Genomic DNA, 72,089 nt, shown 5'->3' on the forward strand with positions numbered 1-72,089 from the left:
TAAGATGCTCCAACGGTTTGGCAACAATTTAAAAACTATTGCAAAATAAATCTCATATTTGTAAATTTTTCATATTTTATGTTCATACCCGCAAGTTATATATTTGTTGTGGGTATACCACATTGTGAGCAGTCAGTAAACGTCTCAGCAGTGTAACGTTGCATGCGCTCAAAGCCCTTGTTTTCCCTTTCCGACACAGCTCAAGTTCATTTTGCCATAGTTGCGCACCATCTGTGTTCCACCAGATGTGCATGTGCGGAAAAACCGCAAACAATAAACGAACCAAAAGGAATACATTTTTGTGTTTTCTAAACGGCGCACGCAGCTCCATACTTTGCCACTCTTAATTGAATCAGCTGGAGGCGCCATAACCTTTACGTGATTGTCTCAGTTTTAGTAATTTTTCTGTGTGTAAACAAGGATGGACCCGAACGTTGGTTCAGCCCGTTCGCTTCTTTGAAGGAAAATAATGTTGTTGCAACCTTCGCTAACACGAGTTGCTGTTAGCTGCAACGGGCACTGGCTGCTAATAGTTAACTGACATCTTCGTCTAGCGCTCCTGTTACGGCAATTATTGTAAGTTATAAATTGGCCGAAATAAAAATGCACATTTGTGTGTCTGAACCAGGGGTGTCAAACTCATTTTTATTGACTATATATTTATAGTTTCTGTAAGAGGGCCGGATGACGGCCAGTATGTGAAGTCAAATGAAAAAGTGTATTTGTCACACGTTTACCTGGTTTTAAAATCAGACTCTGAAAAAATGAGCAACCTCGCAGTGTTAGATAAAGTCAGTATTTCCTGTTTTTGACTGCACAAGTATTTCAGAGAAGTGTCAAAGCTTGTGCACTATATCAGTATTTTATAGCCCCAAAACAGATTGGAACAATAACAGATACACCATTATCATACTTAAAAGCATGTCCATAGTATAATTTAAATCATTTTTTTAGCTATTAACATTTAGCTTACATTCCAACATGTTATTTTTACTTGTGATGATTTATATCCTCTTATTGAAGCTGCCAGGGTGGAATTAGATTTTCTATTTGCGCTTTATGTATGCCCTTGGTGCCACTGTATTGACAGTAAGTACATTTTATAATGTCTCTGAAATTGTGCTTAATTGCCCTTCTCGCTGATGGGAAAGAGGATCCTTGTAATTAAACAGGGCTGCTGGGAATGCTTTGACATGATACTGAGGTGTTGCCATGCAATGCAATGTCATTTATGTGTTCAAATAAGGGCGACATATTCTGTAGAATTGGCTTGAGTTAAAATGCGCCGGCACGTAATTGTGCTCTGTTAACATCGACCTTAATGATGTTTTGGTTAATCCTCAGCCAACGTTATGGTGTCTGTTTCTGCATGAGAATTCTACCCCCTGTCATCATGTTTAAAATTTTTCCTTTAAACACCTTCCTGCGTTCAATTATACAAGGCCTCACAATCCAGACATGGCAGCATTGAGTTTCACTATTTTAGCTATTGCAGGATGGTATTGTTTTAAGAGCTAAGAAAATAATGTTGAAGAATGTGTCCATAAGGACTGATCCAAAAAATGAACTTGGGTGGGATTTTCCTCAAAGTGGGCTGTGGGCTGTGATCACTTGTCATAATACTCCCAAGAATTTCTTTGCAGCGTTTCGATGAATCGAATTAAAAACACAAGTTTTGAACATTTTCATTTCATATTCAAAATCAGCACTGTTTGAAAACGACCGTGCAGAAAACACACAAGCAAATTAATCAAAATGATTTAAAATTACTTGTTAGCCAGTCACCAGTAACATGACAGAAAATGGAAAATGTGGGTCATTGTTTTCCAGAGTTTTACTCTACCGGAGATGCGTGCAAAAGTTTCGTTTTGATTCACCACAAAGATAATAAGCCTGCTCACAACAAGGGCTACACAAATTTGATGATATTTTCAGTGGAAGTTCCATAGAATTGGGAAGTGTTTGTTCAATAAGGTATCTAAGTGATTAAAAATGTATGAAAAATAATTATTTATTCATTTATAATCAATTACATATGTAATATGCACAATGTTATCACTCTCAGAGCTAAAGCGTTAAACTGAGATTAATTTAAATAATTTAATGTTTAAAAAAGGTTCCTGGTAAACTCAATTCTGTTTACTTCCTGGGGTCACTGAACTTTGCTGACTTTGCAAACTAGCCTAGAGGTGAGTCACCAGCACAAAGACAGACACATGGACATTTATGTAGTTTTTTTTTCTTTTAATTAAAAAGTAGCTTGAAGGCTCAGTAGGAAAATTGAAAAATTTGCGCACTTTGCAAGGCCAAGTCCAAATACCATCTCAGTGCGTGCCATCTCAGAGTAAAGCAAGTCACCCCCACAGAGAAGTGAAAAGGTTTGAGAATTGTTTCTATCAAAAGATGAGAAAAAATTGGATCAGATTTGATATATCTTTTTTTAAATTGTATTTTACAGAAAAAGGAAGCTGTTACATCAGTCACAACAGTCACAACATTCTTTGAAGCCAACTATTTTTTATTCAGTGATTTTCTTAAATGCAAGGATTTACTCATTTACCTCTCTGTTGCAGGGTTCGTAGAAAAGTCTTGTTGAAAAAAGTAATTAATCCTGACTAATTACGGAAAATTTTGCGATTGACAAATTTTAATCATCTGACCGCAGTAATAGATGCATATTGTATATATACTATATGTGTGTAAATATATATATATATATATATATATATATATATATATATATATATATATATATATATACAGTACATATATATACAGTACATATATATATATATATATATATATATATATATATATATATATATATATATATATATATATATATAAATATATATATATATATATATATATATATATATATATATATATATATATTTCAACTGTTTTTATTTTTCATTTGTTCTATTGTTTGTTAGTTATTTTTTCTTGTTTTGTACATTGCGTGTTCGAAATAAAGCATTCATTCATTCATTCATTCATATACACGCACACACACACACACACACATATATATATATATATATATATATATATATATATATATATATATATATATATATATATATATATATGTGTGTGTGTGTGTGTGTGTGTGTGTGTGTGTGTGTGTGTGAGCATTTCTATATATGCTCTGTATTATATTGATAGCAATACATTATATACTGTTCATGTATGTGTGTGAATGAAGATGCTCTGAAAAACACCTGTAACATTTGTTTTTAATTACAGTTATTAAAAACTACATTATCTGCAAACTTTACAAGCACTCATATGGAAACATGAATGATAATACATACAAGGATTCTTTAAATTAACATCAGATGTACATGCTTTGAGCATAAAAACAAAGAAAGTAAGTTAAGGGTTTTTTTTTTTGGTACTTTGATAGAAAATAGGAATTCTTTTGAAAGGGATTTGGCCATTAATCCAATATACAGTAAAATACAATTCACTTGTACAAGTTGGCTTTCTTGTTTTACATTAAGAATGACAAGACTTTTACCACACATCTTAGTCACCATTAACAGATTTATACACATATGAACCCATTTTTTCTTTCCGTATAGCTGCATGATCTAACAAAATTATTAATTTTTTCCCTAATAAAAGGTTTCAACCATATTGAAAAAGGATTTTTTTGGAAGGTGCTTTTTCTCTGCAGCACAAGGAGACAGGAATGAGACATAGTGAGAGGAATAAGGCTGTGAATGACCAGTCCATGGTGAACCCGCCTGCTCAAAGTCAGATGGGATATACTTCGCTTCAGCCGTGATTTAAAAATCAAGGCCTGTATGATTGCATAACTTGGAGCAAACTTTTTACTTGATCCCCTACTTTCTCACAATGGAAACAAACATTTTTTTTAGTCACGTCATGGAAGAGCTTTTTTTTTTTTTCTTGCTAGACACCTGATACATAGAAGATGATCCTATGTGGGCGTATGAAACAGAGCCAGTCAAGAGCCCCTGGCACCAGTGATCATTAAATTAGTCCGAAAGCAACAGTGAGGGCCAGAAAGGCTTCAAAGTTCTTACAGATTAACCAGAACAAAGGGCCTGTGGCCAGTTAACAGCTTTCTTCTTTGGTATAATTGCCTTTGGTGTTGGTAAGAAGACACCGCTGTGACCCTAACCCTTAACCATACCTCTCTCTTATTGTTACTTCAACGATTGAAGGATCACAACGGTAACCACCGGGGAAGTGTTAACATACTCACACATATCTGCCTGGCCGATACGTACATTGATGTTAAATTTGGAGCTGTGTGTATGTGTGCGTAAAGCAAATATGTACACAAAATGCACAAAACTAACAGGATTTTAGCCATATGTAAACAGGATGCAGGGGGCGGGAATGGCGGGGATTATAATTGGAATAGTGCAAAAATCAAGCAAATGGCTTATTAAGAGGGGGAGAGGCAAATTTGGGAAATTCAACCGATTAAAAGATTTTCTGAATAACAAAATCTTTTGGGCGTGGTTCATACTGAATAAAGATTTTTAGTGCATCAAAGCTACATTGGAAGACATAATAATAACATTAAAGCTGTGGGTTTTTTTTTCTCCATAATTTAGATGCAATATATTACATGAATTCCAAATGTATACTCAACAACAAAACCTGATATGCATATATTGTAAAAAATATATTTATATAAAAAGAGAAGAGAAATGCTTGAAGGATGTGGGGGTATACGAACACATTTCCTCAGAATTTGGCTCAAATAAATATCAAAAAGTAAACCGTATCATCCAGTTTCAAAACACCAGATTATTTTTTTCTTTCATGGAAAAAAAAAAAAGCCTGAATAATAGGCAAAGCGTTCAAGGGCTTATTCCTGCACGGACTAAAAAAAACAATCTCTCCACTGTACATTCCTCCGAATATTGTCCACCATCTTGCGCAAACTTGATTCACTGATGTCACAGCAGAGGACGTCCATTGTGCTGAAGCCAACCTGCAAACAGCATCACCAAGGCCAGGTGTCCATTTGGATAATAAATTAGGACCAGGTGAGCATATGAAGATACTCAGGATGCAAGAAGGGCGGGGGGAGTTATTTTTAGAGATATATTTGACATGGTTTTACATAAATCCAAATGGAAGCTTAGAAAGACTGATTGCTACAGCAGGGATGTCTGAGTCACTCATGGGGCAAACATTCAGTCTGCTTGCTCTCCACCCTCATGAGGGCTGACTCAGTCTGAAGAGTCTGTCCACCGTCTGCTGTTAACTATATGGCTGCTCTCAGCTCATATGGCTTTTGAGTTTTTGTTAGGCTTGAAGGGTACATATCTCAGCACAGTGCAAAAATTCACGCGGTTTACAAAATACGATGACGTTTCGTCAATTGCGGAAAGTCTTAACAAGCGAGTGCTACGGAAATAAAAGACAAACATGCATCATGTATCTTTTTCTCTTTCTTTTCTTTCAGTGTTCGGGTTTTTGTTCATCATTCTCTTCACTTTGCCACCCTTCGCGCGTCATCCACTTGGAGGCGTCCGCCAGTCAGTAAGGCCTCCAGACGGATTCATCCAGACGGCCCGAGGCACTCATGGCTGTGGGGGAATTGCTGTGGCTGCCGTCGGCCTCCACGCCGTCGCTCTGGGTGTTCAGGCCCGGGTTCATCAGGCTGTTGGCGCCGCCGGTGCCCGAAGCCCCCGAGCAGGAGAGGAGACGGGTGGGAGAGCGCTCGCCCCCGGCGTTTGCAACCATGGAGAACTGGTAGGACCCAGATCCTGTGCCGTAATACAAGTAGGAGTTGGATTGGAAGTTCTGGCTCTGGTTGTTTGAGTAAGGAGGCGGCAGGTAGGTGTGGTATCTCGTCGGAGCCGACATGCTCAGGCCGCTGATGCCGGTGCTGGAAGTGTTGCTGGAGTATGGGAAGGCCCCTGGGTAATGAATACGAGGGTCGGAGAAGCGTGGGTCGGTCAGCGGAGATGGGAAGGTGGTCCTCTGCTGGAATAGATCGGTTGTCCCTGTTGGCAGGAACAATTCTTGGTGAGGGGAGGGGGTTAAAATATATATTTTACATTCTGTTCACACGCAAACATGATCTTTTGGTCCCTGAAAAAGGAGGTTAAAAAAAAACCTTGATTTTAGACGAGGCTAGTGGGGCCAACTAGTACATATTATTGTAGAGAACATTTTTGACGTGGCCTTCCCTTTTAAGAAAAAAGGTTTAGTATATTTTTCTTCATAAATTGTTGGTTTGGGTGAGATTTTAGTTGTCATGTTTTCCTAGTGTCCTTCTTGTAACTGTCTCGTTAAATTATATTGTGTCCGTCTTCCAGCCTTTTGTGTCTCGTCTAAGTGCTCCTTGCTGTCTCGTCACTTGCTTGTATTTGACTTTTACTGGTTTCTTTCTGTCCTTGTCAGTTGATTGTTGATGTAGCAATCTTTGTCATGTCAAGTCATTTCTAGCCAGGTTTTTCCTATTGTCTCTTTAATTGCTTTGAAACTTGTTCTTTTGGACTGTTGTTGATGTTGCGTTTTTGATCATTCCAAATACCTTGTTTGCCTTTTTGTTACTTTGAGATTAAATCGTTTTTTTTGAGCACTTACTGCTTCTCTGCCTTTGGGTTCTCCATGCTTATTCATAACATATTTGTTTTAGGCCACTTTTATTAGAAGCAGAGACATTTGGGAGTATAACCAGTTTAGTTGCTTATTCAGGCTTTTGCTCAATTAAACAGCACTTGAAAACTGGTATAGCGACTGATTCCCCCCACCCATCACTTGGGTTTATCTAGAATTTTTAGTCAAATATTTTATAATATGCACAGATGTGTGCACTATGCCATAGACTACACTATTCAAATCTAAACAAATTGACCACAAATTGGAAAAAAAGATTGCCGTACAATATTCAAATAAAGTTCATCCAGGAATGATTATCTTATGATTTTCAAGGGTCCACTCAATTAGAGACGTTGTCTCACCGGTGGCCTTAATAATGCTCTGCATCTTTCCACAGCCTCATGAAGATGGCTGATTCAAAGACCCCCTCCCACAGCTTACCTATTGCTCTTCCAGAACAGCATCATAAAGGATTCTGTCTTTGTGAGAGCAATGAAAAGAAGCTTTGTCAGCCCCGACGAGCGCTTAGTACAAACACAGACGACTTGTTGGACTGTTGTTGTGTAACTCATCGTAAATCGTACTCAAGAGGCCGACATGAAGACAACAAAGGCAAAAGAAAAGGGAAAGGCCCGGAACAAAGACAGCATTTGTGGCGGTATCGTATGAATTAATGTGTTTCAGCCCTAGACCTGTCAGAGGTGTCCTGCGTTAACCTCGGAGATGAATCCTCAAAGTGACGACTTCAGTCTGACTCAACACTTGCCAATATATAATCAAACTGAAATGTGAAAAAGAAGCATGGCTGGAGGGATTGATGTGGCTTGTGCAGCTCCTATCAAACCAGTACACATGCAGCTAAAGCAAGCAAATGGTTTTGCCTGACTTTTTGAGTGTGTTCGCTTGTCAGTCTGTAGAACGCTGACATATTTTGGATGGAGGCTATATGGCCATAAGCCATAACCGTAAACGCCCTGAATCCAGTTGACGCTCATAATAGAGTTCCTCATACCTGGCGACACCTGCTGCATACACACACATGCGCGCACACACACACGCATACACGCACTCCCCGGCGCATTTGTTTAGCCGCTTGTGGCTTTCATGTGTCCAACATGCCCACATGACTGCAAGTGTAAAATATGGATTTGGATGGCAGAAAAAAAGGGATCTTGTATCAGTGAAGCAAGCAGTTGCATGCTACAGCCCTGAGGGGGGAAAATGCCAAACTTGCGTGCCACAGTCTTGTTGAAATGTCTTTTCCCTATGTCTGGGAAAACGGGGTCCATTTTCAACTTTAAAAAAATATTCCTTTGCGCTTTCCATTGGTCCCGCTGTGCGTTTTTTTTTTCTTTGTCGACTTTTGGGGGTGACGGAGTCGAGTGGTGATGGTGGTGGGGGCTGTTTCTTTTTCCAGAGTCTACCAGGCGCTGGAGTTCATATCTGATTTCACGCAAGGAAAATTCGAGCCTTCAGCTGCTGTTGATTCGGCTGAAGTGGAGTCGGCGCACTAATTCCTACCGGACTCCCAAAAGAACTCTGTCTGTCTCTTTCTCTCTGTCTGTCTCTCTTCATCTTCTTGTGCCTGTGCTATTTTTAGGTCTCAGGGTGCAGTACTGCAGAGAGGGGAGGGGTCCCGCGGCTTGTGGCGCGCCCCGCCTCGCACATGATCCCCACTTGATTGGAGTTGGTGGAAACGTGTTGGCTAAACTGCGGTGGGGATTGACTACTGCGCTCTTTCAGGGGAAACTCGACTGGACACGTATCACAACATCTTAATGGGCTTGTGCAGTCTCAAAGCTCCTGGCTGGAGTCCAAGAGGAGCTTGCTACCACCCAAAAGTCTCAGCGGTACAGTAGCTCCCTCTAGAGGAAAGGGCTACATAAACTGTTTTGTAATGGAGAAGCAAACGTTTACCGTCTGTTTTCTCTCTCCTAACCGCGGTGCATACTTTCCTGCCCCCACCCATCATAAGTACAGGCTTCACTGTTGTGGCTGTGGTAACTGTGGTGTAGCGCTGGCAGAGAGAAACTGAGACTAGTAGTAGCTGCTTGTAACCTCTGCATCCCCAAACCACACGTGATCTCCATTAGACTCATCTGAAATGTGTTTGCAAGGACAGGAGAGGAGATGGACCCCAGAGGGCTCGCTTGGCACGGTCCAAAGTCTGTGATGTTCACAGGCTACAAAGCGAGTAGCGGGGAACCAGAACATTTTATAAGAACACAGTGTTCCGTTGCTCTCTTTCCCCCTCTCCCTCTGAAGCGTAGCCGCACACACTTCTTTAATTCTGGGGTGGAGTCCTTCGCCTCATTTTTGCTTAGCTTAAAAAGACCACTAGTCCACAGTGAAGCGTGTAACCCAGATTGGATAGGAGGTTTGACTCATTTGCTTATGGGGAAAACAGATTTTGCTTGTTAACACAGGGGCAAGTTTAGAAACGGCCGTGTATGTGTGTGTGACTGGTTAGTGAAGAGGAGATGCAAATCCAGGTGCTCACCTGTGAAATGTTTACACGGGCTTGATGCAAACTGTGACGGCCACCGCACTGACAATGTTGCCTCAGGCAAATTAGCCAAGGGTAGGAAATGAAGTGTACCGGGAATCATTTTCACCTTTCTTTCCTCATACCTTCCAGAGCATACTCCTATACTGCACCGAGATTTGATTAAAGTCGGCTCAACCTCCTGTTAACAGGTTCTCTTTGAATAACTGGTTTAGGTAACTTGAAACTTGTATTCTATAACACATGCAATTAATGCTGGTAACTGGGCGTGGATGCCGCGGTGACAAAGTGCTTCTGCGGCACTTTTGCTGTTCAAGCTGAAAACAGGAGACCCAGGTGATCGCCTGTTGTTTATTTAAGTTCACATGCTTGGAGGCCAACGCATCACGTCGAATGCAAATGTTATACGCTGCTCCGGCGTGTCAACTTGCTCCATGTTGGTGCAAGAAAAATAACAATTGACACGCACTCAGAGTGAGGCACAAGGGTTGATCAATTAATCAGGATTTGGTCTACACCCGCCTATGTCAACCTTGAATCTTAATTCTTTGGCTGAACACATGTTTTTGGTTAATTCTATGCTTCCAACATTAATTAAAAAAAAATATCAGACAGAAAAAAAGAATGGAAGGAGTTGTAGCAAAATTTTCATTTATAGGGTGTACTGAGTTATAAGGCACGCCCAATTAAAAGATGCATTACCACACATTAAACTAGTTCAACAAGTAGGTCAAACGTTATTCAACTTCAATCTTAAGACCAATTAACATTGTATTTTGCTAATATGTAATCATTTGAAAACGTGTAAAATACCATTTTTTTTGGACTACAGGGTTAATTATTAGGGAATTTGAATTCAAGATTCCAAACTTTTGGAATTTTTGGAGAAAATTTAAAGATTTTAAGTGTTCCTTATCCAAAAAAAACCAAACGGTACGCCAATGTCAGGTATGAAAATGTTGTTTCTCTCTGTATTTATACTTTATATTCATGTATTGCCAACTGCTAGTTAAAGAAATGATTATTAATTAGAAATCGACCAAAAATGAATGTTACAAGTAATCGGAATCCCTTTGCGTGCGCTCTCGACATCGTGTGCGTGCATGACTCAGTGCGTGTTGTGTGGCGTGGTGGTTTGTGGTGGGTCCGGGACAAATAGGAGAATAAGAGGACTGTTTGACAACAGAGAAAACCCCAATTGCCAAGAAACAAATGAAAGAAAGAGGGAGTGGGAGTGAAAGATGAAAATGAAGAAAGTCAAGTAGGGTGGTGGCGTCCTAGGAATGTTCTGGGCTGTTCAAGGGCCCTACGGGCAAAACGAAGCAGACTCTAAAATTGACAGAATGGCACACCCTTTGTTGTGCCCGCCTTTCCACAGTCTCTATTTTAATTCATGATCATTCCTTTTCCAGTTTAAAATTCACGAATATACAAATTAATCTGATCTATCTATCTATTATTTATTATCTCTGCTTTGATCAGAGACGCTCCTGGGCTGTGCAACTTGATCTGTTTTTAGACATCTATCATTAACCTGAACTCACCTTGGTACTCTTAAGTTGGGTTTTACCTTTGGGGTAACAAATGAAACACATACTTGTTAAAATTACATGAAATTTAGAGGAATGTCTTTGTGGAAGCATTAAAAAAAACGCTGAATAGTAAAACCCATGGAGATGTCAGGTCTCACCTGGCCACGGTCTGAGGTCCTCTTCCACCTTGCATGTCTTCAGAGAAGGAGTGTCCATCTGATCTTGCCATAGGGCTGCTGAAAAACACAATTTGCACCAACATTACATGACATGCAGCAAATCATGCGTTCAGTATTTTGTGGCACGCCAAGCAATGTGTAGGAGGTGTAAGTGCAGGGTGAGGAAGTCAGCACCTGAGCAGTATAAATAAAGCTCAGTCCAAAAAAAGCCCTTCATGACAGACCCGTCAAACAGTCTAGGCCTGTGGCGGGTTGGGAGATGTGTCTTCCTGTCACAGGCTGGCCTCTGCTGACTGAGCAGTGGGCAGTGACGGCCGATATTCTCACCAAAGTGAGAGAAGCCTCGGAGAAAACACGCCTGATGGCTGCTTGGCAGATATTTTGAGCTCTTGCAGGTGAGACAATGGTGGGGCAGCGGAGACTTGTGAAAGGCAGAAGCAACCCAGCCAGTAAAGCTGTCAAGAAGCAAGCGAAGGTCGAGGACCCGCTGGCCCAGCGCGTGGGACCCTGCTTCGCACTCAACGGCTATACCGCAAAAAGGCTGACACAAACAAGCTGTGTTTGCGCTTGGTCTGAAATGATGCACTGAGTACTATGAAAATCTCGACACATGGATGTACGAGTGCCAGGCGAGATGCCTTTGATACCCAGCTGATACACTATGGAGCAGTGGTTCTCAAATGGAGGTGTGGAGGCGTCCCAGAGTTTAAATGACATTTCAAAAATGCAAAAATCTTTCAAAATGATTTATAAATGATGTATATATTTCACAACGGTATGATGTAAGCTCATAAAAGGAACTTTATATTCAGTAGGCTTTTTCATGATACTAAAAACTTAGTCTCCCCTATATCAGAATGCTTTGGCTAAAATTGTCATATAATACAAAAGATCACTTGTCAGACATTTGAAAACTTTATTTAAAATGAGGTTCTATGATTTTTCTTTTCTTTTTGACATCTTTGATACTTGAACCAACTTCATTCCAACTTTTGTTTTCTTCTTTATGAGACAGTGAAAGATTTAACAATTTTAAAATAAAAAAATAAAAAAATAAAAATCTGTTAAAGTTTTTTTTAAGCAAAGGTAGAGCTCATCACCTTTTAAAGACTCGTTTCTGATTTTTAAGTGTGTCAATGAGTTTTCTTTTGCATGAATCCATAAGAACATTTGTTGTACTTTATCCCAGATTCAATAGAACCGAGTTTGAGTTATACAGTGCTTTTAGGTACCAAAAGCGTTTTATACTGGTTACTCAGTTACCTACTGATGATGCAGCATCACCAGTAACTGACATTCAGCGTTTTGCTCAAGGACACTAATATGGGCACAAGGGTCGGGGATCGAACCCACAACCTCTATGTTGGGAGACCACCACCAAGCCATAAGAGTTATTTGATGGGCTTACCCAAATTGTTCTTCTTAGAACTTCAGCAGATCAGCAACCGCAAGTTCGTAACGCCGCCGTTGCGCCAACTACCGCAAATGCAGATGCCAAAAGTAAGGAGGGGATGGCGCATGATGTTCACCTATAGCCACACTGGGCCGAGCGAGTGTAAGATCGGCGCTTCCCCTTGACTTCCTCTGCAAAGGACCAAATCAGCACTCAGTCCTCGAGAGGTCCTGCGCTACGGCTCACAATGGCAAATTCTTACATATAAATGGCAGTATTCAGACCGGCTCGCAAGCAGCTGGTGTGATTTGCTCAAGAAAATAAACATTTCCTTCAAATATTTTGATTGGCCAGCAGACAACATCAATAGCAGAGGCACAGCTTAGCCCTGTTAATAAAAAGGCCCACCCCTGGGTGGAGCTGGGGCGGTGGGTGAGGCTGGGGGGCAGTAAATGGGGACGAGGCGGCTGTATCGCTAATAGCCAGCTTTGGGGGGGTGAAGTATCGAGGAGGACATAAATAAACACAAGACACTTTTTGAAGTTTACGCGCAGTGGCCGGGAAGACCTTTGAGCCAAAATGGCATCCGTCCTCGTGACTCCGGGTTGTGGGACACCTCTCAGATATGTAATGCGCCCGCCGCAATGAAGCGTGTCATTGAGAAACAGTCAAAGCGGACCCTTGTGCTGGCTTCCTGTTTCACTTAGGCCTTAGGCGTCGCAACAGCGAGAGAATGCAGGAGCGCGAGCCAGCGAGAAAGGACGACGCCAACGAGAGCGGAGACAAAAGAGAGCGTACTCGAGACTTGGGGAACGTGGCCTTGGCTCGGCTACGTTGGACATTTGATATGTCTTTTGAGCCCTCACTTATAACGTGAGCAAAAACAAACACATGGGCTGAAAATTTTGAAGTTCTTTTGGGGCTTGTCGCCCCCACCCGCACTTCCTCTTTCCCCCAGACTCAATAGAGACTGTTCATGGCGCGCATGTCGTTTCTATAATTGCAGAAACGTAAAACTCAGCCTCGCTCTGATGTGAAATTATAACTTACACAAACAATCGAGGTATGTAAAATACAACTTACTCGCACTTCTTCTTTTCTTTCTTTTTGTTTTTACACATCTAACTTGTTTTTCTTGAAACGTTTTCAGTTCCAAGTATGCAGTTCAGGGTCAGAAAGAGAGGGTAACCACAAGAGAGGCTTACAGGCACCATAACAAATAAACTTAATGGCGGCCATTGACATATGATATAAATAGTGTCATGTTTTAAGGACCAGCTTGGTTGCGTTGGCCTCAGCGGGCCAGCTTCCTGCTGAGGCTTGGCACCGATCTTCTGAGAGGGTGACAGCCACACTTTAAAGTCCTCGCCATAGCTACCTGACGGTGTAAATTTCCTCCCTCGCTCGTGCACCTAATTGGCCGATCATGTCACTCTGGATGTGGGAATTACTCCGATACTCTTGGCTGTGATGGTAGCAGAGCGCCACCTTGAACCTGGGGGGCCAGTTGGCTTGTTTATGCCGAGTAAACACTGTGGTCGCTGTGGACGAGGCGGGAGGGGCCTGGTTATGTTAGGCTGGTCCGCCATCAAACAGGAATTTCTCTAGCCTGGTCCCGAGGTAATGGCTTGGGCTTACAGAACAAGAAAGCAGAGCTGCAGCAGATGTGTGTCATTGAACAGGAGGAAGTCTGGCAGTTGGCCTCATTAATGGAGACAGTGCGAGGGAATTTGGACCATCAAGGTTGAGTACGTCAACAAACTGAGGCTGATCGTTTCTGCTCCATTTCGCCGCTGATTTTATCAACATCATCACACTGAGTGCCCAGAGACAAAAACACACATTTTCAAAATCCTATCAAAGCAAGAGAGTTGATGGCAGAACATATCAGATATTCTATTTCAGACGGGAACACACACACACACACACACACACACACACACACACACACACACACACACACACACACCCACACACGCACGACCAGGAGCTGGACGAAAAACATGTTAAGTGATATGACCTCAAAAGTGCCAGGATTTTCTTTTAAATGTGATATAGCTTTGCTTCCTCTTGTAAAAATTTGTTTAAAAAAACTCTTGGACGATCGTTAGATTCTGTGCCAAAGGCGTGTTGAGTTTTGTCTGGATTCAGCACGAAAGACAGAGTTGGAATCGTTTCCACTGTAATAAAAATCACATTTAGACAGTTTATTTATGTATATTTAATCAGTTGTAGGTTCATTTTTTTTTTTTAAAGGGATAGTTTGACTGAGTGAGACAGATGTATAAGATGTGGTGTCCAAATCACCCCTTTGCTTTGTTTTATATATATATATATATATATATATATATATATATATATATATATATATATATATATATATATATATATATATATATATATATATATATATATATATATATATATTTAAATGTCTATGACAATTTAAGGATTACTAAATGCATTAGTTAATTTAAAAGTAAAACTATACTTAATTATATGACTACACCTTTAAAAAGAGATTTTGCCATTTGCTGTCAACTGAAAATGACATCACATATGTTCGAGGATCAACAACAAATTAAGGCTCAGCTTGTGAACATTATATGACTAAGCTCTAAAAACAGTTTAAAATTCAATCGCGGGTCAAAACAGAACCGATTCGATACTTTTGTACAAAACAACTTAAAAGATGGGTTGTTCAGGAAAACACAACCCAGAGAGTTGGGACAATGTTTGACCTTTTGACCCATAATTGGGCTTTTTTGACCAAACTGCTTTTGAGCCTTGAGCACGTCATGCCATTTTCAGTTGAGAGCAAGTGGAATATGTGTTTTTAAATATATTGTGTATGATAAATAACGATATAATGAATCATAGACTAAATATCAACTTTTTAGCCCTGAAAATGGCTATATAAGTTTAGTATCTCGTTAAAATAACCATGCACTTCAGTTCTAAATCTCCAAAGGTTTTGAAGCTTAGTTAAATGAGTGCTTGTTGTTGCTCTTTATGTGACGCTTGTGTCTTCATAAGAATGTGAGGTCAAAGACGCTGAAGGATTAACACATTCTATATCACAGGAAGACTGCAAATTGCCACCCACAGACACATACAGTGCACACACAGACAATCTAGAATAACAATTTAGATCTCCTGAGCGTCAGATCTGCTTGACTGCACGAGCCAAACCCAGAATTTTCAACCGCACATACACACAAACCCTCCCTCCGCAGTTTGCTGGGAATGAGCTACATGTCTAGCAGGCTTACCTGTAACCACAAAGGAACAAAAACAAGCAGCGCACGCAGCGTCTGCCAAAGTGCAGGAATCCTGTTACTGCATGCACCGTAATGAGCATTTAATTACCCTGTCTGTCTGGGACACTTGTGAAGAATTTGCATTACGGGCATCAAACTGTCTGTGTCAAATATGTCTAATTTTTCAACGGGCTTATAGGGCAGTTGTGTGTGTGTGTGAGTGTGTGTGTGTGTGTGTGTGTGAACATGATGGAAGGAGACTTTAAGAGTCGATGACTCCGCATCTTATTTTGTCACCAAGCTCCAGGTGTTGTAATGATGACGTTTTGTCATGTGTTGATGAGCAAGGGATGATTCAAGCGAGCATTATTCAAAGTACTCTATCGGCAAATTACACAAGTGTCTGGCTGGAGTTTTGTTTGTTTATATGTAAACACCTCGTCTAAATGGGTTTGATTAAAAAAATGAGCCTTTTTTTGAACTTGTAAAACTGCTGCCTAAGCGTGAATCTTTTGTGATGTCTGTGTGTCACGCTCATTTGCATACCAAAGCATAAGCCGCTTTCACCTTCATGTTTCTTTCATCTTTTTTTTTTTTTTTTGCCAGACTGCTATTGTTCTGTTTAAGGTGTGCGGGATTGTTTTTGCTTTTGACCAGCGACACCGATGCCAGTAATGAGAGGCATATCTGAGGGTAAATGCCAGCAGCCGCAACCAAGGTGTGAAGTTTAACACCTTAGATTCATTGTCCCCACACCCTTTCGTGCGTTTATGTTGCCATTTGTCTAATTATGTTAATGAAGCAACCCGCACTTTAATCGGTTCTTTCTGAACGGGACGGCAAATGTATTCGTCACAGCTGTACACCTACCAGATACCACAAATCTAGTGTTAACGTCCCATAGACAAGGTGGGAGGCCGCAGAGCTGTTATTTAATTATTTTACAGCGCTTGCCTTGTGGTATGCCGTCATGACACTAATACCACATTTTAAGGTGTGTGGGTTTTACAGCCGATCCCTTTCTCTGCCTTAATCACACACGCAGCTTGAAAATGGCCTCCAGCAATTGGCAAAACCAAGGCCTTTACCCACCCTGTTACGTTCTAATGATGATAATGTGTCGAGTTTGCTCTCAGTGTATATACAGAACAGTGCGTGCATGCGTTGTAACATCACAATGCCCACAAGCCTCTTCACATAAATCTGATGCTCTAATTCCTGAGCTTATTCTGTTTGTAAAGCAGAAAAAATTAGCTTAGCTTAGCACTGTCTGTCTCTCCTGTGTATTGCTATTATTATTGTTATCATTATTATCATTATTATCGTTTAAAATAATAATAGTTATTGTCCCAAATTATATTTTAATCATTTTATAGCCAAATGTCTAAAAACGTGGCATTTTTGTGAATTATATATTTTTGGGATTTTGGAAATGTGTATGTGTGTGGGTGGGGGGGTGGGTACTTAGAGGAATTCCACACTTGGCAATCCTCCACCGTGCCGCCTATTATTAATATTATTATAACTATGATTGTTGTTATTATGCCAATAATATCCATCCATCCATCATCCATCCATCCATCCATCCATCCATCCATCCATCCATCCACCCACCCACCCACTGAATCTGATTGTGACCCTTATGTGTATATGAGTGTGCATGGTGTGCATTTTTTGAATTGTACAAATAAAAGTAGAGCAATGTCTTTTTTTACGATAACAAGTTGCCGGCTGTTTTTATGTTTTCGGTACAGAACAGGCTGTGCATTACAATCAACACTGAGTTAGGGACATGTGGGAGCTGTATAAAAGTTTCTGTGTTATCCTTAGTCAGCTGGTAGATACTGCAGGACCTGCAGTGTTGGTCCATTCTGGTGACTCAGTGCCCGGTAAGCTGAGCACAAGGCCAAGCGGCGGCGAATGGTTGTGATACACACTGATTATAGAGCACCTACCGCACCCACGCACGGTTCCTGGCTCACAAACAAACGCCCCGCTAACACAGCAACATACTGATACGAAGGTAATGAGATTCATTAGCCATCATGAGAACTAAAGAGTGGGCGGGTGGAGGAGGAGAGCAAACTGTGTGTGTTTAGTCTGCGTGAGTCCAGACATGGAATCTTGTTAAAGTCTCCGACATATGACAGGGGGCGAACACTCATCTTCACTCCAGCCATCACCCACGCAGCTGTTCACAGTGTATGCACACATCACACCACCTACGCCAGAGTCCAAGCCCACCACCCCTTTTCCCCTTATAAACCCCTCCCCCCCAGTATTCAGCCAGTCTGAGAGTGACGTGATTGCCAAGGTAGCGGGCAGCTGTTACATTCCTGAGGCTGTCGTGTGTGGAGCGCAGAGGCCAACTTCTGCACCCACGCCAAGTTGGAGCTGGCAGCATCCGCCGTACCACCTGGCCGCAGAGTTGCACGCTGTGGGGCCTTGGAGCCACCAACGCAGTGCATGCGGGGACAAACCTGAGATGGACTTTCTTTTCAGACAAAGGGCACTCTTAAAAGTGGGCTACTCCAATCACCTCTTTCCTCTAGAAATCATGTGCGTGGCTTGGTGTTTGGCGCTGACAGCAGAGCATATCGTACTCAAAGCAGTTGAGTCAGTGGGTTGTTTTGTATTAGACATATTTGGGCTATTTACTGAACCCAACATTTTGGCCTCAACAATTTTACGTATTTACCCCAATTTGAGGCAACTTTCTGTGTTTTTCTATGCAAAGCAAACATTTTTTTCAATACTATTTTGTATAAAAACAAGCCCAAAATGAATCACAAAACAAAAATCACAAAACATCTCAATTTCACGTCTTGTGCAAAACAGCAATTTTTTTAAGTGTCTTTCACGTTATTCGATTCAACTTTGTAGTTTAAATGAATCGTCCAAAAAGTTAGGTCAAAACATTTTGAGGGTTATCCCTTTAGCCCAAAAGCTGGGTCAAATGACTATCCAAGAACTTCTTGGCATTGTTTACGCAACTGGTTTCAGATTGTGTTGATGTGACAGACTTACACTACGGACCACTCAACAAGAAAAAAAAAAGAAGAAAACCTACATAGAAAATCGATGTGCAGTATAAATACCATGAAAATAATTTTCTGATTGGTGGTCATGTCACAAAACAATGCTTGTTGCCCGGCAGAGTTTTTGAGGCTCAAGCATATGCCAGTCACACGGTCCCTCAATTGACTTTGTCATCCAGAGGCTTATTTAATGGGTAGATGCAACTGCACATAAAGCTCACCTGGTGTGGTGCTGAGGTGGCTTTGGGGCAGAGGCCGAGGATTATTGTTCACCGGACCTATTCGCATGGTTCGCTGGTAGCGCTCGATTTCTGACAGCCTGTCGGAAAATTGCTTTTGAGAATCCTCCATCTTCACTCTGTGCCCTGAAAAATGAACAACAGCGAAAAGGTTGTTATTCTTCCGACCGCAGACAAACAACACAAAATAATGTTCTTGTCGCCTTCATAAAATATCAAAAGATGTAATAAATGTTCTTGTCAAGGGTTTGGACTACAAGGACCGTTGTTGCTTCACAGTTTATTTCACTATCAGTCACACTGTATGACGTTGTTTAAAGGGCCAACGTAACCCTGTTTTCAACCTCCAAAAGCAAAAATATTGTTCAGAATGCTGGCAGACCTTGAAATACATGGGTCAGACTCTGGTGATATGCAAGCCGCACCTGTTGTCGTGTCATACACAGATAACACCAGAGAAAGTGCAAGAAATGATTTCCTTAGAAATGTTTTTTGCCTTCAATTATCAGAAAAAGAAATACTGAGCACATAGCCAGCTTCAACCGACACAGCACTTACTCATCTGGAAACTCCCGGATAGCGCTCAAAGAGCATGCAGTCATCAGTATTTTATGTTTGTGTCAACATGAGCTCACTTTTAGCAACCTTCATCCTTATGTAGACCCGAGAAGCCTAACCCACCCCTTACTGCCTTACAATTAAAAAGAGAAAAAAAGCACCCTCCTATGATGGCTTTTATGTGGACACCCACATGTCTGCTTACATGCACTGTACACACGCCACCCACTTTACATTTATCTGGACACACCTTAAACGTCCGAGTCCGGATGAAGGTTATTCCCTCTAATGGGAGGAAGAGATTTTAAATGTAACTATCAATGCACCAAAACTGTGTGTGTGAACCGGCATGTATACATTATGTGGTTTTCTCATTGGCATCTCTGCAGACTACCCTAATGTGAAGTAATGGCTGGATTTGAATATTTTATCACTATATAAAGGGGGCAAGGCAGACGGACCAATATGGATTTTGCCCGTCCTTTCTCTCCCTGACCCATGGGCAATATATCTTCACTTGGAGGCTGACCCATGGGTAAAGTTTCCCCTCGTTTACCGCTCTGTCCATTTGGTTGTGCCCACCGCATCCCCTCCATCCCCTCTTTACCAACAATATAGAAATATCAACCTCTATACACCCCACCACCTCCAACACACAAGGTGCACTGGTGTGTGTGTGTGTTCATATACTATTATCTGAAGTGCACTGCCACAGCAACAGCAACAAAGAGTGCATGTGTGAAAAAGAAAGACTCACTAATGACTCATCTGTCTGAACGGACAGAGCGGTCCAGATCAGTTTTTGGGATGTGATTGCGCCCACCGGGCCAGCGTGCGCCATTCCCTTGAAGCATATTTTGAACGCACACACTGATACCTGACATGAACAGAATTCAGTGGTTGAACAAGGGTGCATGATCGAGTTCGTCTGCACAAATATAAGCTTTGCATTGCGCGTTGTGCCACAGCCATGGTGGAGCAGAGAATAGCCTCCCTCAAACAGTGGCCACAAAGCTGGAAAATTTTGTCAAAAGTTAACTTGGGTCCCCATGCCTGGATTTTACACTTGTTTCCTGTGCTTCTGTAAAAAAATTATGGTAGGCTGACTGAAAACTCTAAAATTAACAATATAATCTAAAACCACTTTGGTCAAAAATGACAGGGTTTAGGCCAAAAATAGGACTATTCCACTACTTGCTTGAAGTTGACCCGAATTTCCTTTGCACAAAATATCCACCTGAAAAGGGTCATTTTATTTGAATCAATATAAAAAATTTGTACAAAAATTTTTGGTTTTTGGTTAATGTTGTTTTGTATGACAGAGCATAACACACCGGTATAACTTGATAGTATCCTGATAATGTGCTTGTGAAGGCAAGTTCAGGGACAGAAGACGTGAAAATGGAAGACAGTGTGAGAGTTTTCAGTCAAATGAATTGAAAATTTAACTTAAAAAAATGGCCTGACAGCAACGTTTATACAGGTAGAGCGAATGTAAGAAGGGAGAGGACTTTTTGGGTGAAATTAGAAAGATGAACTGAATCAATTAATTACTAATCTTGATTAATGAATCTCTTTTTTTTTGTTTTTAATTTCCTGGCAGCACTAGAAATAAATATGAAAGATAGTTTGTTGGTTGATTGGCAACGAGTACAGGTTGAAGCCCGTTCTTGCTCACAGTAAGGATAAATGGGTAAATTAAATTAGGTCAAATAGGGACCTATGCATTTGTGTGGTATTCATTCATTCAAAAAAAAAAGGTCAAAGGAATACCCTTTGTAAGATGTGTTGTACAAAACAGTCCTGCCAAAATGTGGATGTTTTGTGGTTTATTCATTTCACTCAATTTTTTGGGGCCAAGTAACTACAGTATACGCCCCCCCCATACACACACACACATGCACAAACATGCACACGCAGTCCGTCACCCACACTGAGGCTACTGTCTGGTGTGGGGGCTGTAGGGGCAGGAAAGCCTCCAAATATAGACCCTATTTGTGCCCTTGTGTAGTTATTAAGAGATTTACACCACCTCAAAAGGATCAGGTCAAGGAAATATTACTTTCCACTGATCACAGTTTGGAAAAAAAAGGCTGTCAGGCAAGGCGAAAAAAAGATAATTGGCCAGTTTTTACGAAGGCCGCAAGAAAGCGAGTGTGCCTCTTTAGTGATCATTCAAGCTGGCCACAAACGCTCACACACTTGAATCTTGGTTCCAGAGGAAGGTTATAGTCGGGTGAGAGGGTTATTTTGGGGGGAGCGGAGGCTTCATTAGAATGACGCCTGGCGCCCATTAACACAGGGGCCACAGATGCTGTTTACACCTATAATCAAGTGGGAGGAAGCATTCAGCACTCTTCCTCACCTTCTTAAATGTTTGCTGAAACTCACTTATGCGGATTCTTCCCACTTGAGCTAAATAAGTGTGGCGGACAGCACACACATTCACTATTTTTTTCCCAACACACTTGCACTGATGATCAATTATTTTCTCCTTAGCCTACTCTTTTAGCTCCTCTGGTTACTTAGAAATAAAAAGAAAATAGCTGTTTAATAATCTGTGACTCCCTTGTGAGCTCCATTCATTTAATTTTTTTTAAAAGTTGTAATACCACCATAGACCACTAGTTAGACATGCTGCACTTACACGGGGTCTGATACTTTGCCATAAGAGAAGTAGGCCTGATATGTTTTGTTTTGTGAATTTTGAATAATGCGTAAGCCAAACATGCTACTTCAATAATATTAATACAGTATTTTTGAGTTGACCATCATGAGGACAAGCTGTTAAGAAAATGGATGGATAGGTGTTGTGAAAAATCCACAAAATAAGTCTTTGCCCTTAATGTCGGTTTGCGCTTCAGAAGTTTCTTAGATGTTAATTTTTAGACAAATAAAATAGCATTTTTTCAGACATAAGCTTAAATCTTGTCGGGTTATATGCACCCCCTGAATAGTACTGTTGAAAATTTGTAGCCCACTTGAGCAATTAAGTTGCTCTTCCCTTCCACAGATATTAAGCTCACTTTATTTTTGAGCCACTTAACAAAATACGCAAAAGTTAAGGGTGGATTTGTCTCTAAAACAAACTTTGTGTTTGCTCAACACTAATAAACCTACATCAAATCTGGCAATAGCTGTTGCTATGGTAATGCAGCGTGGCAAATTAAACAAAAAGAAAAAAGTCTTAATCCTTCAAAACTAGTAATACTTGAGTGTAAAGATGCATTAATTTTTTGAGTATGGCTTTACTATTTCAAGCCATGTCTGCAAGTTAACCTTCGCGTTGAGGTTAATACTGTGCCTTTGGCTTGTTGACCCCCATTGTAGCAGCGCGTCTGGAGCGACCGCCATCGTTTGACTCCCACTGAGTAGGGCCAGAGGGGTGCCGGAGATCCACTGCAGCCCCATTTCAGAGGGGTTTTTGTGGTCGGATGAATATTTTATGTGTCAGGGTGCACTTAGGAGAGAATGCCTTGTTTTTCTTGCCATGATATCATAACCACAAGATAGAGCTGGGAGACAGGGGCCAGTACACACATGAGGCCTAAACAGCGGCGCTCAATATGTAGCCAAGCAGAAATGGACGCTGTAGATTTACTAGCCTCCTTTCTGAATCATCTGAAAGCATTATGATAGTCTATGAAGGATAAATAAAATGCTTGATATAAAATGTCTGGTATTAATAATGTACTGAGACGGATTGGGTGTGTCGTCGTCACCCTCACTTTGTTTTGTTAGTGTTACATTTCCTAGTAGTGTTTTATCTGCAAAACGACTTCCGTTATAGCTGTGAAAAGATGTTTTTCACAAATGTGTGTCGCCGCAGAACGGTGAAGTCCTGGCCAATATCTCCCCACAAAGCTCGTACCAGCACAACACGGAGACAGTATTTTCACAAGGCGACACACACCGGCCTTCGACACACACGGTTCAAATGTAAGACTGATTTCCTTACTTAATCCTCCACTTTTTCCCTCTATGGGTGTTTGTCTCTATTGAAATGAAGAAACATGTTCCCATCTGCAGGGAGACACATTCAACACAAGCTCTTTATAGTAAAGGGCTGGGTGCTTTTTCAGGGGCAAACTGAAACTCTATCTGGACAGCAAAGGGCAATACGTGCTTTGGCTCGAACCCAAGTCTGCACCCAGTATATCTGAAGTATAAATATTTGTATTTGCAATATAAATGGACTTGATAGGCTCCAGATAACAAGCTGCAATTGAAGTTGACTGCATGAATCACACATTGAAATGAAAAGGATGCCTGAAATGTGAAGTCAGTGGCTGGCATGATAAAGGTTAACAGGGAATTCATCACCATGCTATTTTGGGGATATTCAGTGCAAGTTGCGCAAAGGGTCAGTTCCAAATGTATCAAATAGGCAAAATAAATTCTATATCAATATGCTCGTTCCATGAGAAAAAAGGAGCACAATAGTTTTGGGGACTTGACAAATGGTAATTCCTTGGTCGTTTTTTTTTTTCTTCTTTTTTTTACATGCACAGATACGGTTGGAATGGCTTTGAAAACACGGTTAAGTTCTACTTTTCCTTTGTGATTTGTATGTTTGGTCCATTCATAAGCACACGCAACTTGCAATAGCCAATTAGCACAAATGCTAACCGTTTTTCGGCTAACAGCTAAGAGACTTGCGACTAGCATACGATTCCAGCATCGATTGTCAGAATTGATGGTTGAGACTATGCAGCATACAGGGTCTGTGTAGCTCCAATGTAAGATCGCCGGTGGATTGAAAGAGATTAGGTCTGTCTTGAAATGTTTCCACTGCATGTTTATAAAAACATGTCAGTCTTTTTGAATCAATATAAGGCCTTTTTTGTAACTCGAGCTTTTACCTCATTCACTGCCAGACAGCTATAGACGTGAAAGATCTCGCTGAAATCCACACATGTAAAAGTCAAACATCTTCTTTAACATTGCTTGGAGTGAATGTGTTAAGTAAGGGTTAGATCACCTGGAAATCAAGTTTGTTTTGAAACGGTTTTTCATAAAACGATCGAAAAACCGAGATGATTGATTGTGATAGTTTCTGAAAAAACAAAACAAAATCATCACCCAGATTTTTTTTTTTTTGGAGCTAGCAGTTAATCAAAAGCTCAGCTGTGGAACATGAGCCTAAGTTTGTTAAATTGTTAAAAGTGGAGCAACAGTTAAAGCTTGTGAGCAAACTTCCGTTTCGACAAGGTTTCAACATCTGTTGAGTAAAGTCATGCACACCTGTCTTTCTCTTCCTCCTGAGCCACTAACAGCCTTGTTGCCACCCAGCCTGTCTTTCCGCCTCGTTTTCTTCAACTTCCCTTTTTGTTTTTTTAAAATTTGCACCAACACACAGCTCACAGCGGATCACCGCAGCAGTACACAGCAGCTTGGTGCTGCTCCCAAGGCCACCAATCACACGTTTAGGTATCTCGACTGGGGCGAATCAAAGTTCTTGTTTTGAGGCTGACCCTGAAGGATGTGGTTTTTACTCTTGGTTGGTGATTGTGGCTGTCTCGTCTGGGCCTAAATGAGTCCGCGCTCGCCGCACGCAGACATTACACAACTTGAAGCTGATTTACATAAGCATTTTGTAACACTCTGAGAATAATGCACTTCATTAGGATCCGTGCAAGAAGGCAAACTTTTATCTTTTCAAACATTCTGCTGTCTTTTTTCATCGCTATCTCCCGCTTCCTTGCTGCAGGGCTCCGGTCCCTCTGGCAGATGCAGCATTGGTCTCGGGGGACAACAGCAGTGTGAAAATCCCCCTCCCATCAACGGAAGTTGCTACATGAGACTGCTTGAGCAGAGAGCGCAGCCTTCCTTTTCTGATAAGTTGATAACTCTCTTTGCGTGTGTCTTCTAACTGCATGTGTGTGCGTGTGCAGAGGAGGCAGTGCCACACAAGCTCAGGCTGACACGGAGGCAGGTTGAGGCAGGTAAATGAGAGCGAGGGGTGCCAAATGCACCCGGATTCCCCACCAAAACAATAGGGCCCGTAGCATGCTTCAGAGCAATCAGCTTGCTTTTGTGCTTCCACTCTCTGATGTGTGTGTGGGTGTGCGTGCACGTGTGTGTTGCTGTCTTTGGGAATAGACTTGAGGCATTTAGGAGTTTTTTAGAGGTTTTTGTTTGCCTCTCTCAGTGGTGCTTGTGTCACACAGTAGCCGCATTGGGCTCTCGTGACACATTCCATTAAAGCATCAGTCTGAAATGTGTGGCCTGGGGGACATTTGTGGCCCATGTGGTGATGTTTTGCGGCCCCCTCCTTGACATCGAAATTAAATATTAGCGCAGCACCCTTCTTTGTACTGTATACATTGTTTAGGTAGCTTTGTGTGTGTGGGGGTGTGTTTTCATCACATTTGGGCATGTGAGCGACGGGGGAAATGACAGAGAGGACCGTGTTGCCAGTCTTGTTCATTTTCTGAAGAAATGCCAGCGTTCCTAGTGGGTTGGTATTAAAGATTGAAAAGTTTGAGTGAGTTGTTCTTTTCTTTAATGTTTAAGTACCAGATGTTGCCCAGACGCACCCAAGAGTGGTGGCCCCCACATCAGTTGAGTTTGAGACCCGTATATTAAAGTAATATTTTACTTAATTTGCCATTTTTATTAGTAAAAAAATACCAATGTATTTTGTCAATCATTGATTTGAAAATATTAAAAAAACAAAACAAAACAAAACAAAAAAAACCTTGTGGAATACCTAGTATGGCTCACATACCCAGACCCTATCCACAGTGGCCACCACATAAGTTGAGTTTATACTAAACTTTTTATACTTGACTTTTTATGACATTTTCATGAGTAAAATGTTTACGTTTTCATCATTGAATTGATAACTCAAACACATATTTTGTCAGAACTCAGCTTGCGAACTAAGAAAACAGGTGAGCCAGTTGATTGGTGACCAAGCCTTGAGCATATTTAACATATATTTAATTGACAAAAAAATTAAAGGCATCAGTTACACATAAAAAATCTTTTATTTTTTTAAATGACTTTTTGATCAAATAATGTTTTTATGACTGGAAATGACTATAGTTGAGGTGTTGGGGCATCGGGTGAGAGGTGGGGCCTCACAAAGCTGTGGGAAAGGAAAGACTTGCTGTTGCTGTCACATACATCAATGCAACGCCAAAGACGTGTCAAACGGCTCTTCGCCTGTAACACCACAGCGCATACTATCTCTCGCACAATATTGTACATCTGCCTCAGCCCTGTACGCATGACAATTGAGTCAAAGTAAAGTGTGAAATATAAAATGTGTGACTTTTTCCACCATGCAAAGTGTCATTTTCACACTGACACTTAAGGTGAAGTTACAAAATGGGCCTCTCTTCTTCTGTCATATTTTCCCGCATAGTTTTACACGCCAAGGATTTCTTCTGTGTTTACCCACAGGATTACAGCCTTCTGTACACCAGGAATGACAAAAAATACTTTGCTTCACCTATTATTTTCTCACTGTTCCTAACCAATAAAGCCTAAAGAAATAAACATCCAACCCACACGGTAGTGGGACGCAGTCCTTTCCAGTAACCAGCAGGTGCTTACCCCCACTACACACAAACACACGCGCATGAACACATACACACTCCACTTCACCCCTGCGCCTGATGCCTGGACGATAGAAAACGGTTTATTGTCATAATGCAGCCGAGGAGAAAATATTCCCTCACTCATGGGCCATTTATTTTTCTAAATGCAGATCGGAACTTTTATTGAATTATGCCTGAAAGCTTGTAATGGGTCCCTCCTGTGTGGGTCCGAGTAAATATGGAAGAGCGAGGACACACAGAGCGAGCATTTTACTTCCCCTCGTAGGTAAGTAAACAGGAAAGACGCTTGGCTGGTGCATTTAGCGGCTCGCGGGGAGACGGAGGGAGGCGGGCAGCGGCCTTGGCGGCACGTCTCGGTCATTCTCTGAAAACGTCTTCCTTGGCGGCGTACTTGCATGATCGCAATGAATTCATGGTGTTGTCTGAGGCCTCTGTAAATAATTTGGTAATTCATAGTGTGTCTGGGTGTTCTATCTGGCGTCAGCAAATATAGGGTGGAAATTTTAGTCTGAGTGGAAAAAGAGAGGGCACTTGAGCCTGAGGCTATTGTGGCTTTCACAGACATCAGCTGGCTTAAACAGCACACATTACACTCTTTGACAATCTTTTTTTCCCCCCTTTTGGTCATAGAAACTCTCTCTGTGTTGCAACTTGCAAGTGCTGCTAATAGACAAATGAGTAGATATTCTGTTTAGGTAAGAGGCTGGCGAAGGTATTGAGTCTAAATCATTCAACACAAGTGACACCTGTTTTGTGTGCTTGAAAAAGTTGGTCTGAATTTCTATATGAGAAAAATGTGGACATAATAGTAAGAACAACAACATACGTGAAAGTGCATTAAAAAAAGTAAATTGGAACTTTAAAGCTAGGTTTACACTGCAGCCTGAAATGTCCCAATTCCAACCTCTTTGCCCCTATCTGACCTGTATCTGATCTTTTGATGGCAATGTGAATGCCAGATCTGATTTTTTCAAATGTGACCAATCCCACTTGGCTATGAAGCACTAAATCCGATACAAATCTGATCTTTTGACATGTGACTTCGGTCTGAGCGATCAAGTCGCATTCATCCTACTACCACGTAACAAAAAATCAACAAATGTCACAATTCTGTGCTCAAGAAGGTAGGAAAAACCAAAACAACAATAGTTGGACGAGGTGAAAAAAATTCAATAAAGGGAGCAGGAAATGTATTTTATCTTTCTGTCGCTCGCTCGGAGCGAGTGAGCCACTCACTTGGAGCGAGCGAGAGAGACGTTGCTGGCACGGTACAAAATGAAAGGACGAAAAAACCTCAACCCTTTTCGTCTTTAATTTACTATTTAAATTTCACAGAGTGAAAATGTTCTGGCTTCGCTATGACAGCCAATCAAAACATCGCCTGGTACTTCCTGGTACACATTAAGCACACCCGCTGTCTGTTACATCACAATGTCCTCAATGTTATACTAGCAGTCCTAAAATGGGGTGTGTGAAGGCAATTCGGGGGGTATTTGAGGTATCAGAACATTCCATTTATTGTTTTTAAGGCAGTGATAAGAGCAGCATAGCTCTCAAATTAAAAGCAAATAATTTGGAACACGAAGCGCCATATTGGTAAATTGTGTTATAGCTTTCAAATTAAGAGCAAGTTATTTGGAACATGAAACAACATATTGCTAAATTGTGTTGTAGCGCTCCTTTGCAAAATGCTATAGGCCTTCATTTTGTTAAGTTTTATTCAGATGTCCATGGGCATTCATGATGCAATTTTGTGAAATATGATATCTATCCTCTGGAGTTACTGAATTAAGTACACCTAGAACTACCACTACAAATTTAGCTACAAAACTTAAGAAGTCAGACATGAGTGGTAGCACTCTTTGTTTTAGGTCTTTTTTTTTCATCAAAATGTTTTGCACAGGTGAAAAAAAAGGATACATCATCATAAAAAAAGAGTTGAGAACCAGTGTTCTGTGTCACGCATCTATCCATATATGGTATAAACTCTGGGTATGCTACCAAGACATGGAGAAGTCAGTATTGTGCGGAGGCCACTATGTCTCCAGGTTACACAGTATATCAAGCAGTCACGGCACAAGCCATTAGCAGTCAAGAAAGAACCTAGCACACGCCCTTCCCTGGCACTGATACACCCGCAGGCCTTTCTTTCAAAGACACCCATCTCCATTTTCAAACATCAAAGTTGCCTTTGAGAGAGCAATTCGCACCGACGCCGAGCCTTTCATGTGATTTGTGGAACAGGGGCGTGGCCCACGAGGCGCCGACTTAAAGCGATGGAAGCACCTGGCAGGTGCATGAGCGGTACGGAACACACGCGCACGTACCCACACACAGGGGCAACAACAACCACAGAGCTTTTTGTTGACTTTATGGAAGGACTGCAATATCATAGGAAAAAGAAGCAAATGTCATTGTGTGTCTATTTGCATACTTTGTACAGTATGTGTGCCAATGCAAATAGTCACACACACACACACACACACACGTTGAGTCGTGTTTTGTTGCCTGTATTTATTCGACTGGGTGTGTGCAGCTACCTACAACTCCAGGAGTATAAAGGCGGACTTGGGGTGTGTGTGTGTGTACGTTCCTATGAGTGAGTGCATATGCATAATTAATTCAAGTGTCTCGATGCTACGTCTGTGAAATGTTATCTGTGAAACAAACTCACTTGTTTGATTCCGCATCTGTAAAAGAAATTTGAATGTTTAGAGGAAGAAAAGGCTTGCAAGCTAGTCTGGGCAGTTTGAATCCACTGCAGAAAGTTAGGAATAGACTTGTTTGTTTTAAATAGTGAATTGTGAATGGTATACATTTCAGAAACGACATTTTATTTTCACTTTTACATTTCTCTCCAGCCACAGGTGTGTTTCATACATTTTTCTTCTCAAAAGTAACAACTAAATTTGTCTCACAGTCACAATTAAGTCTTTTGTCTACCATTTAATCGAGCGCCAATGATTGTCCACCTTCCACGCGTTTTGTTATTTTAGAAGGCGATGTCAGTGGCTGAAAATACAGCGGGCCATTTAAAAATCAGACTCAAGCGCGATGACTTCATGATGCTTCTGATTCATCGGACAGCAAAGAGCGCTGCAGATACAGAAATACAAACAGCTCAATGCGCCGGCAAGCCCGTGAGTGTATAGGGAGCGGCTGATCTCATGCATAAGTATGGCAATGAGAAGAGCACCCAAAATATAGTTGAAGATTCATTGGCGAGAGGAACCATGAAAGGCCGTGCGCTGAGAGGGAACTAATAGCAACGACAGCCAACTTTTTTTGAGTCTCTGTTGGGTTTTGTCAATACTGCTTCTGAGAAGTACAAGCTTTCAGTTGCGACAGTTGTGCTTCCAGTTTGGCCTCAGCAGAAGTTTGATAATAATACGACAGATAGATCAAGAGGGTTGACGCATGCCGGATGTGTGATGAGGAAATCGACAGTGAGGGAAACAAAAATACCCGACTGAACATTTTACTTGGGGACTTGAGTCTTTGTGAACTCACAGCATGATGAAAAATGAGTAGTGTTTGCTTAACTTTCTCCTTCTCGCGTTAAGATGATTATATGTTTTTGTTTTTATGTGGAATGAAATGCTGAACGATGACTATTATTAAAAAGCTCACACACCCCACAGTGCCGTGCGGATCCACACCAACAATGCATGTGAACAGTTATATAGGTAATCAGGGCGCAGGCAAGGCTGGCATCTCTGCACCGCATTAGCGTTCACACGTGAAGAGCGCTCAACTCTCCCTGAGCCCACTTGTAATGAAAAAAATGCTGTTAGCTTGTTTTATTGGCAAACGGGCCTCTATGCCTTTCTCGCCTGCAAACGTTGCAATGTAAAGTGGTGCCTTGTAGTCAGAAAAGAATCAGAATGAGTCATTACTGTATATTTCTCCATTGTACTTGTGTGGGTTTTTTGTTTTTGTTTTGTTTTAATAGTTTGGACTAGAACCCTTGTATCTCCAAAATGATCACTTTTCAGGAGATGGAAGAACTCTAAAAACAGTTGGGTTGAAAATAACCCAATTATAAGTCAAAAAAGGACCAAACCAATATTTGGGGTATTTTTCACCAGACTGCCCCAAAGATGGGTTGTTTTGTTTAAGCCCCGGAGGAAATTTTGACCAAAATTGGGCTTTTCGATGTTTTTTGATGTGTGATATCAAAAGAAAAATATTGCATTGGTTGTCAAAACTTGATGACTTGAAATATGCCATGCTGCCATCCCCTCTAAATGCTACGCCCTATAGGTGTAAAATTTAGCCCATGTCAGGCTTATTTACTGCCATTCAAAATTGGAATTATTGTCAATTTTGGACATATTTAAAACCCGATGTTTTATCATGCATTTTTTACATATATATAATATGTAAAATATATTTATATTTGACGATGTTATGATCCTTTCAAAGTCATATGGGTGATACTAAGACCAGGCTAGTGAAAAATCCACTGACACCCAGGAGTTAAGACAACCTCAAATTATTTATTTATTTATTTATTTATTTATTTATTTATTTAGATTATTTTATAGTCAGGGCAAAGAGTTGGGGTGCACAAAATATTTTCTTTTTCCATAAGGGGACCTAACAAAAAACTACTGAGAAGAGTACTTTCTTAACACAAACTCTTGGAATTTTGATCGAATTTGGCTTAGTTAATAAATACTATCCTATTAAAAAGCACATTTGTGTCCAACTCTTGTTTTGGAGGCTATTCAAGTGTCAGTCAAGTTGAATGATTTGGGTGGCACTTACTAAGTAACCTAGCCTCAAAAACGTTAACCAAACGTATACTTTTTTAGGGAGGTGAAACATTACCCGATTAATTATTAAATAATCGATTACCAGACTGATCAGTAATTTGTTTTATAATCGATTAATCCTTGTGATCCTGTTGTGCAAAAGTCTTAATTTTCAACTCCTCAACAGTGGATATCAACATCAATATACTGTATGTCCTGTTTATTTACTAATAGGATGGAAACTGAAACCTACTTTCGGATCCAATTGAACTGATAATGGACAAAACATTGATTCCATTGATTATTATGAATAAATTATTAAAATAATTGTGAGTGACAGTCTCACGATTCAACATTGCGTAAAGCCCCACGCATCAGCTTTTGGCAGGAAGCTAAATCAGTCCTACCCTATATTAAACAGTGTCACCTTTTCGAAATGGGCCGGTGTAAAAGCAGCATGGGCACTGTGACGCCTCAGCTAGGTCTGCAGCATTTTGACAAGCAGACAGGAGACGGCCTTTATGCGCACAGTTATTTCAAGCTGAGACGCTTGCAAAAGCACATGTGAATGCACACACTCGCATACACATCCACTCACACACAAACACACACAATCAGATTGAAACTATCCACACGCACATACTCACTGTTTATTATTATCTGGTCCTGCCCTATTTGCACTCACTGTTCTTTCGTCGCTGCAAATAGCGTGCAACCGTGCGGGGGAACTGGGGGGTTGTGGACGGGTGCAGAAGGCCCTCTCGGCCCCTCTGCCAGGCGTACACCCCCTCATGTGGCACTTGATACCTCTCTCGCAGTTCTCTGTTTTGACTGAACTAAATCCCCTGCTGTCCCAAATATCCCTTAGCACAGGCATGAGCGCAAGCCTGAGCAATCCGCCCGTTCGGACCGCTCGGAAACCCTGCACGACAGAACCATTAAAAACTGGATCCCTCCGTTGGAATGGTCATGAAATCCTACCCATCCCATCTATCCCACCTTGAGCTCATGAAAAATGGCACGCATTGCGTGTGCGCATATCTGCAGCCATCAGGGCCCTGACTCACGAAAGGGCTGCTCCGCTTCATCCCTCACACCAGCCAGAAGCTTTCAAGCACATGAGATTGGGAGCTTTAGAAGTCACGGCTCCCCTGCTGGGGATGACAGTTGCTAGGAGTCAGGCTGTGTGTTAAATCATCAACTGACTTCTCGAGTGTGGTTGGTCAGGTGTGACTCTTTGTCTGACTAAAAGGTAAAGATCGTCTGGTGGGTCAAGGGAGGTTACCACATCCACTTTTCCACCAAGCAATAGAATTCAGCGCAACATGCCGCAGTTCTGTTGGGACCGGGAAACTCTAATTACGTGGCTCACTTCTCATCCGTGGCGGATAAGAAAAATAGCTTTTTGAGGCTGTAACACACCAACAAATCCAATAAAGATGAATACTCCAAGAATGTACAAAGGACAAGAATAGCAAACATTTCCTGCTTGATGCATATACCAATCATGAAGCCGAAGCAAAACCTACTCAAATGTTCTACATGAAATCTTGGATTGTTGCACAAATATGTGCAAGCACATTTAAATGAGGCGACCAGTACACTTAACAGCTTACACAAGAAAAAGTAATGTAATGTAACGTAATGAAAGGTCGTGTCACGTAATGTAAAATAATTGAATGTGACGTTTTGTATTGTAATGCAATGTCATGTATTCTAACATAACGTAACATAACATAACATAACATAACATAACATAACAAACAAAACTTGCACTCTAAAAACAGTTGGGTCACAAATAACCCAAGTATGGGTAAATAAAATGACCAACCCAACATTTAGGTCAATTTGACTAAGCCTTCTGGATTTTTTTTTTTTTTTACAAAAAAAAAAACAAAAAAACAAAATTTTGAAGGTTGTTACATACAAAACGGCCCAATTTTTGTGCAATTTTTTGTGTTTTGTGCAAAACAACCTGGAAGGTTGAGTAAAATGGAGCCAAATTTTGGGTTGGTGTATTTCTGAAAGGACTGACCCAATATTTAGATAAATTTGAACCAACTGTCCAGGTTATTTCATACAAAATAACCCGATTTTTTGTTGTTGTTTTGAACAAAACGGCCCAGGTTTAGAGTTGTTTGTTGCAAAACAACACAAAAATTTACATCAAATCAATGGTCTATTTTTGACCTGTTTGTAGAGTTTGAGATAACATAACATAACATAAAAGACTTAGTGAGTTAAGATTTCAAGTCTTTTAAAAGTTTAGATTTTCACTGAGAAAAATAAAAAAGCAAAGAAAAATACAACGCAACATTTTTGTTTTAACAAGTCAAATACTGTACTACTTTTAGCCTCCATGTGCCTAAATACTGCCCCCCCCCCTCCACTATAGATCAGTGCAGCTTGTACAATGGCAGCGCAACAAAGTCAGACATTTTCCTTTGATGTTGTTGTTGTTTTGTTTTGTTTTTTTAATAACTGAGCAAAACTGTGTGACAACGTGTGGGTGTGCGTATGTCTATGTGTGAGTACTTACTGCGAGGTTCACGTGGCCCATCAACGGTGACCTTGATGGCACGGTGGTAAGTGGCCACCTGAGGCGGTCCGGTGAAAACAGTGATGGTCAGAGTGAAGCTTTTCCCTACAAAACAAAAGGATAACATTTAGGTGTCTGAATATGTCATGTTATTGACTCGTTTTTAAAAACCCTTTGATTTTTCTAACGGTTTGTTGTTTCATGCAGCCTGTGAGCGTCGGCAGCTTTTGTGTCGCTGAGGCCTTTGGCATTGAAAGATAATAAATGGGGGGAAAAAAAGACTTGGGACCACCTCGGTTGAGGGCCTGATAGTGGTTAGATGAATCGGATTATTGAGAGAATGTGCTCCAGATTGCAAGAAAATGCTCACAGTGATCGTTTATTGTTCAACAAGGCGGGATCTTACTCCCATCTGCATCCAAGTCAGTGGAGGGAGGAAAGTGGGGGGTCTTTTGCATGCAGACATGAGAGAGACATCTCGTGTTAAAAAGAGACTATGCGGGAGGAAGGGGGGAAAACCACTGTGTTAATTTACTGCCCAAATCGTATGTGTGTGGGCTACCATATAATTCAAAGACAATAGGCTGCTTCTATTGTTCTTGAACGTTAGAATAAAATACAAAATAAAAGGAATACTTCAGAAGAGTTTTAGAAAATATAGCAATAGCTTGAAAATCTCAAAGAAATGCAAATATTCAATGTATTGTAGCTATCAATATACATCTACATACTGTATATATGTATTATGTATGTATTTTTTTCATAACTTGGCCCGCGAAAATCTCACTCTCGCCACTCTTATTAAAACCTTCACATGGACACTGAATTGCGATGTATAACATCTTAGAACGAACAATAGATATTATTAAATATAAAGATAATAATAGAAATAAAGATATTTATTACATTATTAGGGTAGTTATATATATATATATATATATATATATATATATATATATATATATATATATATATATATATATATATATATATATATATATATATATATATATATATATATATAATACTCTAATAAAGTAATACATATCTTTATTACTATTATTATCTTTATAACATTAGCCATTTAACATTTTTCTTTTTTTTCACTGCGTTTCTCAATAATAAATAAAAAAAAAAATATCCCTATATAATATTATATTTGTGAGTGTGTCTTCACCTCGCCCGCTTCTCCCAACGAAGCGCAGGTCGTTAAAGCGGGCCACTTGGTTCTTCATCACGGCGGACGCGTTCCTCAGCTCGGCGGAATAGTTCTCGTCGTTCCCGGCCATAACGGTGACCAGAGTGCCGTCAGGGACATCGCCGAGAGCCACAACCTACACACGTGAAGAAGGGAGAAATGGGAATGTCCGTTACTCGGGAGTTCCAAATCTGCACGCATAAAGAAATAACGCGTCCTCCTGTAAATATTTTGTCCGTCAACATGCATGGGAAAAAATCAAATTCTTTATATTAAACTTGCAGCATTTTTTTATATTTCTCGTTTGGCATATATTTTAATTGGAATCCGTTTTTTTTTTACAAACAAATAATAGCAGTGGCCCCACTATAATACGCCTAAAAAAATGCAGTTTTTTTTGTCATGCATTAGGCTCCTATTAAACACCGCTTTACGCGTCATGTTAACCAAATCACAAGTAATCACTTGCCTTAAAAGCCACCGGCAGAGTCTTGTTACACCTCCAGTGAGACGGCAGGACGGAGCAGAGGAAGTTGGGACTGTCGGTGCGGACCAGCTCGCCGGCGTGGTCCGCCAGGACGTCCACTACGTTCCTGGTGTCTGGTCTAGCCCTCAGCGGCCCCGGAGTGGCCATGGCCCCGTTGCCGTCGACCAGCTTGCTACAGGTGAAGGACGCGGAGGGCGGCGTGAACCGTCTGGTGGTGGGCGGCTCTACGGGAATATGCATCACAACACCAGCTCGGGTCAGTGTCAAGCTGACTGGGGGATCGGTGCACAAGGTTGCACGGGTCTTGAGGGTCTTCTCTCTTGAGTGCTGAGGATGGAGGCGACGGAGAGAAGCGCTCTCAAGAAAGTGATGATTGAGAGCTAGATCATCTGCAGTTGAATCACTGACAATGTCTTGTGACAAACTACCAGTTAGTCAAAGTCGTTTTTAAAGAAATCCAGTCGTGGTGTTAAAAAAAATGCAACAGGCAAGATATCTAAAATGACAGTTGATAAAAGTCAGTTCGGATCCAAGACTGACAAAAGTATTGAATGAGTGTCCGCATTGAATCGTGAGCAAAAGTTTATCCGGGTCCTCGTCAGCAAGAGGAAGAAAAAAAAACACCCAAATGGAAAGTCTGGCGGGTGCCTGCAAGATGTTGTTTCACTCCAAGTTATCCACCGCAGAGCAAATGAAGGACGCGCGGAGACGTCGCGAGGCTGAAAGAGCTCAAGAGTGCAGCGTATTCTTTTCCCCGAGTCATTTTAGTCTTTCGTGGTCGCAAGTGTGGAGAGGCTTTCCACCAATGAATTTGCTGGGTTGGGCTTTCCGCAGACCAATCAAAGTCTCCGCCGCCGCCGCCGCCGCCGCCGCCGCTTCAAGCGTTCAACTGCCTCAACCTACATTATTGAGCCATCTCTTTCTTTTCTGTCTTTACGTTTTCAAACCAAAAGGAACACGAAATAAACACTGCTTCTTAAGAAAAAAGAATCACATTCGGTTTGAAATCCAAATAGGTTCAATCCATGACTAAAAAGTTTGCGCACGATTTATCTCAAATATCATCATGCATTCCTGACTATCAGAAGGAAACGCGGTTTATGTAAAACCTACTTAAATATAAACAATAACAAAAATAAAACCAAAGAAGGCAGTTTATTTATCTCATTTTCCTCCCACAAGTAAGATTTTAATGCTTGTTCATCTGCGCTTTTGAATCTCAGTGATCTTTTTGGATTTGAAAAAACAAAAAACAAACACGGATAAAATAATAAATACTCGATTGCACTTGAAGCAGTGTTTGACAATTTAGACAAGCATGTTTAATGGATCAAACTTAAAGAGTTGATTAATTAAAAGAACGGCCACAACGAGATGTAAAGTTGCGTGTGGTTCTGCTTGCGCACACTAGTTGGCGCATTTGCCTTTCATTTCAAATGGAGTGTCTCCGTGCGAGGAAAAGACACTTTCATCTCTCCTCTGAACAAATGAAATCAACTAACGCCCGCCATTCGAAAGAAATTCAAAGCTTTGTTAATTCGAGAACTCACGCAGCATATAGCCTATATTATATATTTTTCGTATGTACTCTAATGTTCAAATAAAACGTCGCTATTGAAATTCGAGATGATCTTGTATTCGTTGACCAATAATTATATTGAATTTTATATTGTGAATGTTGCCATTATTTAATCAAATATTTGTGGAAAATGAACACGCCCAACAATAAAGTAGTGTAATTACTGACCTTTTCCAATGAATTTATTAGACGTGTTAATCTGCAAAATTTGTAACGAAATCTAGTAGATTCATATAATTCAACAAATATAACACGTGATAGAAACGTCTACAATTCAAATGAATTCATTTAGAACATTATTAAAAAAACACATGCAAAGCTCTCACGCCTCCGCTGAAACATTTACAAAGAATGATTTAATATATACCACCGGTGTCATTGTAGTTATTTTCACATCTTTAATTAACCTCGCATTGTTTAATCCTATTGGTAAATTATTCCCGTGTTGTAAATCGTCATCTTCAAATGAGTTTATAAGGATTGCCTTTCTATCACTCGAGTCACAGCCTCCGGCTTTCAAAAAAAAAAAAAAATCATATCTAAAAAAAAAAAAAAAAAGACAGTGACTTTATAATATTGGACACACACATGCGCGAAACTGAGCAACAGTTCAGATTTCAAACTGCATTCTCTCAATTAAAAATATTGATTTGCATTTATTCAATCGTTAAGACTTTTAAACCATGCAAATTAAATGCAAGACAGAGCCTGTGAAAACATACTATGTATTTACATTTTCAAACCATCGAGATCTTTAAACTATAAATTAATTTAAAGTTTTGGTGAGAACGGCTTCCAGAGAGAACACTACGAAGTATTTATTTATTTATTTATTTATTTATTTATTTATTTATTTATTCATTTATTTATCTTGCCGTTATCTTTTTGTGACTGCTTTGGAAAAAAAAATATAACATTGAACAATATTATTAAAATATTAAAAAACGGTACATGTCCATGCTTCATAAAATGATTTCCCACACGTTAACACCGTCTCGCGCGCACACACACGCATGCGCACACATACTGTACATATATATTTAAACTGAATACTTCTTATACACTAAACTGCAGACCACACACACTCATACATGCAGACAGGTAGGCATAAAAAGAAAGATACAGAGGAAAAGGGACACGCAAACAGTGTTGCAGCCTTGAGCTGAAATTTGTTTCAGTCGTTGCACTTTAAAAGCAGTGAAGCTGAAGAATAGCATCTCTGCTATAATGCCTGCTATTGTTTGATTCGTATTGGGTCTCAATCCTCCATTTTCAAAGTCTTTGTGAGCAAGTGACACCGCCTCGTTTCCCCATCCCAATATAAGAAGACCAAACAACCTCTATTTCTAGTAAGGCTCAAAGGAGACAATAATACTTGTTATATTTTAGCCATTGACGTGGTTCATTATTAAATTGTGACCACACACTCCAGTTATATGGCCCGGCCCGGCCTTAATGTGTCCTGTCACATTTAGACCTCGCATTTCAGCATTCACTTTCTACTGTTTCAGCCGCATAGGACAGAGCTCTCCACGGCCCTGAACGCTTTTTAATGATTTAGGTGGGTCAGGCCTGAAATCAAGACAGAACCGCTGGAGGACATGCAAAACCTCAAACTCACCTCAGATAGGCCCGACGTGCATGTGTGAGTGTTTGTGTGTGTGTGTGTGTGTGTGTGTGTGTGCATATCGCAATACATTTGTCCAGCGTCACCATACACACTTTCTGAATGTTTTATTGCTGTCGGATGTTAACAATATTAACTAATAACATCTTATACACTTGTGTGTCAAAAAGATTAAAAAGTAAGTTACTTTTTTTAAAAAAAAAATACTTTATTGAGATAATCTTAGCGTTACTGAAATTTTAAATGTCCCTTAAAATATTGCTTGAACTGTGAATGAAGGTTTTATGTTGCCACCAGTTGACTACATTGTTTCAATGACCGTTTTTGTCCTATTGAGGAAATGAACCTTAAAAAAAATGCACAGCTGTCTTTGTTCAATTGCAAAGTTTTCAACTACGCTATTGTCCTCTCCTGGTGGTTAAACCCCAAAATAAACCTTTGTCCACTCTTTTGGTTCTCATAAGTTTAGACTCTAGACTCTTCTAGACTCTAGAAACTATATGAACATGACTGACACCCAAAGGAAACATCCATGCATAATCTGAAGCTGAATGCACTTTGGGTAAAACGCCGGAATCATTTGGGTTCATATATCTATATGCCACCCACTCAGCCTCAGAGCCACTTAAAAGACACTTTGAAGATGGGTAAAACCTCAGCTATGTGAATCCTCTCCCAGTTTCATATTCATTTTTTTTTTTTAGCTTGATAGAATCTATTAACCTAAGTCAACTTTTGGGCTATTTTCAGAGTCACGACACATAAGCCCTTGGACGGGTAGCTATTCATTTGGAAAGGGGGCTGTGGAGCCAATTAGACCTAGTTTGAGGTTGGATGATGACCTAAGACAAAGATTCTATCTTTAGTGGAGCTGCGGCCATCACACATTTCTGTACATTCACAAATTACAGGGCAGGCTTTGGCCCTCAACCCACTGAATACATTCCTTCCCAAAAGTGTCTGCTCAAATTTCATCTGGAGGTTTGTGCTCAGTGGAAATATGAGTGCTGTGAATGGACAACGATGAAATGGAGTTTTATTCCTCCGATTAAATTAGGACCACTTCAGGGCTCAGAGTATTTTTTGTATGAATGATGAATTCTGCGGTGACTCTGGAATGTTGAGCTTGTTTACCCGTTCTTCCTTGTTGTGCGGTGGTACGCTATGGATTTCTGCTCCATGTAGTGGAGCAAAGTGTCTGCGATTTGATGATGGAATCCTCCAAAAGGTCCAAACCATTTCATACATTTTTGATAAGAATGATCTGAACTTTACCCTCTTAGAACTAATCATATTCTTGTACTTCTGACTTTCAAGATCCAGTGAATGAGATGCTCCCTTCAAAGTTACTGACTGTCTTTGTATCCTTGACATTTCAGAACACATGTAGCCTTTTTCACTCAAGAGGAGGAACTTGGTTCCTGATATGGTACATAGTTAATAATAATAATAATAAACTAGACTTATACTGTACAAATTAGAAAGAGAAATGGACCCAAAGGGTGGCTCAGTGGAAGAGTAGTTAACATGTCCGCTTCACAGTTCAGAGTCCCAAATTAAAATCCAGCTCGCTCTGGCTTTCCTGTGTGGAGTTTGCTTGTTTTCCCCGAGCCTGCGTGGGTTCCCTCCAGGTACTCTGGCTTCCTCCCACTTCCCAAAAACATGCATGGTCAATCCTTCTAGTGTTGAAGTTTTAAGTTGGAGTTTTTAGCCAATTAAAATTCAGCTAACTTGTGTCGCCAGGCAGTATAAAATCAGTGATATTTACAGCGCTTTAATATTTAATGCATTGGTGTACCTTTTTCTTAGTTTGAAATGTCAGACCGCGTATTAATGGACCAAGTATATACCAGTTCATTCTAACACTTGAGATTTGCGACATATGACATCATACTTGACTAGTGGTTTCTTGTTGTTCCTAATCAGCAGTTATATGGTTTCTTTTTTTTTTTTTTAAATTGCAGTGTGTTAATGTTGGTAGAGACATGCCAAGTGATGGCAGTAAATGAAGTCTGTAAGGACGGGTCAAGCTAAGTGCTTCACCATCACAGCTGTGTATGGCCAATTTCAAAATAATGCATGCTATAGCTACTGCATTGATGTCCTTGCCTTATTTGGTGTGTTTATTTTGAGTCCTACGTTTGTGACATGCTGTTGCATGTTATGTGATGTAATGTTTCTTGTTACTTCCATGGAAGTGTGTGTCCAGCGTAGTTACTCAGAAGCAGGAAGTGGATTTTTATTTTTTATTTTTATATAATCGATTTTCAAATTTCATTTTAAATGGTAGTAAGTTAATAAATGTAAATTTTTAGATTTTTTTGTAGATTTTTACGTGACTCAATTAATTGACATAGATCGATTTAACAAAGAACTTGTAGACTGGCTCAGATTGACAGATATTTTGCATATACAGTAAGATTTTATTAAATTGTTGCCAAAAATGTCTAAATACTGGTGCTATATCATTTTTTTTTTGGAGGGGGGGCAATTTTTAAGTTTATTTTGAGAGAATTTGAGGGTTTAATTGTCGTCATGGATTCATCACATTAGGCACTAATTATGATCATTGGGGTTACAGCCCCAATCTCTTGTAGAAAGCTGGGTTTGACTGTACAGTCAATGAAAAAGCATTAATTTTAGGAATCTTTTGATCAGATCGATGGTTGTTAGTTAATCTTTTATATTTTGTAACAAGCTTTTTCTGCTCCAAAATCTTGACGGTGCTAAACCAAGTCATCAAATTGAGGAAATGTAGGACAAAAAGTGAATTTAAGCGCTTGGGATTTGATTGTTTCTAATGCTAGTTTTTTTTTTACTTTACAAAATGGATATTTTATGGTAATAATAAGAATTGTTGGAAAAATTGGTGATGTGATATGCAGCTATAGACCTGTGCAGCAGGTGAAAAAAAAGGCAAACCAAAAGACCTTTAAGACCATTGACATATTACAGATAATTTCTCTGAAGGGACAATGTTTCTTGCCACTGCATTGTGTACATTTGGAAAGCTTGTTTATATCCTGACATTTCCCTTTATTTTTCTAATTTTCCACCTCCTCATGCTGGTCACCAGCTGAGTCACACACTTCTGTGGGATGGCACATCATCCCACAGCCAGGCAAAATGGTTGTGTTGGTCACTTCAGCACGAACATCGCAACCAAGCTGATTTCACAAATGTGCATTTCGGTTGAGGTCAGGACTCTTGGCAGGCCGCTATGTTCTTTTTAATCCCAAATTCCGGACCATCACAAGCCTCAAGAGACGCCGCCCCTCACCATCACATTTCCTTTACCAAAAGGTGTGACTCTACTGATGCAGCAGTCTTGATAGTATTTGCGGGACAAAACAAAACATGACGTGGATCCGTTCCAGTGTTGGTGCTGACAGAGCAAAAAGGCTCGGCGCTGGAGAGCTCAGTGGCCAAGGCAGTTCTATGGGGAACCCATAGATCTCTGTTCTGGATTGTTTGTAGAAAGATCTGTAGAAAAATCTGTAAGATTCAGCCTTTGATTTGGAACACATGAAAAATAAGAAACCAGCATTCTTGAACACCACTTTGGTCTGTTTTTGACATTCCACTTTTAATGGCTTTAGGCCATTATTTTGTAGCTATTACAATTAAATGAGACTGGATCTTGCTCGCTTGACCATTTTAAAGTTGCCCTATAGGCAAGCGATCAGGAAAACATGACCATGAGAATTCTTGGGGCACTGGGGTACTGTATGTATGTTGGCATCATCTGTTCAATAATCATTAGCACATATTTGCTGTCCATATGCCCAAAGAGAAACTATGTATTTGTGCATGTTGTTGACAACTTGAAACCTGGCAGCCAAGGCTTCCCGAATTGGGATGATGCAAAACACTGGAGTAGACAATGAGCCCATTGGCCTCATGCATCTTTAATACTCTGCTTACGTTCTATAAAAGGTGCAGAGTGGAGCCGAGGGCTTATTAAAGCCTTCTGAATCAATTGAGCAAAATAATGACTGTTGGGGGACAGCTCCGCCTATGTTTATATTTCAGTCATCCACATCAATTGGTTTTTAAGGGCTTAGTTTTGGATGTGCCAAACGTGTCCTTGAGTGTCAAGCATGTTATTGAATGATTGCTTGACTCTTAAATTTTGATTTTCCGCAAGAATATCTTGAATTTGTTGCGAGTAATGCAACACACACACGTACATTCAAAGTAAAATACTTTAAGTTATGACATCATTTGCATCTGGAAAGCTGAAGTGTATTTGAAGTGGGTGTTTTAAATCACATTATATGCCGGATTTTGCAACACATGATGTATTTCTTCAAATGAGCAAAATCTGACATGTAAAATAAAAAGCAATAATTATAACTACTATAATACTACAGTAGATGAAATAATATTAAATGATAATTATATTTTTTTCCATAAAACCTTAGTATTGGTAAGTCCCAAATTGATGACCAATCTAAATGACTTGCTCTGTTTGGTGATGCCATTGTTGATAGCTCGTTTTTTTTTGTTGTTTTTTTTTCCCTGAAAACCTTTCCTTTTGGAGATGCGAAGGTTCTGCCTGATGGTAACAATATACAAAGGGAATTGTGATTGGTGTAGTATGTTACACGATACAAAATTACGTAAGAATGAAACAGTGGCAGACAGTGAACAAGGCAGCTCTGGCATGGCGGTGCCTCATTTCTAAATGTTCATTTAAGGATGACATCATTGCTGTTTTTTTGTGTGTGAAATTTGATTTTGTTTACTCTAATGTTGTAATGTAATGATGCACATTGTCCATATACTAAGTGCAGTTAACAAGCATTGGAAAACAGGTTTGGATGTTATATTTACTTGAATTGTAAAATCAAAATTACTGACTCAGAGCGCTTATTTTTCTTGAAATTTCTACATTTGTATGAATCCACATCGGAATGGATTATTATTTTAATATGATCATATCAACATATGTATTCATATGCACATCTGGATTCATTTTACAATGCACAGGTGTGGTGTTGTTATATATATACAATTATGCCACCAAATAAACAACAGTGAGATAACGTCAGATATCGGGTAGTCCTCATTCGCTTGCCCCTTCCCAGCACACCCTGGTTGTAAAGGCCGGTGTCACGCCGACTCCACCCTCACATCATCCATCGGGTACACTCACCCAATGATGACAGTGAGCAGTCTCTGATGTGGTTCTTGGGCCTGTTTATTCTTTGGAAACCCACTAAAAATATCACTGGGGTATAAGCTCACCAAAAGGCCCCCATGCTATTATAGGAACACTTTGGGCAGACTTTTGATCTGGTGGGTTTTGTAAATAAGGCCCCGCCTTACTGCGGCCACTGCTTTTCCATTTATATTGTTTAAAGTAAGGGAAGCTATTTGGTGTCAACGCTGGTTTGTAACCTGTAACTCAACATCACAGTAAGTCAAATAATTCATTCAATTTGAAGTTCACTTATTGCGGGGAAAGCTTTTTAAACGACAATGACCCCATTGTTTTTGTGAAGGATCGAACTGATTTTTTTTTTTGCAAAATCTTTATTTACACTGTGCGAGTGTGTAGAACTTTTACATTCAAATGACTACCATAAATACATCAAGTCCCTATTTTTTTCAACTGTGGTTTTTCATGAACGCTATAATCATTTCTCATCTTTCTTTGTCTCTTTGTCTGACTGTGTATTTGTGTGTGACAACACACACATACACACACACACGCACACATGCAGTGTTCCTCCTTTGCTGGCGAGAGCTTCTGATGCAAGGACGGCAATCTGTAATCTGTAGTAATTGCATGTTGCAGAAAAACATTTTTCCGCTGTGGTAATCGCTGCAATATGTGCAGTTGCGTTGCCAAAGTTGACAGCACCCCCACCCCGCTACACATAAACACACTCACGCCACACAGGATCCTGACTCACTCTGACTCTGCCGAACGTGTCCAATGAAAATTTTGGAGTCCCTTTCTCAGGATGGCCGCAAGCCAGAAACGCTAACAGAGACAAGCAACTGTTTTATTGTGACAAACCGGGGATTGGTGGGTGCACTCACACAGACACACACACACACCCGCGGCACTGCCATGTTGAATTCACCTACAGCAAAAAAGTGTACAATTCATGCCAATGACAGTTTAACTGCCATGCAGACTTAGTTAGACTGAGCTTCCAGCTTCCACACAAAGATCAGGGCACGGATGTTTGAATGGTGCTTCACACTTGCCTTCTATATGCTATATGCCAAGGAGTGAGTCTACGATCAGAGAACAAAGGGTGCTGAGCTCCTGGCCCAGGAAGACGAATTTCATTTTTCAGTTTTCTACATTTGCACACAATTTCATGATGACATACAGTATATGAAAAATAAGTATGTATGTATCTAGATGTTGAGAAAGTCTGTGACTAAACCTAGTGAAGGTTCACTCAAAACAGTTGGATGAAGTAAATAATGATAATAATAATAGTATAATAAAATAAATAAACCACCCAAATTGGATGAAAAAAGGGCAACCCAACAATTTGAGTAAATGAATGACAACCCCTCGCTCCCAAATGAGTTGGTACCATCCATCCATCCATCCATCCATCCATCCATCCATCCATCCATCCATCCATCCATCCATCCATCCATCCATCCATCCATCCATCCATCCATTTTCTAAGCCGCTTATGCTCAATAGGGACGCAGATATGTTGGAGCCTATAAATTGGTCCCTTTTTAATTCAATGTTAGGTTATTGTGTTAGTGTGCATTTGGTTACTTTATTGGTCATTCATTTAATCCAAAATAATGGGTAAAATGAAAAAAAAAATTGTATTTTGAAATAAATGGATTGTTTGATTTAAAACAACACCAACAATTGGCTTATGTAACCAATAACACAAGCGAGAAATTTGGATTGTATTACATATATATATATATATATATATATATATATATATATATATATATATATATATATATATATATATATATGAGGGGGGGGTTATGAGATTTAAATTGGAGGTAGTTAAACATCCTTAAATGGTTATTATTTATTGTTTATTAAATGTTACCTCGTCTTACAAGTATCACACATTTTTCGTGTTTTCGTTTTTCCTTGGAGGTGAGTCACATTTGTCAAAGTTCCTCACGATTAGTGGAAGTTGAAGCCACATGAAATGGAACACATACAGTGAGAGTCTGCGGCTAACCTATTACCGGTTCATGTATTCATCAAGCCTTTGCCTCTTTTCCCACCCCTTTGACATGTGTCAAAGTGTTTTATTTTTGATTACATCTTTGACCAGAACTGATGTTGGGGTCCAGAGAGGTGGGAATATGGGTGGTGTGGGGGGGCGATAATGGGGGTGACCTCTAAACACCACACTTCCTCAAAAAAAAAGAATCCCTATTAATTACTGTATTATCACCCTTTGCTTAGACACAAACCCAACAAATAATATCAGTCCAAACCAAAGTTTGAGACAACTGGTCATTATATGATTACATCACCAGGAAGTGGGAATTCAAGTAAATCCAGGTTGTCACCCCTTTATCCAGAGCAGTTTTTATGTGAAGTTTTTGAGTCGTTTTGGCCACTGTCATTGCCAAGAAGGGCTTGGCTCAAAACCTCTATTCTAGTTCATTGCAAAGGTGCACGTTTGATCATGTTACCGTGAGTAATGTCAAGTGCTAGCTACCATGCCCAACGTGTTCCACCATATTTTATCCGATTACACACAGTCATGGGCCATCATCAACTCTTCTCACAAAGCTGAAAGCAGATATAAGCAATGGTGGAAAATGTTACTGCTCATCAATTAAGAGGATTTTTTTTAGAAATTTGTCCATAAAGTATACTGTGTATGGAAATAAACAGTAACTTTCATCAACTCACACCTAGCTTACTGATCAGTAATGTTGCAAGACATTTATAGACGCACAGTCATAGACACCAAGATTGCAACCAGACTGCATGTGCAAAGCTTTTCCTCTCCGGGCTGCTGTAGCCATCCAACCTCCCAGCAGTTGAACTTTCCTGTCTCTAATGGAGTCTTTCTGTCAGATCAAACAGCTCTCACTGACGAGGAGAGGAGACAGATCGCAGTGCTGGAAGCCATTCAGTCTGACAACCCAAACACATTTGACTGGCAACGCAAGCCTGCCTCTACTCTCCAAGCGCTAGAGATTCCACACAAATGTAGTTATGCCACTAGAAAAGGAGAAGAGGGGTGGGGGTGGGGGTGGGGGGGCATAAAGACAAGGCCGTCATAGCTCAGTCTTTCCTCGAATGAAATTGCATGTGAGCCAAATATTAGGAAGCACGCTTGGCTTCCAGCAACCGCCAAGTCATTAAAATGGAGTCTGTAAACCACATTTCTACCAGCAGACAATGCCTCTTTGTGCTTGGCTGCCCCCTCTCGCTGGAGGAAAAGCTTGAAAAGTAGAGATAAGAGAGGGAAGATGCACAGGGAAGTGAAAGGAAGATCGATGGTGTTGGATGAATGAAAACGCGGGTTGGTATTTGATATTTGGTCAAATAAGAGAATGTCGGTCAAGGCATATTTGTACTGTATTACTTTGTGGATGTTAGAGTGCTCATTACAGTCCAAATTGTATGTAGGCACCATGTTTTTGAGTAAATGTTACTATCATAATGCTCAGTTTTGAATGACACTATCAAACAACAAATGACTTTAATTGCGCTTATGCTCTAATATTTTCTCATGTGGCAAAGCCTTGGTGGTCACCAAACCAGAACCACTTGCGTATGATGCTGGGCAGTTCAACCACTTCAAACTACAACAATGAGAATTGTGCTAAACAACATCCTCTTTGACAGTTTGGCCTTTATTATAATTGTGAAGGCAAAAATTGGATTCTGTTTTTGTATTGGATGTTGTGAGCGTATTTCCAGTATCTCACCTATCATCATTATAGTGTTTGTCCTTTTCAGCTCCTTGCCTCACTGTTAAAGGGTCATTCCAGGTTCTGTCACACTCGTTCAAGTGAAAAAGGACTTCAAAGGGCCCCCCAAATGTTGAATTTGCATTAATTTCCCTCTTCAGAGGAGCTCTGCTTCCTAAGCGCCATCTGACTCACCGCAGAATCCATCCAGATTCCAGCAGCAAGCCCGGTACTAGTTTCCTGACAAATGTCCATGCCACTTTTCTCTGCAGATCCGAGACAACTCTTGGAAAGTACTTGGCAGGCCCTCTGGGCTTTTAATTGTAAGGAAACAAAGGCGTGGCGACTCTCAGCCTGCATGTCAAAGAGCTTCAGCGCCTACTTCAACACACGATACTGTCAAGCCTCGCAAAAGGAATATTTGGCAGCAAACGATGATTGTCAGTTATTTCGATTGATTTCTATATGTAATCTAATAGGGAAAATGAACCATCTCTGCATGTCGCAGATTTTTTTTCCCGCAAAGAGAACAAAAGGCGACAGCCCAGCGTGCACCAGTTAAACTTACAACTCTGGGCTCCATTCCCAGACCTGCACCCACCCAATGGAATACCTTCTTTTCAAACTGCAATAACCATGGACCTGACTTGATTGGATTCCAGGAAACCACCCATGTGTCCGAAGTGACTAAACGTTTCCTCTCATCATCTCCGTCGCTAATCAGCCGTGGCGTTCCCTGTGTACCGTTTGCACCCAGGCCACGTGGAGCTCGAGCATGGCGAGGGCAGGACTTTCCCTCCTTGACTCAGAGCCTGAGGCGTCCACATGAGGCTTCGCTGTGACTGCTCGCTAATCCTCTGATTGCAATGTTTAGGCCCCACGCTCTGCTGCTCCACGTCAAGTCGGCCACCGCTAACGACAAGCTAATGACACGACGATGACAAGGAGCATTTGTAAATCCAATCAGTGGCATGAAGTCTGGATGCCTGGTGATTAGGTTGATCAAACTCGGTGCTGACTGAACGACTGGCCCGCTCTGCGCCTCTTATGTCATCGTGCTGATTAAAGAGTCCGTCAGTCTCTCTCACACAAATGTCTTTCTGCCAGGTTGGCAGTGTCCACGGAGAGCTGTCATGTTTCTAAGCGTTAGACAAATAGCGGTTGTCGTCCCTTTTAAATCCAATATTATTTGGATGTACAAGTTGTGTTCCTGATGCACACAACCGAGTACAGACATGATAGCTTGAATAACACTCAACAGATCCTGGGCCTCTGCTAACACCTAGAAATGTCTATTAAATGGTCAACTTATATGTAAAAGAAACCCATATTTCATGTTATTAATGTGTAGGCAGAATTCTCTACTGGGGCGTAGCCCCCCTACTATAGTGGTCTGTAACAACTGGTTTGTGGAGGCAGAAGTCCAGTATATTTAAAAAAAAAAAAATAAGTACCAAATTTCTCCAAGTACAAGTCGAGTTCTTTCCCCTCATTTTCATCACCAATATTAGGGGGGTTAACTTATAACCGCATAACTCAAAACAGACCCCTTTTTTCCGCATATCTGTGTTGGCTTAAAATGATTATATATTCCTCTAATTTGATATAGTATAAATATGTAGTAGGAAAAGACTAACCATGGAAGAATAATGAGGATGTTTGAACGAATGAAGAGGTGGATGATAAGAATGTCCGTGAGTTAAATGGGAGGAGCTATTTGGTGTATCATATATTGATGATGACTTTTAGGGCTTTTTGACTACTAAATATTCAGCTGTGTCAAAAAATAAAGCATTGAAACATCAAATCGTTTGCGCATTGCCTTGCATTCATGTCTCACTCCTGTCCCACCCCCTCCCCTCATAGGTATGTTTTTTGATATAGATGTAGAAATGCCTCTAAAAGTAGTGTAATTTTGTCATTTTGATAACACACACCTTGTGTGTTTTCTTTGGACAGCGATGGTCTAAGTAACCATTATAGTCAGGGGTAGACTTATGACCTAGTTTTTTTAAAATTCACTCAAAGTGAAGTAAAAAAGGAGATGGGGGGGGGTTGACTTGTACTCAGAAAAATATGGTTAGTAAATACTTTTACTGTACATGACTTAAAAAAGACTTTACTAAAATTGATTTAATAAATTATATACACACACACTAATTTTTAGAGCTCCTTACTTTACAAGGCATTTTTTAATGCCTTATTTTGCAGAGTAAAAAAAAAAAAGCCTAACCATCCATGATCTTTTAAAAAGTTACTTACAATGCTTACTACTTACGACCTATTTTTATGCCTTACATGGTTGTTTTATTATTGTTGTTGATGTTTTAATGACATACTGTACATGATCGTCTTCTTAAAATTAAAAAAAAAACGTATTCTATACATGGTTTTAAAGAAAACACCCATTGATAGTCATTTTTCAAGAAAAAAATACAGATGATACATACATACATACAATACGTACAATACATAAAATACATGGTCTCTTTTTATCTTATTATACATACATAGTCTTTTTTCAATTGGCTTTCTATACAGTTGTTTTTTAAATGCCCTACAAAACATGACCATAAAAAAAAGTGCCTGAAAAGTCCCCAAATTACTGATTTTTTTAAAAATGCCTTGCTTTGCTGTACATGGTTGTTGTGTTCTTAACATGCTTTGCTGTACATTGTTTATTTATATATTTATTTATTTATTTATTTCTAAACACTATATTTTTATACTGTGTATTATCCCATTTAAGGAAAGAATGACACTTTTAACCATAGCTACTGCTGGATTCAAGTCATCCATCATTTTAAGCTGTTTGTTAAGATGTTTGTTGACTGAAAGTTGTTAAAATAATTTTGACAGTGCGCAGTGTTTGAGAGGAGGTCTAGATTAGTCTTGGTGGTCAGGCAGAGAACTGTTGAAGCCTCTTAAAAACTCAAAACCTTTCTGTAAACTGTACAAGAAATATTTAATACTATACGCTTCAGTCAGATCATTTGGAGATAAACTGAAAACATTTGTGACATTAAGAGGGAAGTCCCTCACAGTTTTGGGTTATGATCTCTGATGTTTTGTTTGCTCCTAGCGGGTAATGCCGACAGTCTGACACATGAGCAGAGCATATGTTTGTCCCGACTAGCCACTACAGTTGGTCAGACAGTATTTAGAAAGGGGCAAAAACGTCGCAGTCATCATGTTGACATGCGTCTCCCTGACTCAGCATGAGGAAAGAAAACCAGGCGGTGAATACATGTGTGGGTGTAACAATATTTGCTGTTTATGAGGACATATACCATAAAAGTGCTTGTGACTGATGTGACCATGCGACAAGCACATACATGTACAACAGACGACGTGACCTGACGCAACCAGACAGACATTGGAGTAGACAAGGAGGGGACACTTGTGCTGTACAGCTGACTGGGAATCCTTTTCATTGTGTCTCTGTCTGAACAACAACAAATGAACAACTGAGTAAGGACCAGCTGGCAAGTTTTTACTTCAGGAAAAAACATACAGTCATAATTGATGAATTAAAAAGAAAAAAGCTAATCAGTGTGATGATAATGTATACTAACCACCTAAACATGTGCAAGCATTACTTGATTCGCCTGACCTCAAGCATGACTGTTTAAATACAATTTGCTGTATTAATGTGTTAAAGCTGTATTAATCACTGTTCTACCATGGATGTACATTTTACACAATACATGATGGGATGCCTGACATCATATCCGTGGATTTAGTTGTTATACGCAAATCAACAATAAACAAGCAATTACCTTGAACACCTTCATAAAGGTGCGGTCATTTTTAGGTTTTGATTTCTGCCCCGCTTGTTTTTTCCGCATTCGTCAATTCTGATTCTCGTCTCGTCTTGTACGCTATTTGTTAGCTGAACAGCCACTCCGAGTGAAGATTGTTCCCGAATCTGCCCGAAACAGTTATCCGATGCTCCTTAACGAACGCAGACATTCCGACGGTGTTTCGCCAACCCAAGCTGACGGCACATGACGAGCTCTGACTGCCGACGTCGGCTTTGTATGTAGAGGGCCTTAGGGTCACTTGTGATCTGAAGCATATCCAGGATAACTGGACATGAGGTTGATTGCGTCGTAACAAACATTATATGAATCTGTTAATTTATGCTTTTCCTTTTTATTTACTATTAAATGTACTACATTGGCCATCTTGTTTATCGTGGTGTGTTAGAGATGAAGAGTTACAGATTGTCCACAAGATAACAATCAAAAAACAAGCACTGTTCTAAAGAGCAACAAAACAGTTAATGTGGAAGTATTTGTGCATGGGGGCGGGGGAGGAGGCAGAATTTCTAAAATATTTTTATTGCAGGATAACAGTTGAGAGTCTGTAAACAAGTTGGAGAAAACAGAGTAAAACATATGAAATTATTTCATAGTCTGCAACTTCTCACCTCCCTCACCTCTCTCCTATAATTATCTGCATTCTTCCACAACCGTAATTACTTTTTTTTCTTTACTGGTTATGGGGCTGAGGATTGTCTATGATAGTGTTTTAGGCATGATTAAAGATTCTAATTATGAAGTCAAAATCTGGGGTCGTGTAAAGCTTTTTGTTTGAGACAAACATCGCTTCAATCTTTTGATGCTGGCCTTTTTCAGAGTCTCTTATGGTTTAGAAAAAAAAAGTTTATTCCTTTACTATTCCGGTAGTAGAACATACTAGTCGGTACTTCAGCTGTGTAAGTGAAATCATGGTTATAGTTTGAAGTTGATGGTTCATGCGTCATGATCCAACACATACAATCTCGCAGAAATCAACAGGGGGACTGTTAGAGCAGCAAACTGTATGATGCAACAAGTGAGGGAAAATATTTTTAATAAATTGAGATCAATAGCTTTGTTCCTGGCAAATTATACAAGTCTATCATCAAGTATGGTAATGATTCTCAATGGCCACCAGGCCCTGGTTATAATAAGGTCAAAATGAGTCGATGGCCATGGTTGATGAAATTGTCCCCAGAGGCAAATCTGCATCTATTTTAAGTTACAGTTAAGTTCAATTCTCCATAATAAATGGTAGTATTAGTGACTGTTATATATTGCAGTTTGGAGCTAATCCAGAGTACATTTCTTTTAAATTTCCTGACAATGTTTTTTAAGATGTTGTACAGTCATGAGGTCATGAGTCATGAGGCTGTAGGCAGTAGGTTCAATCAGATTTTGCAAAAAAATAAACAAAAGGCTTCTTATTGATTTTGTGGATTGGGTTTCCCAATGAACAAGCTTGTGCAAAGTCCCGTCTACTTAATCATTTTGTGGGTTTAGGAAAATTAATCATTCAATCAACCACTAAACGATCACTCATTGAAACAGACCTCCAAAGTCAACTGCTGTATAGTGGTTTTGTCTTCTGAATCTTCAGAGAAGTCGACTAATGCAGTCTTCTTCAAATAATTCTGTCTCAGCTTTTATTCCCCTGATGAAGAACGTATTCTGCATGCATTCATGGTAATTCCATAATAAATTTCACTTGGGCACTATTTCACTAAAGGCAAGGCCACAGTGACATGTTCAGCAACAATGTCCTGCAGCACAATGGATCATAAAATTATGGCAAACGCACTTTAATGGACTCCCTTAAAAGTTGCTCTACAAATGATGATGATTATTTTTAATCATTATTTATTGATGATTACAAATATATTTTAAAAATTAACAAATGAACATAAGCAAACCTCAATCAAATGCTTTGTAATGCAAACCAGAACAATCGTAACTTTCTTAAATTTAATCCACTGCAAATTTCAAATCCTTTATTATAAAATAATACAAAATGATTTGAGCTTTTATGAAATAATAGAATTCTTCATATAAGCAATATAAGCAGTTCTGCAAATGGCAGATATATAATAGCATTGCAGGCAGATGCTATGAAAACACTTTTCAAAGTGGTCTCCACGTATACCATTACTAAAAGAAAACTTTTTAAAAGTGAATATTTTTCAGGCTACAAAATTGCATTGTGTTTCATACATATCTATCAGTGAATGCAATATTAAAGCCCTCTCCTCAAACATGTCTTACAACTATGCTCAACGAAAAAAAACACTCTACGTGTTTGTATATTTATCTAAATGTAGTGTACAGAGAAACACGTTTCAGATTATAGGGATTTAGATGCATAGAGCCAAAGTAATTTCACTCCTTACTGCACCTAGACTACACATGATTTACAAAATTGGCAAATATGACACATGGAAATGATTAATTCAATCACTGACACATTGTTACATTATTTCTTTTGTGATCAGTAAACTGTAATCCGATTGAAGAAATATATCGGAATGTGAAAAACTGTATTGATAAAATGAATGTTCACTATAAATGTAATTGACGTTATATTTAAATGGAATATTCATTATAAATGTACTTTGGTGTACTGTAATAGTAAGTAAGTCGACTACATGTATAAATGTGAAAGTATGATGGTCTCATGTATTCTCAAGCTTACAACAGCCTTACATTAAAATGACCTTACCAACTGCTTTATAAAATGCCGGAAGGCAAGCATATTATAATGACTCAAGTACAATAACACATTCTTCTCAGTCAGAGGAATTTTAACATAAGCATAAAGCTTTATCAGATTGCTATCGAGGAATTTTGCCCCGTGGTCGCTTGCAGACCACCAGAAAATTATATTTACTACCACACTTAGCAGGACTCGAACCTTGACCCACACGAGGCTCAACATGGTGGTTTGAGCCAAAAGTTGCTAAAGGGTGGAGGCGGCTTTAACATTAGTCAACCACATAATCAGAGCGCCCCTTCGTATTCGCTATATAGAAGCCATCTACTAGCAAACCCTAAAAGTGTTCCCCATAAAGTTGTGTTGACAGACAGTGAAAACGGCGAGACAGACCAAAAAGTAAATAAGTACCTCCAAAACGTTTACAGACATAATCAAGTCCAGAATGTTTCTTCTATCCAATATGCCTTCAGAGTTTTATAAATAGATATTATACCCAGCTAAATTGGAGACAGAATTTTGCTCCTCTATAGCTGACATGAGTTTTCTATTATTTGCTTTCACTTTAAAAAATTGAAACTGTTAATATCTAGTTACAGATTTCAGCTTGCTCAGCTCGGCATCTAGCGGGGGCCTCACACTCAGCAAAACTTTCAAGAGCCTCCAATCAAGCCCATTTATGTCAGAGAAATAATCTTAATCAAATTGTTTTTACACGTTTGCCTTTTGCCAGCTATATCATTTTGACAATGTAGTTTTTTCATTTTTTTTTATTCCATTACTGTTTAAATGTTTCAGAGTTGTTTTTTTTTAGCTTTGGAATGTGTCTACTGCTAGTGATCAACATGAATTTAAGTAACCATATTACTCTATGGGCTCTGTATTTGTAGGCAGGCACAAATGAACACAGGGTAAAAACAAAATATCTTCACATCTTAACTTTTGTGCCAGGCTCAGACTAATTTACAGAGTTTGGGAATTTGGCAAACCGCACTACCCCATGTTGGGCATTCTTGCGGACAGAGTGCATTTCTATTACGAGCCCCCAGCACACCTGACAATTTGGTGACAAAAAAGTTGACTCGACTTTAAAGTGAAGTCTTAAATTTTGCCATCAGCGGTGGAACGTGAATTTAGTGGATTTGATCGAGGACTGTGGAGACAATTTTCTGAGCTCTGAATTCGGACTTGTGTGGCTATTTTTCTTGTTCTTAACATTATTAATACTATACGACAGCAGTCCTGGGCTACACTTTGCACTAGACTTGTGCTTGGCATGAAAAATGGACTCCATGTGTCTACTCGGGTTCAAACGCCACAAAACAAACCGGATCACCTCTCACAATCTTTCAAAATAACCTTGTTACAAGTGTGGTGAGGCGTGGTGCATTTCTCACACTTACTGTATGTACTCACTTCCATTCATGCTGCGCAATAAGGCAAACGCATAAAACCATTCCCACCCTAATAAACCCAAGCTTTTTTTTTCTGCCACAAAGGGAGCTGGCGCCCAAGAGTTTAACACTCAACAGTGAATTCCTGTATAAAAAGGGTAAAATAAGTCTTGGAAAAATGATGCTGATGGGAAATGTGAGTGCTATTTTCTCAAAACTCATCCACAACTGCCTTCATTGAACTGATAACTATGTAAAAGAAGCAATAGTTACAAATGAACAAAACGTTTTAAAGAACTACCTAGTACCCCACTGACTCATACCTACTATTTGCGTAACTATGTATATAGATAGATAGATAGATAGATAGATAGATAGATAGATAGATAGATAGATAGATAGATAGATAGATAGATAGATAGATAGATAGATAGATAGATAGATAGATAGATAGATTTGATTGATTTGATTGATTGATTGATTGCAGGGCACACAGAGATGAACAACCATTTACGCACCCAATCACAACTAAGGACAATTTTGTGTGTCCAATACACCTGCCATGCATGTTTTTGGAGTGTGGGATGAAGCCCGAGGAGAACCCACAAGGGCTCAGGGAGAACATGCAAACTCCACACTGGAAATACCGGGGAGAGGTGGATTTGAAATGTGGTCCCCGAACTGTGAGGCGGATGTGCTAACCACTGCATCATTTAGCCGCGCATATAAGTAAAATTATTTAAGTAATACAATAAGTATAATTACTATTATAAAAAATGGTAAGCCCTGTCATTAATTTAGGGCAGCTGTAAGTTGCTGATGACTTACTGTTACTGTTATTTGTACGGTCGTCTTATACATTTGGTGAGCATTGACTTACTTAATAAGAAAGATGTTTCTTGCGCAGAACAGTCAGTCTTGTTGCCATAAAACGGCTTTTTCCTCTTTTGGGTAACATCATTATTTGGTGACATGACGTTTTATTTTCTGCAGATAAAACATTTTTTGGAGAATCGGGTATGATTTTCCGAACAGAGTGAACATAAGTGTCAAGTGTATGTAAAATGTTGCTTTGTTATTAAATGGCACGCGAGCTGCACAATAGCAGGTGTAGCCTCATTGTGGTTAATATCAGTGAGCTGCAGCAGCAGCATCGTAAAACAGAATCAGATTAGCGCCTCACTGGCACAAATCTCTTCATCTTCTCACAATATACCAACGGTTAGACCGGTCACTGTGTCTTGCAGCACATTAGGAGTTAAATGCCACAAGAACAACAGCTGCACTGTCTACCTTGTGAGTGCTTTGATGCGCATGTGTCATATGTTTGATGTATGCCAGTTAATGCATGTGAGTTTTAGCAAAGGTCTGAGGTTTCTCAAGTGAAGCACCCTCTGTCTTCTCACGCAAAGCGCATCTGATGATGCCTATCACATGCTGGCGTGTCTTTTCTGTGAGAAGTGCGATGCTTACCGCCACACCAGACAAGATGGCATGGTTAGAAGTCATCTTATATTGAACAGTCTTCTCTAATAACTCAAGTATCATCGCCCAAGTCTGAGAAATGCTCCGTACAGCAGTATCTCCTGATACCTTATTGGATGATGGCTAAATTTCCATGAGCTGCATGTTGCACCTTATTAATGTCAAGGTTTGGGAAACCCGGCATTCCTCTTAATTTCTGTTTGAAAGAAGAGCTTTGCCAAATTGCACTGCCAGTGCAATGCAAGTTGTTATACTAACCACCAGAGTATTCTGCTTACATGAGGTTTCCCTCATTTGAAGTTATTTCAGATTGAGCTGGAGGATTTAATCACTCTTGGCCTTTGTTCCCATACAGTTCACTTTCAGACTCCTGACATTGTAAATTGTAAAAGGATATTGCATATTCACTAATGGTTTCCAATAGTGATTACAGTTTTACATGCTCCGCTCAGTCCACCGCACCCCCACCCTACTCCCACACTTATATGCTGTTCTCAAATCCCATCTGGGCCGCCTCAAAATTAAAATCAGGCGCCACCAAAGCACTATATTTTCGAAGTTAGAACATCTTGATGGATTATATGTGAAGTCTGAAGTCAGGGGTCTGAAAACAGTGAGGAATCCGAGATCCGGTGCTTTTAGATTACAAAGAGTGAAAAAGGCGGGAACTTGTCATGAGGAAGTTATAAAAGTTGCTTTAGAAGCTAAAGCGATCATTGGAACATCATCTTTTGTCACTGTGGTTCCACCGAGACTGTGAGGATTGGTCTCATGTGAGACACAGATGTACTGTTTACTGACTTACAGACTGAGTGAGGCTCCACAGATTTTAACATTCACTCTGCAAATGATTAGGAACTCATGTGGCTGTCTGTAATTAACACTGTATCATGGCCTTAATTGGGAATGGGATTTTGTTTTCTTCTGCCGGCATTTGCCGACTTGACAAACTGGGCGAACTCTTTACCAGCTTTCAAATGATGCTTTCAAAAACTTGCCATCACTTCCTTTATCTGCTTGAGAACCAACATATTCATTTATGTCTGTTGTAGTGGATATTTGATTTTGGCTTATATGTTTTGTCTCATTTGAGCTATCATGTAAAGTCCAGTCAGGCCTTTCCAATGCTATCTCATCTGTTTGGGTGGGATCAAAGACATTTTGCTTTCTTGTTGAGACAAAATGAAGGCTCCAGCAAAATACAAGAGCCAAGAAACAGAAAATAAAATACAGGAATAGAGTGAATGAGGAAAATAAAGAGAGAATGGAGGGGAGCAATTTAGAAGTTGAGGAGCAAATACATTAAAACCTGCATTACTTATGCCTCCTGATTACCAAGAAGACATGGCCAAGTTAAAGTTAAAGTCATTCAAGAATAATTATGAAATTTCCCTTTCCCTTTCCCTTGGGTCTCAAGAGGATATATATACAAAAAAAATGGTCATACACTCTTAACTGTCTTATTTTCAACTCACAATCCGATGCTGTTCTGTTTGTAACTGAAAGCTATGCAATTGGAATTACCATGACAACAAATGGTTTGTTCATTAAAGCGAGTGCCAAGTATAGTGCACTCACCTCACCACACAGACCAAAAGTACCTCTTGGAAGTAAAGCATCTTGATTTTTTTTTTTTTTCACTCTCTCTTTTATTGTATTGCTGTGTTCCGGTAAATAGCTCAATCACATGGACCTTGTATTCTCACTGAGAGTCTGTGGTGAGAATACCATAATGACGGTACTCCATCAAGCCTCCGGCAAAACAGGGGCGAGGAAGGTGGAGATCTGTAGCGATCGGATAAAGCGAACTGAGCAAATCGTAATGTCGTATCCAATGGTCCGCCAACTTTTGAATACCGTTTCTCATGCATTCAACATTAAGAGCAAGAAGACAGTTGGGGGAATTATTTCAGGGGAGGAGGTTTGAGGAATTGGGGGTGGGGGTTTACAGATGCGGGGGGCGGATCAAAACTCACCTCTGAGCAGACTGCTGCTGTAGTTGGAGAAGGAGTCAAAGATGCTGTTGGATGCCATGACAGGGAAGGTCTCTCAGCACTTGGCCTCCACCGACCTTTGGGAAGAGACGGACGGATGTGAGCCAGAGAGGACAGCAGCCATTCAGCTACTTGCCTGTTTGCGAGTAAGAATTCAAGCTTTGTGGCTACGGCAGGAATCTCAAAAGCCACAAGGCAGCACAGAGCAGCAGCATGTGTTAGCACCAGCACACATTGGAGGACAAGTTAGAAAAAGAGCGGAAGAAAGGGAAGTAAGCTACTTTAACGAATCGACAGCGAGTCTTCAGGTGGGTTCACCTGAGCTGGAGTTGAAGGGAGGTCCTCCAAAGTGACCTGGGTTGTCCTCTTTGACACAACGGGCGGCGGAGTCCGAGGTTGGCAAGGTAGCCTGATTGCGCAGTCCTCACCCAATGTTGGTACCGTGACAAAGGCGTCAGCGCTAGTAAAAAGCTAAAAGCCACAATGCATCTGCATCCTCCTCGCCATCCTCCACACACACAGGCGCAAACTCTCCCCGTCTGTGAGTGGTGGAGCCCACGTCACATGTGGCGTGAGGTCACCGGGCCTCTCCCTCCCCTCCTTCCCTCACTCGTTTCCTTTCCTATCATCTTTTGCTTGTTTTTTTTCCGTCTTCAATTTCTCATTTTTAGTTTGTACTTTCCATCATTCTTGCACTCAACACTCTCACTTTTCATTGGGCATCCAAGTTTTTGGAAACATTCTATTTTCTTTTCGGTTCAAACCAGGCGGCGGCCTCCGCCACTGTGGTTGCTCTGAGGTTTGTGTAGAGCACCCTGATCAGTGCACCAGAAGTTGGGGGAACATTCAAATGTTTAAGGCCAAATGCACAACAAAAGCAATCGAGAAAGGAAATAGACTGAATGTTGCTTTTGGCTGAACATATACTGGGTGTCTCGTACAAGTTTTACATTTGTCTGACTAACTGCACATCTGTGTTTGAAGCAAGCCGTGGTTTTGGGCCTGCAAAATCTCTACCCTCACTTACCACTTGATAGCATCGCATTCTTTGTCAATTCAGAAGACGCAGCAGCTATAGCGCCAACACACTATGACAATTTCTTTCAGAAAAAAAAAGTCAATGTTGCCCATGTAATCGTCAATTAACGGTTTGAGCACTGTTGACATGTAAACACACCAACAGGTAACCCTACTGAGGTGCACTATCGACATCAACCATTTTTTTTGGGGGGGGGGGGGGGGGGGGGGGGGGGCAGCACTGGTTTGATCATTAAAGCACTTAAATAATGCTATTTTATCCTTTCCAATGTATCATGAAATCTTATAATTGGCACATTGGCAATATATTGTAAATGCTTATGAAACATGATTTTTTTTTCTAACCAGGAAGTTAAACATCTCGTTGACAAATCTGTGTCTCTCAACTTGTGCCTGCCATACCCCCTTCATGACATCATCATTCATAACTCTCATGACGACCGGGCACAAAACAATAACAAAGAACAAAGTGAACAACTTCAAGATATTTATGCACGCAATTGTAATATTAGGACGTTGAGAAACTCTAAAGGACATGTGAACAATACTTCACATTGACAAACATAAGAAGTTAGAAGCAAAAGAAAATTTTCCCATCAAGTGGCAGTCCTTATACAGCATGAATGTGTTATACATCCAAAGCACATTTTTTCTGTACAATAAAGCAAATGTGCACCAGCTTTCATCTGTACGTATACGACAAACTCACTCTCGTATTGACAAAGGTTCGCCACCCAGTCCTCTGTGAAATGTTAAAAATGACAAATGGTTGCTGGTTGTCCGAACATATCCTCCCAACCATGAGTTTTTGCCACTTCAAAATTATTTTTGCTGTATAACTTTTAAATGAAACGTTGTTGTTCACATGGCCGACTTGGTGAAAAATCTCTTCTCTCGAATTCCATAATGAAAACAGGTTTAAGGCTCCTCGGACAATCAACCAACCAACCATTCACACTCACACTCACACCCGAGGACAGTTAAGTGTTTTCAAATGACCTACAATGCATGTTTTCGGAATATAGATAAAAACGGGAGTATGCAGGAAAAAAACTCATACAATCATAATGAAAATTCCACATTGAAAGACTGGAACGTGGATTTGAACCGTTATCCACAAAATGACAAGCCGAAGTGCCAACCAATCTTCCACTACTGCCCTCTTGTAAAATGATTGTTGATTACTATTGTAATAAATCATGAGAGTGAGGAGTAAAAGGTAAGCTGTGAAAATGTTATTTCTCAAGTATTTATTTCTTTTCAATTTAAAAAAATTGCTCCTGCGATATCATTCTTGATCCCACAAAACCAAGGAACAGCACAATGTCCCAACAGTAACATTTTTTCCTTCTGGCTTGAGTGTTGTAAAATGGCAATGCTTGCGATACTTGCTTTGGAAATTCTTCGAAAAAACTTTGATTTGCATCACTCGAGCTGTGCTAACTAACTAGAGATTTTGTTATCAGTCAATACCAGTAAATACTATTGCCAGTATCGGCGGAGGCCAAGTACTTAAGTAGATAAAATAAGGTGGTATTTTTTTCATATTAATAATGTTTTTTTTAATTTAACTTGTTGCGTTTTAACCATACGATAATATTATTAAAGTTGTACAATCAGTTGTGAAATGACTTTATTACAATTAATAGTTAGTTTATTGGTAGTAAAGATGATTTTAATAATATGTGGAATTAATACATTTTTATAGTTATTTAGAAGGGTCGACATATGCCGTTATATTTATGGTTGAAATGCAACGACATCCACACGCATGTTTTCAAATTTCAGAATCCGCTTTACCTTGATAAAATCACATCACACAATTTGTGGCACAATTCAGGGCTCCTTTTAGGTTGTCTAAATTGCCATCGATTTTCTGTTACCAAATTGTCAGGTGTGTCAGGAACAGAAAACACCCTTGATTTGTTGGAACACCCAGCAAGGCACAACATAGTCTAATTCAGGTCAAATTCTTAAACACGGTGAACTAGACTTGCCCCAACTGGAATTCTATAAATGAAATAAACTTTGCAAGTACTTAATTCATTATATGGCAAACCACCGTTTTCATTTGAATCTACTTGAGGTTGGCAGGCGTGGGTTGTCTTTGTCTCAGAGGACCACATGTGTTAATGTGGCGTTTCCTTCCAAATGAGTCTGGCAAACCAGTAGGTTGAACGAAAGCTTTTAATAGGACCATGGACAAAGCTTATTACTTGCAAGTCACAAGATTTTTTTTCTTTTCGTCTTTTCTTTCTTTTCCGTTTACAGCAATGTGTTTTTACCGTTGTGTTAATGTCACCACAGGTGGAGTACTACGCATGGATTTTCATATCTTTTATTGGTTAAGATAACTTTTGAACAAACTGTGATTTGTCTTGGGGGAGGGTGAAATGGGGTCATCATTGTAATATGTCAAGAAGTACAATTTTGGTAAATGTACTTCATAATTTCACAAACATTTCACTCCAGTAAAACAACAGTCTCTCATTCATTTCTAATTATTATCCTGTTCAAGCATTTCTGGGCACCTCCGCAGGAAAAAAAAATGGTGGCTGAATTTACTCAATTTTATTTTAGCAAGTGGTTTCATGAAATAAAATGTTCTAGATCCACACGGCAGCTAAGAGCCAATCAGAGCATTTGAGTAGTTAAAACGTCTCTGAAAATTATTTTGTTTAATTTTGACAAATGTCTCACAGACACAATTTAACATCTTAGTCCCAACTCTTCTCGGATGAGAGAATGCCGTCATGATGACAAAGAGAATATTTTGACTAATTAATCACAAAATCTTCCTTAATTATGATTAAGCACATTTTCTATCAATTATTTTCTATGAAGCTTCTAAAAAATTTACCTAAAATATAGAAATAAAGTAAAATCATCAAATTAAAAACAATATATTACATAATATATATACAATTTATTTTTTCAATTATATTGGTGTAGGACAATTATTTACATACATTGTTCGTATTTGCGGTCTTTTTTCAATATCATTGCTCTGATGAAGTTAAGAAAGCATCAATGGAATTGTGATTTGCACATTTATTGGTTTGATCTTCACAGAAACATTTTCCCTGACGTTGCCGAATGTGGGACAAATCCTGTTTTTTCCTCGCTAGGTCACGGAGATAAAAATGTCGCACGATTGAACCGACGAGTACGCTAATAAAGTGAGCTTTGCGATTGAGCGATAGAGCAGCGCATGTGTGTTAACGTGAAGGCAAGCGCAAATCACTGGCCTTTGCAAACGTGTGGTATCCTCACTTCCTCTGTCTGGTGTCTCCCAGCGACACATTGACCACGTCTGGCGATGGGAGAGCATAACCAAACCACCGTCTGGTCACTCATGTGACCCACTTTACTTCCTATGGTTTGTTTTTCACACTGCTTTGTGTACAGATGCCAGCCCACGGTGTGTTCTGCTAATTGCTGGACACGACTGCAGCACGGACCACAGCGTGTGTTTGTATGTGTACATACAGTACCATGTTCTGAATGAGTGTGTGTGTCTTCCCGGTAACCCGCACTGCCCCTTAAATGAGCAGTTGCCGTGGAGTTAGGCGGCAACGCAGGCTAAATGACACGGCGCGTCGGCAAGTGTGGCCGAATCCTGAGGCCGCAGTCGTGGCCCCAGGGCTTTTATCAGCGCGTCCACACGGCCACTGTAGGCCCGCGACTTAACCTCACACGCAGCGAGGCTTCCTCTTGCGACACCTCTCTCGCCTCCCGACGCGGGCTGGGCCCGGGCCCGGGCCTGCCAGCCGAGCGGCAGATTACAGCTCAGCCTTCGCTGTCGTCGCGCCGGCTCCTGCTGTCCGGTCGGATAAAGGCCCGCCCGCCGCCCGATTGGGGTAAAAGATTAGGAAGCGGCAAAAAACAAACCGGACCGCCTGAGACACGAGGTCCGGTTCAGTCAAGGTACAAGTCCGAGACGTGGCCTCATCTGCGCTTGTTTAGAAGGGCTGAACCTCAGGAACTCAGTCATCGGATCATTGGTTTTACAGCCCACATTTAAAATAATGTATCCCACATGCATTGTGCGAGTCGCAGGTAAAAATACACGCTGTTTGTTTTCCTTTCGGCTGTTTATCACATTTTTGCGGAAAGAAAAATATTGAATATGGGTTTCCACTTGAATGAGCGCAGGACCATCCCGCAGCTTTTGTGCAAAAAAAAAAAAGAGTTGGCACCATTGTAATGTGGCCCAACGTCGACGTTTGAAGAAAGCACTACAGTCAAGGCCTTTTCCTCAGTCTGCTGTGTTTTTCTTCTTTGTCTAGGTAAACATCTGCTTCATGTTTTGAAATGAAATCTCATGGCTTTGCACTGCCCATGACTGCGAGGGGGAAAATAGTCTGAAGATCATTGTGGCTGTCTTTCACTCAATTCTTTTTTTCCCTCTGCCCAAGCCTTGTTTATCAAGCCCCTGTATTTAAGCTCAATATAACTCCTGTTTTGCTGAGAAAACTGTGGTGGTTTAATCACTGTCAGTGGTCCTACGCCTCTCGGGTGTGGCTCGCGACTCAAAAAGGACCCAGTGCGGTCGTGCGTCCAGCTGCAAAGGGGCTTATTTTGTGGTCTAAAAATTGCAGGCTTCCCCATATGTTCCCCATAAACGTGGAATGCAGCGTGGGACTTCAGGAGGTTTTTATAATGGAGTGGCCGTCATTGAATCAAACACCATGGCCCTTCCCGCCTCGGGGGTAGGCCTTGGGAGCCCATTTTAGGCGGCGCCAACAGGTTCAATGCCCCGAATGTTAAGAGCACCTCATACTGGAGCGTGGCCTCCATCAAATGAGGTGGATGGCACACCCACAGTCTATTATCATAATTTTATACACAGGCACCTTGAGGTACCTCCATATAGTTGTTCTCAGTCTGTTATTTTAATTGTGTTCCCCCTTGTAAAAGGTACAGCCTCCTAAAGTGCAAAGCGTTTTTGGATGAAAATAAAAAAAAAAAAGTAATGACTTGAAACACGTTCAAACATGTTGGGAGTACGCTTGTAGTAGCATCTCCAGGTGTATTGTATTCGTCAACTCTAGAAAGATTGTGTAACATCGTCTATTTTATTTCTGGCGCATCTGCTGGAATACTGTGTCACTAATAACACAGAGCATCCATAAAAAATAAAAAAAAGAAAACTAGCAAAATAAGAGCAAAGGAGTCACTATAACACAGTTTAGCAATAGGTTGCTCATGCTACAATTCATTTGCTCTTAACTTGAAAAGAAAAATGTTCTGTTTCTTTCACTGTAGTAAAATATAAAACAAACAAAAAAAACCCCATTAAATTAGAATTGCTGATTCCTGCAAAAACCAGGCACCTCCACAGGGAGTACGTGTAACCTCACACATTTGAGAACAGCTTACTTAGGTCACCATGAAACAAATGTTATAAGATGGAAAAAGTATTACAAAAATGTACAAATATTATTGCAGACACACTAAAACAGAACCATTCAAATGTTTAGAAATATGAGGTCACATATGCTATAGGTCATTTAGCATTATCCACATTTTTAAAGCTAACTGAGAAATTACAATAGATGTGCGTAACAGTAAACGAACCAAAATGTGGCTACTTTGAGATACCAAATTTATGAAACATTCACCAAGTAATTTGAACAATATTTTTACAGAACATTGATGACTTCAAATTTAATGTACGATTCAGGAGATGTTTTTAACAACGAAAAAAAAAACAACTTTTGAAAAATTCTCATCAATTCGGACTGATGTATTCAAATATTTATGTGACAAATATTATTATTATTATTATTCAACTTATGAGGGGTGTCAGATTAATTGCAATCAATTATTTACAGTAGTAGAGTAGTAGTATGGTTAAAAAGTAATTTCTTTAATCTGAATAATCTAATTTTAAATTTCTAATCGTATGCCTTCTGAAATGAGATTAGATCTGTTTTTACGCAGGCTTCATGTGTTTGAATAGTTGGGGGTTGAAAAACAAAGTTTGATCAAATCCTGAAGTGGACACTGCTTTCCTAACACATACGCGACTCAAGTTTAGCCTACCACATAAATGTAAAGCACCAAGCTGCGACTACAACCACAACTAACAATGACAGCAAAGCTGCTACTTTAGCGAGCTAAAGCAAAGCTCTTTACAAAACTAAACTCGAGAGAAGCCACAATTATTCAGGTTTGTGATGGACAAAATGGACAATGTTTTATTTCAATAGTTGGTCATTTGACAAAATAAACCAGCACCGTTCCATCTGATTGTTAAAACTAAAGGTTGCTGTGGGCACTTGGGAATAGTCTCAAATTCAGCAGAAGATAAATTGTTACAACTGCGTCTGTTAAGTTCTGTTAAAGTAAATCACTGATTAAAGCCACATTTTTTGTTGTGAATCAGTGTTTGGTCTGATCAATAACACAATGTATCTAAAAAAAGAAAAACTGGTTGAGGCTTTTTCCCCCCAGAAAAGGAGGTAGATGAGATTAAAAAGAGGTTAATTAGTGCAATCAATTACTTTTTTTTTGTTTTTATCTCTTGTCAGCACTAAATATTATCTATTAATGTTAGTGGCTTTTTAAGTTCATTTTCCATTTATGTCTGATCTAATTTTGAGCTGTCTTCAAACGGCAGCCATGTGGTTAGCTTTAAATGCAGTGCTACTTGAGTGCATGCGTACACTTATGCTTTTAACCTGTAACTGATTGCCCTAATGTTCAAAAACACTCACCTGACACTTCATTAGGTACACCTGCATAATAAAACAGCCTTCAACACAAGTGCTGTATCAAAAAAACATAACTATGATGTATGCCATTCAGTTTTAATGGGCACTGTCTCAGAGGTATCAATTTAACAATTTTTATTATCTTAGTTGTGGTTTTCAGTTATATGGAATTGCACTGGACAGTTTTAAAAAAATGCTTCAAATATTTTGATTGCCTTAAACTCCACAGCCATTTTTCAGCCATATCTTAGGATCCCATTAGACACAGGTATGTGTAATGAAGCATCTGGGAATTAAGTATTCCAGAGTATTTCCATCAAACTCAGCAAAGAAACATCTGAATTGTACCACTTTCGCAGCACAACGCGTACGGTACGCGTGCAGCTTTTGTTGCGAGCCAGGCACTCCCAGATGCGGCGGTTTTAGCATGCAGTATCACGGTTGGAAGTGATCACCAGGCCCATTATTTATTTATTGGCTCCAGCAGACATGGAGACTGCGCTAACCACACGTTGAGGAGGGAAAGACGGGGGTATAAGGATTACGTTTTGTCACATTGCACACATTTGAGCCCCCTGTGTATAAAATAGTCTGAGCAGTAGTCAAAAGGCAGAGTGGTTTTGAAAACACACTCAACTGCACTGACTTTTATGGAGAAAGAGGATCCTTCGTTCCAAACAGGACTTAAGATAGTTCAGAGTTGCACAAAGTTGTCACACATGTAACTGACTATTTACAGGTAAGAGAAGCATGCACCAACTGCTTCACTTAAGCTTTTCCTGTTATTTTATTGCAGCGCCAAAACAAATACTGGACATCCAAATTTCTTCCCAGTAGGACGGTTCAGAACCTTTGCTGCGACTGCCAATGGGCTGGAGTGCAAACTAATTTGACAATTTATGGCTATGAAATAGATCATGTTTTCCTCAAGAAATGGAAAACAGAATAAATGTTGTTTTTGGTCACGGTGCGCAGCGCTCAGCAGGCATATTGAGTTGTAATATGAATAAAAAATTTATTAGAATTGAGTAAAATATAAAGGAAAAATTAATTTGCTGCCTGATTTTCAGAGGATGGAGATATTTTCCAACATTTCTAAAACTATATATCGTTTAAAATAAAAATAAAATAAATAAATCCACAACTCTTTTTCTATTATTTCATGTATTTATATCCATCTGTTGAGATTACTTTTTTTTTTTAAATCACAGCGCATAACCCTAAGGAGTTTTTATTCTTAACCGTATTCTATTTAGTTATATGGTGTAGACAGGTATGATTTGACTGTACATTCCTGTTCAATATATAATGTTCTGTATATGAATTAATGTACATCAAACAACACGATATTTGAATTGTAAATTGACAATAGATTTTGTTCAAATGTTATGCATACTAGTAAAATTTTATGAGGCATATAACTACTGTACATCTTGAAGGTTCTCATGGGTCCAAGTCATTTTAAAGACTAAGCACAATGATTACATGTTTTCATTCTGCATATCTTTGCTTGATTTTTTCCTATGGATACCCATAATTTTTTTTCCATTCCCCTTTACACGGAGACCATTCAAAACTATGTTTTTCAGCTGAAATTTTACCTTTTTTATTTTTTATATTTCCAAATTTTCACTTCTCTGTTACAGTAACAAACTAATTTTTATTTATTTTAGTGACAGATATGTACATGTAGCTCTACTGGTTATGTAAGATAAAGTTGCTGTAAATGATTATGATTAATTAGGGACATTATAGCATGATGAAAATGCTGACCAGTTGCCGAGTTTGGCTTTCACTTAGAGGTATAAAACATTTTTTAGATATCAGCTTAGAAATTCTGGTTGCAGGTTGTCAACTGGGTTACAAATGTTGAGGTGTTTTAAATTTACTTGCTAGAAGGTTTTAAGATACATTGATCAAGGAGATAAACTGCATAGACTAGGGCCCTCTTTATTGATGTATTTTTTCAATTTTTTTTTATATATATATATATATATATATATATATATACATATATATATATATATATAATTTAAAAGATAAAGACGTTTTAAAATTGAAAAAATACATCAATAAAACACACTCACCAAAACAACTGTCTCACAAAAACAATAATTCAACACAAAAACCATTCGTTCTTTCCTCAAGAAGACTTTAATGACTAGCTTGTATGGTTTTTCTGTGCATTTCAGTTCCAACAAAAAAATCCTTTTCTATCGTATGTTTTAATTCGCTTTGAAAAAGCCAGAGAATCAGCTCTTACAGAAGTCCAGGAAAAGGGAATAACAGAGCTTAACGCCCAAGCTTGCTTGAGCTGCGAAGCGTTTCCTCCCATGCTGAATATCCAATATATATATATATATATATATATATATATATATATATATATATATATATATATATATATATATATATATATATATACACACACATATATGTGTGTGTGTTTTCTGAACCACTTGTTTTCACCAAAGTGGTAAATTCACACGGCTTTGAGGCACCACATCACGGCAGGAAAGTAGTGTTCGGGTAAAGTGCGGCAGCATCACATAAAAGCACCCAAAAAGCCAAGACCTGTGTCACCCCAAATGCCCCAATACAGCACACACACACCGCACACACAAACCAAACCAAACCAGAAAAGAGCAGCCCATGGTCTTGCCACAAAACCGACTGATCCCAGTAACCTCAGCATATCATCTGCTGGAATGCTGAAAAGACTTTATTGTCCTATATGACAGTTTTGCTGAAAACTGAAATAAAACACATAACTTGCAATCCAAACGCATGTTTGCATTTTGCAGAGTTGCAGGTGCACGTTGTGCTTTCAGTGTCGGTGCATGTGCGTAGTCCTATGTGCTCTCATACGTACTTCCTGTGGTTGAGACGTGGCTTTTGGATGTGACAGACGCGCTCGGTCGTCTGAGAGGGGCAGGATGTTCCTCTCCTGCATATGCAAAGCTTTTAACTGAGACACCATGTTCATGAGATCGCGCTACTTCTCCATAAAATGCTTATTTCATTTGAAACTGTTCTATTGGCGTATTTACATTTACTTGATTTTAGTTCATTAGAAAGACATTTTGGATGATTTCAACGTAAAAGACAATAGCACAAACATCTTTTAGACAAATATTGTTTGATATAGTTTATAGCACAATATTTTGGTTCAATTATTTACAGTCATGATTATGGTTTACCTCATTTCAGTCTTTAAGTTTATTCTTTCTGTATACTTAATGAATAAATAAAACAAATGATCACAAATATACATGCACAAAAATAAATATCTGTTTTATACATTGCCTTTTTGTGCTTGGTCCGATGAATGGTATATGTAACTTAAAAAAATCACCCCAATATCACTTTTGATAAAGGTAGCTAGAGTGACATGCATTCTTTGAAAGAAGGTGCTCGCTTATCAAAAAAGCAGCTCAATTTTTGCCTAATACGCAAATACAAAGCACGCAGCCGCAACTGCAGCTACAGCTAACAATAAAAGCAAAGATGCTAATGTAGCAAGCAAAGCTCATTGCCGAACTCAAGGCAAGCACACCCGCGTTTGAGCAAGTATGCCACAGAGAGGTTGTATGATGTTTTATTGTAATTTTACTTTATTTGGCGATTGAGAAAAGAAAAAAGCACCATTCCTTCTGAAGGTCGAAAACTAAAGGTTGCAGAACACACATGGCACTGGTAAGGTAAGGTAAGGTAAATGGCCATAGCTGAATTTGTTCAAGTTAAAATAAATGTCTAAAATGACATTTTTTGTTGTTTTAATCTTTTTTTTTTAAATCAACAGTAAAGCAATATGTGTTTTTTTTCCTAGAATTTTTTTTAGGTAAAATTAAAGAGCTTTATTAGATCAATTAATAATAGATTTTAATGAATTAGCACGACACTGCTTAACACTACTTTTTTCATCACAAGGCTCATTAAGGATTTTTGATTGAATGTGTTTTTAATTTCAAAGTCTCAGAGTTCTGACTTACACAAGGTTAATGTGTGACTACTTTTAAACGTCTTGATTATGTTATAATGTACTGAATGAGCCTTTTTTTTTTTTTTTTTACTTAAACATACTTTAGAAGTGAATTTCAGTTTCCTAGCAAACATTGGCTGGCTTTGGGCAAATAAACCAGCATAAACAGTGACGAAAAGATAATTGTTCCTTCTGCTAGTGTTATTTTTTTTGGTCATGTGGCCAACCTTAAAATCTAACCTTGTCATAAGTCTGCCATCCTGTGCGTGTGTATTTATGTATACGTAGCAATGACCTGCTTTCATATAGCAACCCACATGTTTCGGTACCCGAACTAGACCAAGCGAAGGGGGTGCTCAGGAAATCCAAGATTGAGCGCATGTCTGTCAAACTATAATGCAGGCATATGCACAAAAAGTCTCCTGAATGCCAGAAACATGATAGCAAGCACCGGTTTTTTTTCTTCAAAAATGTTGTTCTCACTTCTCCTTTAGCCCTTCCTAATGCTGGCCCACTTTCGTTTGTCTCCCTCTGACAAATACAAACGATGTCTATTAGGATGTTTGATGAGGTGTTTGTGACGCAGGGCCCTCTTGAAGGCCTTGATTTAACTCCCCCAAGCACAGACACACACACAAACTCCGCTAATCCCGTTCTGCCTCACAGTTCATCCTCTGTGCTCTTTAATATCAGAACGCATTGCTCTTTGTCATTCACTTTGGTGCATCGTGTACAAAACGCATGTGTGTGTGTAGGCTCACAATTTGGAGCACCAGTAACTGCACGTTTAATCTGGGACGTTTGCTGTTCCTAATGAAGGCCGCTCAGGGCGGTCTCTCCCCAAGCCTGTAATGCAAGCCAGACCCACAGCACGAGCAGCAGATTATACGGCACAAATCTACCAACTTTAATGTTTTCTTTAAGACCGTCTGATAGATATAACAAACTTCAAAAGACATCTGTAATTAACTACAAAATTGGAGTTGACTTTGTAAATGTGTGCTCAGAAAATGCAGTT

The 72,089-nt window shown here is 39.7% G+C and overlaps 1 protein-coding gene across 1 annotated transcript; it reads right to left on the bottom strand.

Moving 5' to 3' along the window:
* Window positions 1-3,225: 3,225 nt before the first annotated feature.
* Window positions 3,226-36,558, bottom strand: runx3 (RUNX family transcription factor 3). Its single transcript, XM_088433600.1, has 6 exons — window positions 35,837-36,558; window positions 35,347-35,503; window positions 34,170-34,274; window positions 18,730-18,873; window positions 10,797-10,874; window positions 3,226-5,999 (listed from the first exon to the last, which is right to left on the bottom strand). The coding sequence occupies exons 1-6, from the start codon at window positions 36,092-36,094 to the stop codon at window positions 5,530-5,532; spliced, it is 1,212 nt and encodes a 403-aa protein (XP_088289726.1). The 5' UTR covers window positions 36,095-36,558; the 3' UTR covers window positions 3,226-5,529.
* Window positions 36,559-72,089: the final 35,531 nt, after the last annotated feature.

Source organism: Hippichthys cyanospilos, chromosome 14 (assembly GCF_059441005.1).
Source record: "Hippichthys cyanospilos isolate Australia breed blue-spotted pipefish chromosome 14, RoL_Hcya_1.0, whole genome shotgun sequence".
Taxonomy (NCBI): Eukaryota; Metazoa; Chordata; class Actinopteri; order Syngnathiformes; family Syngnathidae; genus Hippichthys; species Hippichthys cyanospilos.

What these genes read in the sequence shown, in the direction of transcription:
- runx3 (XM_088433600.1), bottom strand. Translation starts at nt 36,094, where the DNA reads ATGCATATTCCCGTAGAGCCGCCCACCACCAGACGGTTCACGCCGCCC. An exon ending in CTCTGCCGGTGGCTTTTAAG is followed by an intron (nt 35,504 to 35,836) that starts GCAAGTGATTAC and finishes TCACGTGTGTAG; the next exon opens with GTTGTGGCTCTCGGCGATGT. An exon ending in GGACCTCAGACCGTGGCCAG is followed by an intron (nt 6,000 to 10,796) that starts GTGAGACCTGAC and finishes TCCTGCCAACAG; the next exon opens with GGACAACCGATCTATTCCAG.